Here is a 70,049-nt window from a genome sequence, read left to right as displayed (position 1 = left end):
GTGCAAGCAAGTGACAACCATTTTCTTTCCGTTAGACCTCCAAGGAGTGGAAAGAGCTGTAGTTTAAAGTCAGAGGGTGGGACCTGTGATGGTGTTGCTGTAATGCAAAACCCTTCCTTGAAGAGCTGCACCATGAGTCTGGTTGGGGTCGCATGAGCTGGAAGGGAGAAGGGAACAGCAAGAGGTCTGCACCTGAAGGGACTGCAGAGTATCCCCAGACCACTCAGTGGTGGGGCCTTCACTGTGGACTCAAGATCCTTGAAGTACCTTAAGGTATTCTTGAGGTATTCTAGGTAGTCAGTAAAGGCAGGTCAGGCACAGTTGTGCCCAGTGTGGCCAAGGCAGTGAGAAATTTGGCTGCCAAATCACTCTGTGATGGGGGGACACACACCCAGCTCCTGCCACCCCAGTGCAGTCTCCCGATCCTCCAAGGGGCTGCCACTGCGCTGCCTCGAATGGAAAGGGGAGTATCACAGGAAGAGGCAAGATAGAGACACTTACCGCGTTGGAAATTATATAACCCTTAAAATTCTAAGTAACTTTAGTCATAGGTTTGTTCACCTCTGCCAAAGATGTGGGGATAATTGAAGATTATCTTCAAAATACACTGTTTACCGAGGGTTTGAGTTTTGCTGGGTGAGGCTTGATGAGCCTCAATGAACAAAGAGAAGATTCCCAGACTCTGGGAGTTTAACATCTACAAATTGGGAGTAGCCAGAAGATACAGAGGGCATAAATGGACACGAACAATCATCCCCTGATGTGGTTGGAGACACATGGTCTGGGAAAAGATCGATAAGAGAACCAAAGAATGAGGATCAAATTAGCATTGAAGGTAAAGGGATCGATAATGAATAGAAGATCAAGTACTAAAAATTGTGTAATTTAAGACCAATGAATGAGAATTTCTTTGGATTTTTTATGTATAAATATGTGAGAAGTCTGGTAAAGAACCATGTGTGGACAGAATGCTTTCCATTGCACATCCTGGCCAGAATAAAGTAATGCCTACTTCTCTAACGCTAAAAAAAATGGTGCTGGAGGGTTTTTCTTCTTCCTGAGTTTCAGTGACAATCTGATGGTGGAAATACTTGTCCCTTCCCATTTCACCCAGAATCCTGGTTTTAAAGCTCACTTCTGTGTTGTGAAGAGGAGATTCATGAGCAGTATAAATTGTTAGACCTATGATATGGGCACCAGAGCACCAGCACACATCATCTCAGAACCAGCGCTTTGGCAGTCTTCCTACCTGCACTCCAGCATTGGAGCATTAGCTTTGAAAATGAGTTCAATGCCTGTTTTGGCTTCTGCTGTGCTTGTGCTCTGTGCGGCAGAGCAGCTGGGGCAGTGTTTACCTTGTTGGACTCTGCCAGCTTGGTGACTCCACCCACGCTGCAGTCCCACCAGGCCTGTGGCTGCCCACCAGAGAGGGAGACAGTGAGGTGGGGCAGAGGCATGAGCTCCTGGGTCAGGAGTACCGCAGAGCAAGCTGGTTACTCCCAGAAGAGGGGAGAAGAGCATCTCCTGCTCTGAGCCAGAGAGCAAAGCTACCACTTCTGTCCCAGGCTGTCAACAGCAGGAACTTGTGATACGTGGTACTCCACTCACAGAGGGTCACATGTACCCCAGACTGGCTTCTGAGCACTGCTGAGCCTGGAGAGACAGCCAAGAGCAGTGTCAGAGCAGGGCACCTTGCTGGATGTGAGAAGAGGCTGAACCTGAGGCTGTCACCCTGCAGGCAGGGTTCCTCACCAATGCCATCTTCAACCTGCCTCTCCCCAGCCACAGCCAAATGTTCTGAGCACTTTAGCAAGACCAAATAGGTATTTCCAGAGAAGAGCTGAGCAGATACTCTGTGTGTGCACAGGATGCAAAGTCCCATGGCTATTCACTGATGGTGATGTTTGCTTTGGCCACCAGCAGCAGTTTGTTATGAGAGCAGCAGTGCTGTAGTGGTGTGTTCCCCTCCACTGTTCACTTTGCTGGGCTTCTGCTGCAGCAGAGGGGTCGGGGACAATATCAGCACCTCCAGGAAGAGCCACCAGCTCCTGCCCCAGCAAACACTGCCTGGTGCTAGCACACCTGTCCTGCTTCCCACGTCACTCACCATTGTGACACCTCAACCCAGAGGGAACAAGGGAAACCCTCTGATCTAGGGGTAGTTACCCCAAGCCCAGCCTGAGCCATGTTTGCTAGCAGGTTTTCCATGATGTTTCTTCTCTTTTTTGGGGAGCACTTTGGAGAAGATCATCAGCCTTGAACCTCTCATTAGCCAAGCTTAATCATGACAAGCTGGCTGGGTGTCATGAACTGGACAAGAAAATCAAAAATATGCAAAAGGGTTAGATCAGATAAAAGCACTGTCAGGTGGAAAATCATCTCCCCAGGTTCCTGTAACCAAGAACACAGCAGAGATGAGACTGTGTCTGCCTGTGGTGCCACTAGAGACAGAAGCGCTGTCCTTTCAAGGTGTCCTGCCGCATTTAAAATCTCCAAGAGATTAATAGATGTTACTGTCTCTTCAGAGCCCAACAAATCTGGTGAGAATCTAGTTAACATGGTGGCTTCTGTGAAAAAGAATCGATCATCCCCTTTTCACATTTAGAAACCAAGGCAACCAAAGGTAAATTTTGTCCCCAGGCCAGCAGCTGAACTTTGCCAAGCCCAGGATCTCAGCAGGGCCCTGGGGTGTGCAACAGCTGCTCCCCACAGAGCTGCTTCTTGCTCACCAATTTGTTCCAACACATCTCAGTGCTTCTTGCTCACTGTATCATTTTGCTTCTTTGCTTTAGGGACACACACCAGCAGCATGCCTGCAGCTCTAGAGTTTCCTCAAGTTACTAACTCCACTCTCTTCTTCCACTTACAGCAAGGACCCATGCTGTGGTTTTGCAGGAAAAAAATGCTGCCCCGATTTTTCAGCCTACAGTAAGTTTGGGATGTCCCAAGGAAATCCCCTCAGAAGTTCGCAAGTAAACCTCAATTGCAAATTGGCCTTGGAAATCTTGGGCTCATGGTTTTGATTTCTGTCCCCTTCACACACAGCATGAGGAGGGCCGTGGGGTCACAGCCAGAAAACCTCCCTCTGCTGTGGCATTCCTCACACTGCTCAAGTCTGCCTGTTGCTCCCAGCTCATAGAAAGCACCACTTTCATCAGAAAACTGTTCCCTCCCAGGCATGGGAACCCATAAGGACAGGCTGGAGAACAAAGCTGTTTGCCATAAGGGTCTGTGGGATGGGTAGTCATACCTGCAGAAGTGCCAGCATAGGCTCGCTCAAATCCACGATCTCTGCATATGCCTGAAGCAAAGAAAAATATGTCTGTTGCCTGAGATCAGAAGAAAAACTTTCCAAACAATATTAACAGTGGCAATATAAAGAGCAGTTCTTTAATGAAGCTTTCAGGTGCACAAAATATACCTGTGCTCACACATGGCATCAGATTTTCACAATTTTTATAAGTTTAGCTAATTTATCTAGCAAGTACATCCAATAGAAGACCAGTTGTCCTGATAACCCACCCTTGGACCTGCCCCACTGGAGTCCCTCCAGGGGTTCCTAGCCCTGTATTTTATGTCTCCCAGGTGCTGGTGTAAAACAAGATATCCTTGTTAGAAGTTCTTTTCTTGAAAATAAGACTAAACAGAATTTCAAGAAGGTGGCATAATGTATAAGAAAGGGTAACTGCTGTTCTAAAGTGTAAGAAAGTGCTAGAAACTATAGATCTATATATTAAAAATTCAAAAAGCTAAAAATATACAGAAAAAGCTAAAAATCTTTAGGCATCATGCCCTTGTCCTTCATGGCTCCTGGGAGGACAGAGTGCTGAGCAGCATGGCTCCTCTTGGCATATTTTTTCTCAACATGTTTGGAAATGACATTTTTCTGAAAGGCCCTTACAGAGACCAGCCAAGTATGAGTTGGGGGCCACAGAGCAACCCAGGTGAGCATGCCAGGCCCGCCTCCCTTCTCTGTCTTCCTCAACCACCTTCATTCTCTCTCACTCAGCCCTGACAGTCAGTTTAACACTTCCCCTCTCTCAGCATTCCTAACAACTCTCACAAAACACTATGGTTTTCTCAAAGCTTCCTCTACTGCAGCTATGTAATTAAATAAGGCCTTGACTTTCATGCATTTAAAGTGCCACAGCCAGGGCAAGGACCCCTGCATGCACTGTGGGAAGCCAGAACCAACTCCCTGTCTTTCTTCCCAGCAGGGATCCTACTGCCTTCATCCAACACCCTGCTGTCTTGTGCTGGCAGGGACAAGAAAGGGCTGATGCCTCTCCCAGGCACTCATTGCTTTCTAGAACCCCCTCCATTACCTCTGGTCCAGGATAAGAAGGCCTGGGTGGGAGATGCTCAGGGTGCTGTGGAAATTTGTATTCAGTGATGTCTATCAGGCCTGGTGATGTTTTCCACTCTCCTCTCCTTTCCCATCCTCCCCAGCCCTGACCCATCCTTAGCCTTTCAGACACTGCTACCCTCCCAGTTCAGCACTGGGCTCAGCTCCCTAATGGTGAGAATCAGGGGAAAGGAGCAGAAATCTCAATGATTGGGAAATGCCAAATGGTATGAACTGGCCACGAGTATCCATTGGTCAGGAACAGCTTCCACACTAGGACTGGCCAAGTAATCTGGGACTCTTCCCCAGGAGAGTTTAAGAACAGCAAAAGCAGTTGCTGGCTAGAGGATTGTAGTGGTTTGGTCCAAAATACTCATTACTGTTTACCTTCTGTGAGATAAGAATTAGGAGAAACGCAAAGCAGGCACCAACCTTGAAAGAATATAAAGAAGTTTATTAACAGACCTAAAAGAACAAAAAAAAAATCATACCACACCTTCAGAACTCTTCTCCTCCCCCCCACCTTCCTCCCTTCTCCCACTGACAATGTAAAAAGACAACCCTTAAGATGTTCAGTCTGTTTATCACTTCCATAATAACCTTGTTCAGTCCATTTAGGAATAGGAGTCTCTCTGCTCGCATGTGAGTCCCTTCCCCCAACTTGCAGCTTTTCCTGCAACTGCTCTCAAGTGTCCACTCTTGAAGTTTTTTGGGGTACAATTTTAAGGTTGAACCGTTCAGAAACAAAAGTTCTCTTCACCCATCTCTGGGAGCATTTCATCTCTAAGAACAGAGGCCCTTCTCCTTCCCTGGGAGCAAAGGGTCTTCCTCATCTTCATCTTTAGGACTATCTCTGGGAGCATCTCTAAGAACTGAGGTTTTTTCCTTTCCCATTTGGAGCAAAAGTCCTCATCTGGTCCATCTCTCCCTGTTCAAACTTCTCATGAAATTACAGCTGTGTCAGCATCTGCCTATCTCAGCGCAGGTGCTTTTGCTCACGAGTTGAATGCTCCACCCCCCATGCCTTCATGAAATTACAACAGGTACTCTGATATATCATAGCTTTACAACAGAATTTCAGCTTTAAGCATCTCCTCTTTCTTCTCCCTCAGGTTTTCAGCTCTTCACAGCACTAAAAGGGTTAATCTCACCCAGGCCTTGCAGCTCGAATCTCGCTTATTGCTGTTGCTCACATGATCTTTTGCCGGACAGCAGGGCAGCTTCAGCTGAATCTTGGCCACAGTGGAGAGGAGAGGGGGAGCCGGGCCGCTCCATCTGCACAGAGCAGGGCTGTGGAGGGGTTCCGTGGGTGGAACAGGGCCCATGGGCTCCAGGATGGCTGTGGCCCAGCCTGGCCCAAGCAGGGCCTAGGCCAGGCTTGCCAGCCCCTGCACAGGGCCCGCAGCCACCTGTCCCAGCACCGGAAACGAGAGAGACCTCTGCCCGGGATTTGTCTATTCTTACGTGTGGATCACAGAGGCAGTCACAATTTTAAGTGGCTTAAAAAATTGTCCATATTCAAACTGGCCAGCTGATAGGTTCTGTCAGGTCACAGAGGAGCTGTAAGAACCCCTTTGCAAGAACATCACTTCCAAGACTATGCTTTGCTAACCCATGACATCTAACTTGTTTTGTCTTTTTACTGAAAAATGGTGTGGCTGAGGTCTTATGGATGTATAATTTGTCTCAACCAATTTTATCCTGAGAGTTGGTGTAAGAATTTATACATATTTGAAATCATACAAATACGTTCTAACCTTCCCAGTTCTGCCTCATAAGGCTTCAAAATTATTATAATTTGATTAAATTTTTTGGATTTACTAATTAGTGAATTAAAGAATCTTAACAAAACACAAGTAAATGCTACATAAGAAATTATTGAAAACCAGGAGGCATTACCATGGACTGCAAATAAGACATGAATAAAATACAGAAAAGCCTTTTACCACCTTTCAAACTAAAGTGCTGTTGAATCTCATGCCATATGTCTTAAGAGGGTATTTTAACTTTGCCTCACTCTTCCTATTGATGCCAATCAGTATAGTGCCTATAGCACATTCTGCAATATATGTTTCTCAGTTGTGGGTGCAGAATGTGATGACGGCAATTTATTCACAAAAATTTAAAAGAAAAAGCTACTTGGGATAATAAAACAAAGTTTGAAATGGAATTAATTTCATTTCTAATACCACCAATAACAAAGCCCCAGTTTCTGGTTCGTGTCAATATTAAATTGCAACAGTGCTATAATCTGTCTCCTGGAAAACAGAGCATAGGCCTGATGTAAGGATATGCTTGCATGAGAACATTTTGTATGAAAATGTTTTGTGTGTTAATTTTGTATCATAAAAACTGTAAAAAGAAGCTACAACAAAAGAAGGCTCCCTGAAGATACCTGACATAGACTTTGGACTGTAAGTTAAACCACTAATATTAGATAAAGGGAAAACCCATTCTTTAATCATCTCAGGCCTAGGAAAAAAACAAACAAGGCTGAAAGAGAGGAATGTACCCACAAGAGAGCCAAGTGCAGCAGAGATTCTTCCCTGGCCGAGTTTGGGGTGGAGGAGACCACAGTCCACAGAAGCCAGATTTACAAAGCCTTCCACCGAAACAAAAGGGGGATGGAGATAAGTAACATATATTTAAAACAGTATGTGGCCAAGATACTGTCTCTTGTGAAACCCCTTGTTGGGGTTTTAGTTCTCCTCCTGTTTTTCCTCTTAAAGGAATTTTCCCCATACATGTTGCCAGGGGGACAAATTACTGGGTTCTAAAGAAAAACAAAAGACCTGGCCACAGAGGGAGGGGTGCATCTGGCTACTCTCTTTCACCTGGTTTTGTGGGCAGCCAGTTCCCGGAATTTGGACAGAGAGAGAGGCTGCTTCTTTAGCTGCCTTCCTTCTACCGGAGAAACCCCAGAATCCCAAACCCGCCTTCCCCTGTGCCGCTGGGAGATGGGCTGCGGCTGCCCTGCCCCTGCTGTTGCTTCGAGCCTTCGCTATTCTGTAGCTCCACATGCCCTGCCTGCCGAGACCTCCGGGGGTTCCCACTGCAGCTCCGGAGTTCGATACATCTCGTCTGCCACCCGGGATTTGTGCTCGTCCCTGCTGTTCCAGCCTGCTGTTCCCGAGAGTCCGGCCGGACACCGGGATCGGCTGCCCAGCGGTTTGTGAAGCCTTTGTCCCATCCCTTCCCGGGATCCCAGGCCGCCAGTGCCGCGTGCTCCCCGAGCTCGCTCCGGAGCGCCCCCTGCAGCCGCGGGGGAGCCATCGCACCTGCCCTGCTCGCCGGGAGCCGCCAGCGCCCCTGCCGGCTGCAAGCGGAACTGCACCCGAGGGGAAAGGGCCTGACAGCCGAGAAGGCTGGGACTGGGTTTGTGATTGTTTGCTGTTACTGCCATAGTTATTGCTGTTTGTTTGCCTTGTTATACACATATAGATATATAATAGTAAAGAACTGTTATTCCTGTTCCTCATATCTTTGCCTGAAAGCCCCTTAATTTCAAAATTATAATAATTCGGAGGGAAGGGGGTTGCAAAATTTTTTTTCCCCTTCCATTTCAAGGGAGACTCCTGCCTTCCTTGGCAGACACCTGTCTTTCAAACCAAGACACGCCTTCAACAGGAAGCTCAGCTGGCACAGACCTTGCCGTTGGACTTTGCTGCTTCTAACATCCAACCAGGAGATTGAGTCCTAGTTAAGGAGTAGGAAGAAGCATCAGTGGCGGTGAAATGGCGTGGCCCATTCCAAGTGTCGCTGACCACAAAAACAGTCATCAAGACAGCTGAACACAGGTGGACCCATCACACTCGGGTCAAGGTCTCTGAAGCCCCAGAGATCTGGACTTCTCAGCTGGAGGAGAAGGCCGGGAGGCTGTGACTGACACTCTGCAGGAGTGGGCCAGAGCAGCAGCAAGTGCTTCGACATCAGTGGAAGCCCCGCATGCCTACCCACAGACCATCTGCTGCAATAGTCTGTACAGGCATCCTTCCTTTCGGATCTCCAGGCACTGGGAGGCTAATCCTCTCCTTCCCTCCATTGCAGCGTTGTCAGGTAGTGGGAGTACATCTCTGGTCCAAGACGTGCGAACCTCAACCACATCTGTGACGTGCACTGGACACCATCTGGGCTCTTAGGAAATCTCTCGTCTTCTGAGAAAATGATCTCCAGGACAGCCAATTCCCTCAGGCATCGGATACCTTGTTCCATTCTGCTCCATTTTCCTTGGTGCACCTGGAGGTCTTCTTTACAAAGGTACCTGTCCCTTACATTTGTCGGCAGTCGCCACCAGAGGCTGAGAGTTTCTTGGGTTCTCCCGATCCCCTGGTCAGTGACCACATCCCGGGACAGAGATCCCAGATGCCTGGCCTCACTTCCATCCAGAACGGTGTCATTGGCTGCAGCGTCCCAGATGCAGAGCAGCCAGGTCAGGATGGACTCGTTCGTTTGGCAGGTGAATTCCCTCCGCAGGTCTCGCAGCTCACCCAGGGATAACGACTGAGTGATGATCTCCGCCTCTGTCTCTTCTGCTGGGTGCGAAGGTCCTGCTGCATCCTCGTCAGTCACTATGCCGACTGATTTGCTTTATGATTTCTTCTTCAGAGCAGGGGCAACTGCTACCGGCTTAGGCTGTTCTGGTTCAGTGACGGTTTGTGTGGAAGCGTTGCTCTTTTGGTTCCTTTTCTTTTTTTGACATTTTGTGTGGAGATGGTGCCTGTTGTTTTGCTGCTTTTCTCCCTCTCATCCTGAGGATGCTGTGCTATAGCTCTGATTCTAAGCATGGTGTACATGGTGCAGGTCATAGAGAAAAAAAGAAAAGAGATGTGACAAGAAGATTATGCCATGCTTAACATCCAGAGGAAACTCAGTATTTTCAAAAACTGCTGTGCCTAGCCTGAAAGGCTGGAAGAAACAACTCTCCACTCTTCCTCCCAGGGGCTGGGTGTGACTGTTGAGGAGATCCCAGATGTAGCAGCCCAGACTAGGACAGCCAAACAAAATTGAGTATATATTCCAAATGGCATTCATTGCCTCGCAGGTTATCCTGCAATAGACATAATAAACCAATAAAGTGATTCTCATACCATTCCCTGGTCTCAACAGGATCAATAGTTCCCCATGTGAGGAAAAATACAGAGAGCAAGGTACTGTACCCATATAAACAAGCTGAGCACCATGGCGAATAGGTTTCTGTTAATACAAAATTGTAATTCTGACTTTCTCTCAGGTTGAGCCCCACATTGGGCACCAAAATATGTACTAGATTGAAAACAAACCAGTAGGAGATCGCAAGTCAGAATTATAATTTAATAGGAAAATTAAAATAAATGCAATAGTACAAGAACACTGACAGAGTCAGGATACAACCTGACACCCTGTTAGTCAGGGTGGTGGTAGCAGTCCAGATGAAGTGGTCCTGTTGAAGCGCTGATCCTGTAGAAGGGTCTGGTCTTCACCTGAAGGTCCAGTGGTAGCTCTTGTCCTCTGGGAATCCAGTAGGTGAGGGCTGGCTGTGGTGTTCCAAACCTCAGATATATCCATGTAGGAATGCTTGGTTCCTCTCGCTGGGCGGAGCATCTCACACTGGGATGATGTAATTCTATGAGTCATGTGGTGAGGCTGGATGGCCCAGTAACAGAAGATTTGTCTCTGGAGGGAGTTATCAGGGATGTGTCATGGAAGAGATGAAGAACACTGCCCCACCTGGTTTCAACAGATTGTGACAGAATACATGCAAAATACTTTTGGTTACATCTTACATTGTAACCTAACACATCTCCCCATCACTCACCTCGCTCTACACCATGCTGTGCTGCTTTGCCAGCTCACACTTCTCCTTCTGGATTTTGGTGCTCAAGAGAAGAGGAGAGATGCATGAAAGGCTCCGTCTGACTGCAGGCTGATGAAGGCAGACAAAAACCAGCCTCAAAGCACAAATTGCAGGATGAAGGAGCCTGGAAGCAAAACAGTTTTCGCAGCCTTTGCAGGCCATCTCAAAGGGCTTCTTGAACATCTAGAGAGAGCCAAAGGCAGTATTTAATACCTGTGACCAGGGCAGAGTCTTCCTCATCCTCGGTATACTGTTTTCCCTCTGGGTCACAGTTGCAGACCCAGGACATTGGCTATCCACAGGAGTATCCCTCCCACAGAAAGTCCTTAACCCTCCTGAGTGCAGAGCAGACAAGTGCACTCACCATTGCAGGTCCCCTCACAGGTACATGCTTGCCACACACAAATACGCAATCTCCAAAACAGACATCACACATATGTGCAGCTTACAGATACGTATACAGTACCCAACCTTGTCACAGTTGGTACCTGCTCTGTCTCCAGCCACTCCCTTACCATCCCTACCTAAGTGCAGCCCTTTCAACCCCTGCTTACCCCTTAAAACTCTTTCATGTCCCTCTTTATTAATGACTCCAAGGAAAAGTTAGTGCTGTAGTGCAAACTCTGCCAGTGGAAAAGAAAGAGAGCAATCACACTGCTAGCACTGCACCCCTGCATCACTCCTTTGGAGGTAGAAGCAGAGCTGTTTATGAGTCCCAGAGGAACACCTCTGGAGAACAGTCAGCAGACAGCCCAAGATGGAAAAAGCCATATCCAGCCTGACTCGATGTGTTGCCAGATGTTCTGCTCCCCAAGGAAGAGTTGCCACCCACGACTCTTAGTGCCTGCACCTTTTTGTCCAGTCCAGTTTGACACTGAGGTTTTCCATCCAAGACATTAAACAGATTCCTGTGGCCAGGAGGACTATACTCACACCATGCATTGCAAATCCAGGGAATCTGGTAGTATGATTGTCCTGGGGTGTTATTGTATTCCATATGTCTCTGTGCTCAAAATAATGTTACTGTCACTTATAAGACACTATGTTGGGATCACTGAGCCAGCAGCTGTGATAGCTCATGGGCTGGAGAGACCCAAAATAGCAAAGGCCTGCTGGTGGAAAAACTCAGGTATTTGAGATATCATTATTACCTCTGTAAAGGAAAGGAAAAGCCTCTCTCACAATTTCTTGCAAATTGTACCCTTAGCCCCAGACTCTGTTTAAAGGAAACTACCTCTCCCTGCAGCCTGTGCGGCCACACACCTGAGGTGGTCCTCGCTCCACTCCTTCCCTCTGCGCACTGGTTCCCTTCCCTGGTCCTGCCTTTGTTCCGCCCCCATGCCCTCAGATCACTGGCTCTGTAACACTATGTAAGGCTGATCATGAGCATGCTGCTCCCTCTTCGCATCTGGCCTCCTCTGCAGAGGATGAAATGAACCTCGACCGTGGTTCCTCCGTGCCAAGCGGAGGGCCCTCCTTGGCTCCTTATCTCTTATCTAATATTGAGCTGTCTGGCTTGAGAGTGTCTGTGTGTCATCAGCGCTCAAATAGCTGCACGGGGAAGAAAGGAGAAGAGAGCTAGCGGTTATACTGCCGCACCCAAGTGGTCTCTTGCCAGACACGCTTTCGGGGAAAACAGCAGCAAACTCCCTATCACCCTAACACCCTGACTCTTACATGTGGCTGCCCGAACCCAGACTTTTGCAAAAAGAGTTCCTGCAAATGTCCCTTGGGCCTCTGGCTGATAGTCGTTTTAATTGCTGCTACTCCCAAAGAAAGTTTTATTAGACCTGCTTCCAAGGGTGGCTGGCACACTTCCAGAACAGGAGGACCAGCTAAACACCAGAGGACCACTCTGTGAGTTTCCTTTGACCCTCGGAGTGCCAGGTGTGTAAGTGGTAATTCGTTTGGGTCCCTTTTTTGAACCCTTTTGTTTTACTTTTTCCTCTCAGAGCTGGGAAGAGTTTCTGGGGAAGGATAGGTGGGAAGTTAACCCTTCCCCAAAAGGAGGTATATACACACAAGTTAAGATTTGTCTTAAGGTGGGAAAATTCCCTTTTTCTAAGAGAAACCTGAAAACTTTTGTCCAGTGGCTGTTTGAATTTTTCCCAGGTGTGTCTAAGGCTTCTGTTCAGTCTCTGAAGTTCTGGGATAAGGCTGGGGAAAAGCTCACCCTTCTCAGAAAAACCAGAGATACCTCAGTTGTCCGTTTTTTCCCTTTGTTAGTTGCTGTTTATCAATCATTTTAAAATTCAGAGACTGAATCAGCAGTGCCGGGGAATCCGGGTCCTTTTGGTGATGGTGCTTCTTTGTTCCCTGTGTTGCCCTCCCCCCTGACCCTCGGGGAACCCCAGAAAAGTACAAACCACCCCACAGGGCAGGGGAGCCACCAGTCCCCTCATCTTTCTTGGTCTCCCCTAGCTCTCCTCAGGTCGGGACTGATCACCTCGCCTCGGAGAAACCCCTAAACCCTCCTTCCGACCCCCCAAATTCCCGTAGTGTCTATCTTAGTTAGCAGCCAAGATGACGGAGGCCATGCGTTAGGCTCCGACCTGTCGCCTTCTTCTTTGCCCCGGCTAGCCGGGACCCCTGGCCCCTCCCTAACCCCACCCACTGTGTCTCTGCGTCCCCCTGCGTCAGACCCCCCCTGGGATGGGGTGTGCCTTTGCGGCGGGCCCCTCCCCCATGGCGGTGCGTGTGCCCCCGGCGGCCCCTCCCCTGGTCACCGGCTTTCCCCTCCCGGCCGCGGGTCCTGCCCAGATCCACGCCCCCTCCACCGGCAGTCCCGCCCCTGGCCAGCCGGTTCCTGCCGCTGCCCCTGCCCGCTCCCACCACGCCGGCTGCCTCGCTCCCGAGCTCAGAAGTGGCAGCGCCGCTGGCGCTGCGGGAGACGGCCGGGCCCCTGCCAGGCTGCACCGGCAGAGCCGCGTGGCCGCCGCGCCCCTCACCGGGATAACCCCCCTCCTTTTCCTCAGAGGGAGACAGCGACCTCTCAGACTCTGAAGATTATTGGGCAGAAATAAGGAAAAAAGTGGCAAGGGCGGGGGGGGGGGGGGGTGATTGGGAACTCGCAAACAGGATTGAGGTTAGAGCAGCTCGGGTTCGCTACGATAGCGGGGGGGAACCCGAGGTGGGAAGCAATTTCATACGAATGGTTAAAAGAGCTGTGCAAAGCAGGAAAAGATTTTGGGCAGAATTCTCCTTATTTTAAAAACCTAATCCAAGCTACCTTTACTGCAAAGACTTTGATTCCACATGATACAAAAAACATTATGTCATGCCTGCTCTCCCCTTCAGGGGACATGCTACGAGAAAGGACTTGGAAAAGGTTGTTGCAGAACCTTCTCCAAAGTTATCAAAAAGACCCAAATAGATCAAATCTGACATTGGACCAGCTTTGTGGCCAGGGTAATTTGGTGAAGCCTCAGGATCAAGCCAGAACACTTTCTGAATTGATCCTCGACGATATTAAAAGACAAGCTGAAAGAGCATTGTTGCTAATGCCTTGTGGCTCTACTCCCTCTCATAGTTTTTCCACCATAAAGCAGGCAATAGGTGAACCCTTCATGAACTTCATAGAAAGACTTAAAGAGTCAATTGAAAAGCAGGTTGAAAATTCAGAAGCCCAGAAAGAGCTGTTACGTGTATTGGCTATGCCAAATGCCAATGAGAATTGTAAAAAAATTCCTCTGCCCTGCCACTCAACCCAGCTCCTACAATTGAGCAAATGGTTGAAGCCTGCACCAAACTAACATCTCCTGAGGTGACAATAGCTCCGGCCATGTCAAAAGAGGTGGTGGAAGCACTGGCAGTCTCCCATAACATGCAAAGAGAGAAGCCAAGATGTTATAATTGTGGGAGTTTTAAGTACCTGATTAAAAATTGTCCTGAACCTAAAGAGAATAACAAGGATTCCAAGCCTGTCCCCCCAGACTGTCCCAAATGCAAGCACCACCAGAAACCGTCGGGAAACAGATGAAGCGTGGGATGGCCCCGCACAATGACAGCAAGCATCGATCTGTTTCCCCCCACCACGCTTCCAGCCTGAAGGACAGACCTCAGAACTGTAAGCAAACAGAGACTCATCAGGTCTTGGTGAGTGGGATTTCTTTTCTCTTTGAGGACAATGCAACACACACAATAACTGTGGGACAAATTGGATTTCTAGACAGGACTACAGACATTCTGATCAGGGGAGACCCTGTGCATGGACCACCTGAACTTTTAATCTGTCCCGAGGTACAGACTGTGGACTCAAACAGTGAAATTACTGTTATGTTTCCTTTAACAACCCTCCATGGTTCATCAGCAAAGGGACAACTATTTCACAGGCCATCCTACTCCCCCAAGAATTCCCACGGTGCCACAGAACACCATCCATATGGTGGGCAGAGGCTGTGGGCAGGGACAAACCCATGGTGCATTGCACAACAGGAAGGCCACTGTTTACTTGATGGGTATGGTAGACACAGGAGCTGATGTAACTATCATTTCTCAGGCTGAGTGGCCCAGAGAATGGAAAGTCAAACTGATGAATGGGAGGATCATGGGGATAGGGGGATCGATGAGGATAGATACTTCTATGAGGAGTGCTAACAACATTGTGGTAGAAGGACCTGATGGTCACGTGGCCACAGTCCGGCCCTTTGTAATTGACTCAGGATTTATACTCTGGGGCAGAGATCTTCTCTGCCAGTGGGGAACTCGACTGGAAATCCCAAAGCCACAGGATTTCTAGCACGGGCCACTGTAGACAGCGCTGTTCCACGTCTTACCTGGAGGACAGGTAAGGCGATCTGGATGGAACAGTGGCCCCAATCAGCAGAAAAATTATGCACACTCGAGTCCTTCGTGGAAGAGCAGCTTTCCAAAGGCCACCTAGTTTGCACCAATAGCCCTTGGAACTCCCCTGCCTTTGTAATAAAAAAGCCAGGCGAAGACTAGTGGAGACTCCTCCACAATCTTAGAAAAATTAACGAGGTAATCGAGGACATGAGCCCCCTGCAACCAGGGTTACCCTAGCCCTCTATGCTTCCCCGAGAGTGGAAACTTGCTGTATTAGACATCAAAGATTGCTTTTTCGATATACCTCTGCACCTCCATGATGCTCCCAGGTTTGCTTTCTCTGTTCCATCTCCCAACCAGCAAGCCCCATTGCACAGGTACCACTGGAAAGTTCTTCCCCAGGGACCCTACAGCTGGGAAGCTTGGGTGTGGGGGTTACTGTTGCAAGCATTTTTAAAATAGGCCCTCCCAGTGGCTCACACCATGCACTGCAAATGCAGGGAATCTGGTATTATGATTCAAAGACATATCCTTAAGCCAAGGTTAGAAAGACAGCTGTGGAATAGAACACCTGAAGCATCTGACCATTGTCCTTTGGCAAAGCTGCTGAACACTCATACCCTTGTGTTCAAAAAATTACTTTAGGTTAATTCAGGACTTTCAGGACTAACACATCCTCCTCACAACCATATGGCTAATTGTGAATGCTGCCATGAGGCAGGCACAGTCCCCTCCTAGGCCACAGATCCTGCAGATATCTAAGCCATTGCATGTGGGATTCACTAAGCTAAGACATCCCTTCACCCTGGATTTTTAGTCACACAGTTTGACTTGACTGTTGCAGTGGGGATTTCTGCAACATATAGACAGTGAGGCCCGTGGAAAGAAATAGGGACCGATTCTTGATGGATGTTTCGGAGATCTTTATTTTCCAGCCGCATGGATGGGGGACTGCTGAAGAACTGAGCAATCACGGGACAACCAGGATCCTTCCCGGGCAGGGGAACACAAAATAACCAATGGGGAACAGGATTAGGGTACATGTGACCAGGGAGCAGGGAGACCCCATGCCTCTACCCCAGGGTCCCCTCTCCCAAGACCCCATGGCAGGGGGGAGGAACCCCAACACTCGACCTCTTCCATTCACAACCTGCCCTTGTGCATGGCACTGGAAGGGAGAATTTTGGAGCCTGCTGCCACTGAAATCCTGACCTATCCCAGGCTCTCCCTGTGAGAGTGAACCTAGGTGCCAGAGGCAGCACTCCCACCCAGTATTGTGATGTGTGAGAGTGCAGTCACTGACCACAAGGCAGGAAATTATATATCTGGTGCTTAATGCAAAAAACCCAAAGCTCCCTTACCTGCCTGCATTGTGACCTGCATTCATTTGCCTTGTGGGCACAGATCTGGTTCTGCACTCAGACAAAATACATGTCTTCTACTTCAGGAACCTGTCTCCCACAGTGGAAAAATGGTTGATGTCCTCCTCCTCACCCACAGCTCAGCACTCCTTCCATCAGCTGCCCACACCACACCGCTGCCAGGCTTAGCGCACACTGTGCCAGGGGGTCTCCTGGCTCATGGGCAGATTCCTGCTGTATTTTCTGCTCTATCCCACACCAGAGCTCTACCTGTCACAAGCATGCACCTGCAGATGGCTGTTTGCATGCACTGAGACTCTGCTGTACACAGTTGCCTACACCATCTGCTGCTGAAGGCAGAAGGCAACGACATTTCCAGCTTTCACAGCACAAATGTGTTTGGAGCTTGTCCTGGGTTGCAGTGTATTCTATTACCATCCTCATGAGCTGTTGAAACCAGGTGGGGCAGTGTTTCCTTGCCTCCTCCCCCCAGACTATCTTTCTGTTCATGGCCCATCATTGTCCTGCTGCCTAACTCAGAGATAACTCCCTCTGGACTATCTTCTGTTAATGAGCCTAATCAACACTTGGCCTCATGACTCATTACCCCATTGTGAGATGCTCCACCCAGAGGGAGGAACCAAGCATCCCATCGTGGATATAATCTGGGACTCTGACCACCAGGGACAACCCTTCCCACTGGATTTCCAGAGGACAGGAGCTACACAGCCACCACTGGACTTTCTGAGGAAGAGCAGACTCTTACTACAGGATCACTGCTTCAGAGGACTGCAGCCACCATTCTACCGGACTGCTACCACCACCCTGCCTAACAGGGTGTCAGGTTGTACCTTGACTCTGTCAGTTTGACAGTGTTTTCTTTTACTTTTTTTTCCCCTTTTCTTTAATTTCCATTAAATTGTTATTCTGACTTGGTGCCTCCCACTGGTTTGTTTTCAAACTAGTACAGAGCTATATGTCCACCCCAACATGCAAGTCCCAAGCCAGGAGCTCTGCAGACATGAACAAGTCCAGCAGTGTTTCTTTCTAAACACAGCTTCCTCACATGGAAGTTTGGTTTTAAAGGGCTGAAGTTTTAGCTTTTTGGGGAGTCTAGAGGATAGACTAACAATTGAAAATTAAGTAACACAAGGAAATTGTCCATGCTCAGAGGCTCCTGAGTGAGTCCTAGCCTCCAGAGGCCCTGAGATGTTAAAAGCCTCAGTGGCCATTTCTGACAAAATGATCTACAGGAGCACAGCTTCCCATCTGCAGGTGCTGCAGTGCCCCCAGGCAATGCAGTAGTCACAGCTTACAGCTCAGCACTGGCAAAACCCTCATCTGCTGAAAGTGCAAAATGAGAGAGGTGATGTAGTGGCGGTGCAGTTTGGTTGCTTACAGCACATTTACTAGACCTACCAGGAGGAGGCACCAAGAGGCTCTGAGCCTTCTGAACCACCATAGAGAGAGCCCTGCCACAGTGGCAACATCTCATACTTTCCACTGGTGATCAGGACCTTGATTTGCCCACAACAGGTCAGTGTGATGGTTACACCAGCCTGGACACGGTTTTCAGCTAAGGCCCAAGGCAGGTCTAAGTCATCTAGCAACCAACAGCAAACCCTTCCCCTTCCACACCATGCTTGATGATGCCTGTTGGAGTCCTCTGGTCTTTGCAATTAGCAACAAAACAAAGGCATTTAACCCAAATTATTTTTGCATCAGATACTGTGTTCAGCAGCCAGCTCTCCCCCAGCTATGTGAACCACTCTGAACATCCCATGTCAAATGTGTGGCACAGCTTAACTCTGGACAAGCAAGGAAACCCTTCTGTCACCCCCAAAAACTTTCTTCAATGTTTTGTTCTGCTTTTTATTTGATGCTTCTCTGGCCAAAGTGTTCTATCTTCTCTTCAACCCACTGTGCCAGCCCAGTACCAGGTATAGCCTTCCCACACAAACATTTCCCCCTTCGCTCTTGTCCCCGAGCCTTTGTGCTTGTCACGTAGCGACCGTAACTTGTCGCACACCTTTATAAAATCTTTGATTTGAGTGTTTTCCAGACACCCAAATATGTTCAGTCTCTACTCATGGTGACAAATGGTAAGGTGATGCCTGATCCAGTACAGATTCAGTAGCCCACAGTGGTGACGGCTGTCCCCATCCCCCAGGGCGCACCCCTGCAGTCCTCCACCCCTGCTCATCTTCTCTAGGCTGTTGTCAGTAGCCTTGCAGTGGCCCATGTGGCTGGTGAAGGCAGAGGTAGTGGGTGACCTGAAGTCCTCCTGCATCTGCTGCACTCTGAGATCAGGGCAGCCATGGTGCTGACCAGGAAGGGGAACTGCTGGCATGCATCGTGGCCACATTTGGGCTTGGACGGGTCTGGGACAGAGGTCACTCTGCTGCCAGCAGCAAAGGCAGATATGAACCTCTTGCCTTGCAAACCCACACCGTGACCAGACACCACTCCATCCTCCCCTCAGTTTGCACATGCAGACACACACCTCCACATCCCAGGCACACAGCAGCAATTATAAACAAGTATTTTGAGGAAGCCTGTGTGTCTTGGCTTTATGCCCAGAAATGGTTGCTGTAACGTTAAGGTGGGTCCGAGGGAGGGCCAGGAGCCTTGGGGGCTCTGGCGTGGGCTTTATTCAAAGCCCTACTCCGTATGGTACTTTGTTGCTTAGCTAGTTTGGTTTTTTGTTAGCTTAAGCAAGAAGTTTCTTTTTCCCCTTTCCCTGGCCTGGGGAGACTGCAGCAGGAATCCTTTGGGGGCTTTTGGTTTTTTTTCCTGAACTGTTTGGCTTTGGTCCAAGATCAGACAAACAACAGGAGTCTGTCAGCCAGGACCTGTGGAACCACGGGAACCACTCCGCCCGGCCCCAGACCTCGGGAAAAGCTGAACCAACATGAGAAAGGACACCAAAATCCACCAGCTTCATCTGCCATGAGGAGGAGATCAAGGCCAGAGGTTCAACAGGTTCCCATTTGTTTTGCCCGCACTGCTGCGTGAACTTTTTTTCCCCTTCCCTGAGACAAAAGCCGGGTGTCATTTTGTTCCCCCTTTCCATGCAGCCAGCCGGTTTGTTTCTTCCACTGGCATTTTGTGGGATTTTTTTTGTTCTGCTGTGGTGTGGGTGTGTGAGGGGGTTCTGGTGGTTCAGCATTTATTAATTTTTTCCCCCTGTTGTGTGGGCACTTTGTTTGTCAAGAAACAGTTGATTTTTTTTTTTTTTTTTCACTCACTGCTATTCATTTTTCTCGTTGGCAAAAAAAAGGATTGCTGAAGCCCTTTTCTTTAGAGGAAACACTCATTCCAGAGCATTTTCTCCTAAACTTGTCTCTAAACAGAGACACTGAGGCAGACTCACTTTTAATCACAGGGAGGCCCAGCCTGGTGGTGTGAGGGAAATGTGGTTGACCATGGCTGAAAGAGCCAAGAGGGCTCTCTGGGGGTTCGCACTGGGTGTAGTGGAGTGCACTGAGTTTGTTTGAATGGACCAGTCGCCGCTGGGGTGCACTGGGCACTGCTGGGGAGAACCAGGCACTGTTTATGCAGGCAACATCCCATTCAATAGGCCCTGCAGAAAAACTGGAAGTGATGCAGCACTGTCACAGCCCAGGGCTTTGCTGTAGCCCCAGGCAGGTGCTGCATGACCTGAGCCCTTTGCAGCCCATTTCATCCCCACCTTGCAGCCCAAAGGGAGAGAGGCCTCCCTCTTTGCCATTCTGAGGCCCCCACCCCGTGGCTGAACTCTAGACTCACCGGGGGAACATCATGTCTGCCCCACACTGACTTCTGGCTTCATGTTGAGAAAAATGAATTCAGGAGCTTAATTTTTAGCAGTATAATATTGAACATTTATTAGTAGAACAAAGGCATATCACAGCACTGGAGCACTTACTTAGCAATATTGCCAGAGGCGCGGCTCCATTCATTTTACTGTGGATTTAAGTACTCTCTCAATCTGTTACGTATTCATTAAGCCCAGAAAGTAATTTACACTTCACTCAACTTTCCCCCCCTCCTGTCTCTGCCCCCTTCTGCCAGCACATGCCAGCACACCGCCACCGGTCCTCTGGATAGCTTCAGAATTGAAGGCAGGCACCCCCCTCCGGTGCCTCCTCATTTGTAGCTGCCAGTTTCCTTGGGAGGTGTGAGTTTTGATGAGATAACAGACTTCCTGGGATGCAAGCGGTTCATCTTCTTTGTTTCTTTAAGATGTCTTGGTTTCTGCCTCTGTAGTTTCTCAACTTAAAGGACATTTATTATCATGTGTTTATTACTACGTTTCCCAACATTTTACAACTATTTCGAAGTTATAATTTACCTTAATCTCATTTCTAATTAACTACATTTTACCTTAACACTATTTCTACATAGTACATCATCACTTATAAATGTTAAAATCATATATGTGAAAGACAACATTTATCATTCACTCATTTACCACAATATCCAACCAGAGTCCTCGCCTGCTTCACATCTACCTGCCTGGCTCTGCCCAAACAGTTTTGTCCCCAAAACATACTCTATTCCTGCCCCATTCAAAAGGCCATGAGGCAGGCACCTTTGCTATAAAACTGCATAGTCAGTTAAATTCTTTGGAAGTGCTATGGTCCCACTGAGCATCACCTGCACATCTCAGAAGGAATCTATCCTCCCAAAACCCTAGTTGAAACACCTCCACTTGGGATCAGATCATGTCATGTCTGTGCAGATGACAGGAACCCTGGTGGACCAGACACCATGATGAGAACAAGTCTCATTTAGTTTACATCAGCCCAAACAGATACACACTCATGACCCCATGCTGTCCCAGCATAGTCCTTGCTGCTGTACTACTCAGGAGGAAGGGTAAAAGGGCAGCAGTGAGGACTGTAAGAAGCAGGTTGTCCCCCAGCTCCAGAGAGCAGCTACAAAACAAAAGCAACATCAGAGAGAGTAGCCAAAGAGCTTTTAGTCATGAGGAAATAGAGCCAAAACAAAGCCCACTTCAGCAGGTCTCTCTCTCTAGTCTGTCTCTGCACCCACAGGATTTCATTAAACTTTCTGATCCTATCTTCATTCCTGCCACAATCACCCCTGTCTTTGAGTAGTCCTCCACTGAAGAGCATTTATCCATTGATGATCTTCTCACTGATGTATCCAGGCATGGTATAGACCAAAAGAACCAGGAAGATTGTCAGAACACTAACAATGAAGAGCACAATTATGTATTTCTTGTACCGCTTCCAGATAAAAAACACAAAGGTCTTCATGGGATTCACAAACCAGTTGAAAGTTGTTTTTGGCCGGCTAGAACAGGAAGAGAAGAATAGATAAGCACAGGCTCAATCCACAGAGCATCACATTGGCCCTTCTTTGGTGTCCTGCTACCCTCATGAATCACCAGCTCTTCCTGCTGCTTCCAGGCAGGATCAGCCCAGGGGCTACAGTAAACACAGTGCCTGTGGAAACGCTAGAGACAACAGGATGGGACTCTTGGAACAGTGCCCCCGTGGCCCCAGAGCTGTCCTTCACCCATGTAGACAAGGGATCGCTTCACACAGACAGATCTGACCACTGTACAAGCAATGTTATGGCACAGCTGCCTTGATTATCTTCCTGAGATCAATCGTGGGCCAGGTGCTGCAGACCCAAGTCCTGTGGACCCACCTGAGCTCTGGGAAACCCTGGCAGTCCTGGTCCTGTAGACCCCACTGCCCAGAGCCTCAGTGCTTGCCTGAAAAGCCAATACTCCCAGCTTCCATACAAACAGCTGCTGAGAACACAGCACTGTCTATCCATCCTAAAGGTGATAATACAGATACTCACTTGGGCTTTTCGAGGGGTTCAGGCCCTTTTCGGCCCAAGCCAACAGGACTTTTGTCAGCCTCCTCCACAGTCAGCAGCTGGAACTCTGCTTCCACCTTACCCTGGAGGGAGAATATATCTGAGCCACAGTTGAATGTGTTGCTTCACAGACCAGCCTGCTGACCACACACCCTGCCACAACTGGGTATTTTTCTCCCAGTTCCACTTACAGATGGCTCAAAGCTTTTTTCTCCATTGCTAGAGTCTTACTTCACAGCCAGGAGAAACTGTGGCCTGGTAAGAAACTAACTGTTTTTCAGACAAGGAACTGCATTTTAATGCACTCCCCAACTACCTGATTTGTCTATACCCTCCCACAGTGGCACTGAGCAAAATTCACCCTTGGGGACACACAGTGGTCCAGCAGTAGGTCCATCAGGAATGAGTCTGTCCCAGGTCAGTTGGCACCTGCCTGTCTTGGGCAGGCCGAGTCCCCAGGACAGGCTTCTGCTGCTGTCCTGACTGGCTGATGGGGAGCCATATGCCTCTTGCTTTGGAGTAGGAGTGAGCAAGGAGCACATGGTCTGGGGTGTTTCAGTGGGAACACTAAATTCCTAAACAAAGACAGCTCCCCTCAAGGGGCACTGCTCTATGGGAAGCTCAGAGGAACACATGAAGCTAGACACCCCTGCATGCCACAACCACCACAGCAGCTGGTTCTTCAGGGTAGATGAAGTGCTGGATTGGCAGTAGATGGAAGAAATCTTCAGGATCCTGCATAAGATGGGTCACTGCTGCCTCTGTAGGTTGTGCGCATGTAGGACAGGCTGTCGTATCAAGGCAGAGGCAAAACACTGGCTGTGCTCACCAGTGCCAGAACCCCACCCTACCGTCAGGAGGTACTTGTTCCCACTGGGATCTGTGAATTCCATATCCTCTGGTTTGACTGAGCTGCTCCACTTTTTTTTCTTTTTCTTCTTGTACTCCCTCTCCTCTCTCTTGTCATCTTCTTGATCTCTGAGTTTGATGAAGGGCCACCAGCCCCTCATGCGCTTATTTCGGAAGATGGAGAAGCGAGGTGTTGCATTCTCCTTGGCCATTTTGATGGTGCAATGCTCAGAGCTCTTGGCTGCCCACACCATGTCATGCAGCTCCAGCTCGATGGAGCCTGCAGGCACAGAGAAGAGACCACACAGTAAAACCGCCATGAGTAGGTCCCAGCTGCTGCAATGATCTATCAGAGCCCTGCAAATTTACAGATGGAGAACCTGAAATTCTGCGTAAGAAAGGACTAGCTCAGGAGTTAGAGACTAAGAGGCAGAAGCCACAGGTCTCATCTTGTTTTTGATATGGGCTGTTTAGTGAGTTCATATGGTGAGTTATTTTCACCCCTTTACCATGTCCCACCGTGCTCTCCTCACATGTCTAAGCTCATCTTCCTCTCTAATTCCTGGAAATGTCAATTAAAATTATAAAATGGTAATGCTTTAAAATTATAAATGCTTTCCAAGTTTCAAGTTTGTCTTAGATCTGCAATAGTCTCCGTTCATTTCTGTGTTTGGCCTTGTGCCTCTGTTCTGCTTGGAATGAGCTCCTGTCCCACTTTGGCACTGAGCCCTTGCAACAAATCAATCTTACAACATCCTGGTCTATACTGGCAAAAGCAGACAAAGGATGTGAGTGTTCTCTGCTCAGTTCCAAGTGAGACTGCATCTGGATACATTGCCCAGTTTTGAACCTCAAATACAAGAAAGGTGTCAACTAAATAGTGTTTTAGTGGCTGAGATAGTCAAGTCTGTAGTAGGTGCCACAGCAGGAGGGGTGACAGACACATCTGTTCAGCCCAGAGAAGAAAGGTCAAGAGGGAGATCTTACTGCATCTTTCACAGCCTAAAGGAAGCTACAGAGCAGATGGAGCTAGACTCTTCTCAGAAATGGAAAATGAAAGCACGTAAGACAACAGACACAAAATGCTGCCAGTAAAAGAAACCTGAGAATTGTGACAAAGGTGCAGCCAGGAAAAGGGTCCCAGAAGGCTGCTGGGATTCCATCCTTGGGGATAATCAAAACACACCCAGAAAATGTCCTGAGCAACCTGACCTACAGTGCATCTAGCCTTGCTTGGGGCAGGAGATTGCAATGAGCACTGAAGAAGCCCATTACTACCTAGAAGTTCCTGAGATTATACATGCCAGAAATCATTGGAACTGCTAATGCTTTCTTCAGTGCCTCATTTCTTCATGGCTGAACCACTGGAAGTGCCTCATGAAGTAAAGCTGCTTAAACACACTATGAAAGGTTAAAGTGTAAGGAGAGTTTTAATGTGCCCAAGAGATAGTAGGGCAAAGGGGCTGCTTTTTAATAGGGAGGCTAACATTTGAAGAAGGGAGGAGCAACTGAACAGAGCGCTATAAGCTTGGGGATGACAGCAGAGGTGGGAGAGAATCAGCAGTATTTGTGCTAGCATCATGCAGGGGGAATCACCACTAGCTCTGTTTCAGCACCAGGCCTTGCTGCATGCCCAACTCAGCAGGTCTGATTACTGGGAAGTACCAGAGCATCCAGGGAGCTCTGAGCCCCCAGCAATGGGATGCTGTAACTCAAGTGCCAATAGTCTCACAAAGGTTGTCAATAGTCTCACACAGGTTGTTCCCTCTGCCCACAACATAAGATCCTGGGAAACCGTTTTTAGGCCCAGACTTTGGGGTCTGCATATCTAAGAGCAGGGAAAACAAGCAAGTTTATTGGAAAGGTTGTGAAGAAGCAGAACCTGGAAGTCCTGTGGTGTGACAGGCCCTGAAAAAAATACACCAAGGCCCTGGGACAAGCATGCAAGCACTACATGTCTGTGTAGGGGAGGTGCCTATCTCTAAGGCTCTGTCTATAGCTCACATGTGATAAAACAGCCCAGGTGACTGCTGAGCTGAAGAGTTTGATCTGATGGTCCTAGTGTCCCTTCTTAGAGAGCTGAATCCCAGGGAAATGCTGTAATACTCCAGCAAGGTGAGGGACAGGTCACCCCACTTCCAGCAGGTAACACCATACCTAGAAAGTCATTAGCTGAAATCCTGTCGTAATCCCAGACCTGGAGGACCAGAACAGCCGGTTCCCGAAACTCTGATTCCTCCATGGAGAAGATGGAGTCCTTTTTCTTGTAGGTGATCTCCTTCTCAGTCGGGAGATAATTGAAGCGGAAGATGAACCTCCAGTTGAAATTGCCTTCCCCAGTCAAGGAGTTAAAGTGAACATCTGTCTCCTGCTTGTCATGGTCAAGACCCTTTATCCAGCTGCAGGAGAAATTCAGTTACCCCCTACTCCTGTCAGCCAGCCTCAAAGGCAGAACAGAAGGATGGAAGCACTGAACCCCATGGAGTCGCAGGAAAGGGTCAAACCAGAGCAACACCTGGACAACATCTCTAGGGGTACAGCAGCCCATGCAGAGGACTGGAGTGGGCACCTCACACCAAGGCAAGGGGGAGAAGAAGTTCAGAGGAGACAAGTGAGTGTGTGGGCCAGGGCAGGGAACAGGGCAGCCAGACTCTGGCCTCCCACTGATTCCCACCAGACCTTTTCACGTAGATGTCGCTGGAAGGCTCTCCTGTGACTGGGTTGACATCATCAAGGATCACATCGTCCGTGTTCCAGATAATCACACGGAGCTCATAGCTGTGGGAAGGACACAGAGGTGAGACACATGCCCTTGTCCCTGGTGCCTGGGAGGGCAGGTCAAGCCCTGAGCACAATGCCAGGGCAGCAGGACTTGAACCTTCCTAGCAGTGTGGTTCCCTACTCCTCCAGCCAAGCACAGCCCAGCAGTCTCGCTGCCAGGCATAAAACCCTTTCTGGACACTACAACACTACAAGACAAACACCCACAGTCAATAACAGGGAGCTTTTGCAAAGTAAATCCCTGGTGCATGGGAAACCCACCCAGCTCTACTAAGCCATAGGAGCACAGAAAAGCTCAGGCAGGAAGGGATCTCTGCAGTCTCTGCTCCAAGCTCTTGCTCTAGCTTCACAGTAGGTCGATTGGTCTGCATTAGTTTTTTTATCACCAAGGATAATATCCCAGCACATCTGAGTCAATCTGTCCCTATTCCAGGGTACCTTCACTCTCCCTGGGAAAATATTTTCCCTATATCCAGTTGGAGTTTCCCTTGCTGCAATTTGTGTTCATTATCTCTTGTCTTTTCAGGGGCACATCTGAGAATAATCTGGACCCTCCATCTCAAAAGCACCATTAGGTCCTTGAAAACAACAGATTTCCTCCTTCAGCTTCACTTCTCCAGGCTCCCAAGGACATCCATCCACTAGCCAGAATAGAATTTGATGAGTAGCTCTGGCCTGGGTTTCTATTACCTTTATGTCCAGCCATTAATCTGCCCTTCCCTAAACCTTTGTGCAGCTGAAGCTCTTATGGCCCATGCTAATACACTCAAGAGAACATCCTGTGGTCAGAGCTGGAGCAAAGAGGGCTGCGTGCCACACTAGCACTGACCCTCAGCCTGTGCCCTGTGGCACATCCAGCCAGCCATGGCAAGGGACATTGACTCACCCTGCAGCCCACCAACCCCACCCCCACAGGTGCTACCTGACAGGCAGTCGTGGCTTGATGTTGACGGGTGGTGGTGCAGGGACATCATTTGGAAACATGTCAATCCACATGTGCAAGGAGCCCTGGTGAGAGAAGACAGCAGAGATACTTCAAAAGACAGACCACTCTCCAGCTCTTCAAGGAGCAAGGGCTTTCCCACAAGGAAAGTTTTCATCAGAAATCCACTGCTTAGTTCTCTCCATTCCCAGCACTTGAGAGTGACATGAGATTAGATTTTACAAAGGGAAAAAATTAAGGCTACGAAAGATTGCTTACTTCTGCTCTCAAGAAAAACCACTTCACTTATACTGAATCCATTTCAAACAGAGGCAAACATGACCCTCTGTCTTAATAAGGATGGTGATGCAATGCTTAAGCAAAACCAAGAAAACTAAGAAGTGTTGGGTCTGACTCTGCTCTCCCCACATGCATTTCCAGTGCCAAACAAAGCCATCATGACTGCAGAACTCTGCTTTGTTCAAACCTCCAGTACCCAAGGGAACAGGAGATTTCAGTGCAGGACATTAAAATGGTGAGTTCAGATGACTGCATTGCACAAAAATAAGGATGGATGTTTCTTCTCCAGCCAGCAGTTACATCATGCCCCAGGGAGAAGCCAAGGGTACAGAACAAGGTTCTTGCAAAACAGCAATGATAAGGGACAATGCAGAGGAGGCAGGGATAAGCAAGGATACCATCACCCACAGGGGTGCATGGTGGCAGGGCTCAGAAGCAGAGCAGGTCTATTGCCACCCACACAGCATCCTCATCAGAGCAGTGCTAAATGGCCTGCGGAGACAGGAAGGACTCTGGGTCACTAGCACTGTGAACACATCAATGGACAGAAGTTCCTTGAGGAAAGGGTATTCAGAAGCATCATGAGAGGTCACAGGGTAGATGTGAGCAAAGAATCAAGGCCCATGTCCTCACTTCATAGCTGGGCCAGCCATCCACAGACACAGACACAGTCACCCACCCAGGAAGGGGACAATGCATAAGATTCACAGGAGACCAGACAGGGGGCTGGAAACCAGCTGTCCAGAAGGTCCTTCCCCAAAACAATGTTGAGGTTTTGCACAGAAACACATCTCACCTGCACAAGCCCAGGGTTCTCTGGGTTGTACAAAGACCGGATTTCCACATGCTCTGGTACCAGCTTGTACCCATATCCTGGCATCTCTTCCCAGTGTTGCAGGACATACAAAGCCTTATGTTCAACATCCACCGACAAGTTCTCATCTGCCACTCCTCTCTTGTTCCTCACAGAGGCCTCTGCAGCAGGACAGGGAGAAGATGAAGGCTTCTGGCCAGCAAGAGTCATGTCAGGACATCAGTCACTAGCACAAGTAACAGAAGTTGATGTACTGGGCAAACAAGCACCTCTCCAGAAAAACAAATGGGGAGAAGCAGGAGGGAAAAGATGAGGTGAGTGAGTTCAATATGTTGCAGTGATGAGAGAAATGGCAGGCAGGACAAAAACAAGCCAAGAGAAATACCATGGAAAGGGCAAAAAAGAATTTACTCTGGCCCTGGGAAAAAGATCCAAGGGACATTGAGGAGGACATGACCCTCTGGGGCAGTTTAATCCCCACATCTCTGTGCTAGTGCCAACAGATCCATGGATGAATTTTTGCCAGAGAAGTGCTACTGGAAAGCATTACTTGCCACTTTCAAGACATGCAGCTGTGCTCTCTGTTAATGAACACTATGTGTGACTAATTGACTCCTTTGGGACAGCGAAGCCAAATGGCAGTTCAAGACCGAATCTTGCTGGTGGGAGAAAAGCCAGAGCCAACAGGTGAGGACACAATGACCCACCCACTCCTGGGTTTATGGAATGCATCTGCTCTTTGGATATCAGTCTGAGAACTAAGCCATTCCAAGCAGTGCTCAAGCACAACAGAGGTTCACAGAGCACCAGCTGCAGCTATGTTGGAACCAGAGCCAGCTGCCAAGGAACACCAGGAGAGCACCTTGTTTCTCCCTCCCCAGCTATCCAGTGACCTGAAAAAAAGGGGAAAAGAGCTTTTGGAGGCTCCTTGCCCTGTCCTGAGTAGGATTATTTTCCCTTCTTTGCATAAGCCATAGAGACCACCAGAAAACTGAGGAACAGTTGCACTGAAACAAGGAGAAAGTAAAGTTGGCCAGACACATAGGTGTCCTCAGTATGAGCAGATGAGGCCAGGGATAATCCTTCCTACAGGCTACATGGCATTGCCTTGCAGTACTCAGCCATTCACAAGTGGGCCACATCTGCTCTAGTATTTCCTTGAATTTGGATTCAATTGCACAGGTGTTGGCTGCAGCAGGGGCTAGCATTTGCTCAGGGAAGTTCTCCATCACTGCTGGTGGAGGCTGTGAAAGGTCGGTGTGTTCTTGGACATCTGTGGCCCTGGCTCAGGGTTTGTAATGCCAGTTAGAAGGAAAGAAAACTGCAAATGAGAAGCAGAAGCTGCCCACAAGGTGGAGATCAACAGTAGAAAAGAGCAGTGTGGAATCACCCAAGGCACCTGAAGCCACTGGAAGCACAGAGCATTCCTGAACAAAGCCAGCTAAAAACAGGAAAGAAGATTGAAAAAACACTCCCCCCTCCCCCCCACCCCCCCACAAAAATACACCCGTAACAAAACAAAAAAAATACCCACAAAAAAACCCAACCCAAAACAAAACATTAAAGAAAACCAAACAAAAAATCATCACCACCAAAAACCAGAACCAACCAACCAAAAAAAAAACCCCCAAGAACTCCAAAACACCCACAACCCCAAACAGGACTTCATTATCTTGCTTATAGTGATCATAAGCAGATAAAGGTACAGCTTTGTGACAGTGCCAGCCATCAGAATAAGCTGGCATAGAACAAACCTTCATGATCAACACTGCCGTGCAAGTGGGTTTACTTTGTTCCACCCACTGCCGGGGAAGCCACTTTGGTAGCTAATGGCCTGGATCACATTTTCTCCCAGTGCAACACTGTCATCCACTGAAACCAGAGCACTGAACACCAAGGATGCACCCCACAGTGACCCAAAAAACTGGGCCATGCAGGGCACAGAGTGGGAAAGCCAGCCTGGACACCTCAGGGAAGAGAAGCTGGTGGGCTCCCAGACCACCCACCAGCACATGCATTGCTGAGCACGGGCAGCTATTTAAGGGAGCAGTTCAACAAGCCCTCTGTACCTTCAGGAAAAGCCTCTGGAGGGACCTTGAATATTTTATTGTCCACTTTGATCTCCTCCCATCTGTACTCTGCAGCAGGGATTGAATTTTTCTTGCATAAGCTATCCAAGATCTGTGTAGGTTTAAAAGCATCTCGCCAGGTGTTGTAGCCATTTCTGCGTGGAAAAAGAAAACATCAAGAACTTCTTCAGTTTAAGTTTCTTTTCTAGGCTGTGAAACAGTCTTCCTTCCCTACAGCACAGGCTACATCACTAGAACCCTGCTCAGATTTTCACTGGGAAAACCCTGGGCTTTCAAAAGGGTTACAAAAAATCTTAATGAATGAAAAGCTAAACAAACTCCATCCCGACAGAACAAGCTGGACTTCCACCCCACAGAACTATTAGCTTCTGAGCAGCAAGAGCAGTTCTAGCTTCAGTTCCTAAGTGGGAAAGAGGTTTTTGCTGTGCTGGGTACTCAACTCCATGCCCACAGCTAATTTTCCAATAGCAGGGTAGGAGAAGTTTGCAGAAAACTGGTTGAAGACACCAGAGAATCCACATGGAAGGAGGCCAAAGGAAATCAGATGTCCTGAGTGTTGCTGCTTACAAAATGCTGCCAGAGAAACTGCCGTATTTTGTGAAAGGTCGGTGTCAAGAAAGCAGTTTTCTCACAGAACACCAATATGAAAGCAATAAAGAATTTTTTTTGCTATATTATGCAAGGCATATTAGTTTGCAGTAGGAATTAGCTATCACAGGAAGCTGGTACATGTCTAAAGAGATAGTTATTCATGGAAATTGTAGTGAATCTGTGGAGCACCTGCAAATGCATATTCTGAATTGCAGAACAGGAGGAGCTCTGTTACCCACATATCGCAGGTGAGAAGAATGTCTGTGGCCCTAATGTGTCACATTGGTACCTACAAGTCATACTGTGCAGCCACTCCACAGTTTGCCCTGTGCTTGCTGTAGAATCGATTCTCCAAGTCAATCTTGGTCTCCCCAATCAGATCATCAGATCCAACCAAATCATGGTCAAATATTGCCACAGTGAGTTCTGATTCCATAGGAAAGGAGACTGTCAGCTCCACAACTCTGGACAGAATCAAACAGGGAAAGTGAAATTAGCAAAGAGGATGGGAATGAAGCACATGCTCTACGCTTTGATAATCCTACACAATTAAGAACTGTATTTAACAACTTAAAGGCCTCTGATAACCTTTGGTTCTCTCCAAATTCAGTATGTGCAAATTTCAGTGTGCATGTTCAAACAAAGGAATTACTTTTCCAGGAATGTATGGCTTGGATAGAGGACCTGGAGTTAGGGGAAAAAGCTCTCCAGTGCTTGGCTTCCAATTTTAAATCTTGGGTGTGCTCGCCTCTTAACCCAAAACATGATGGCTCCTGAGTTAGCTGGAGGCAAGAGACATGCCCAGGAGCTTTGTGTTAAAGCACAAGACTCTCCATCAGAAAGGAACAGAAGACCTCACATGCTGAGCCACATTCCAAGTCCCAGATTCACACTGTTCTTATTAAACCTGCTAGATGAAACCTTGCGTACTCTCCAAACACGGGATTGAGCTGCTTTGGGATGTATCGCTCCTTTGTGTCCTTCTGTTGCTTCCCCACAGTCACCACCACATAGGGGTCTGCTTTGCCATTGGGGTCTGCTGGAGACAGATTTGTAGCCTGGAATATACAAGAGGTACTGCTGTACACAGCTGTGGAGAGCACCCTGCACAAGGAACACTGCACAGGCCTGACACCACCCAAGCCCACTTGGCTAGGTCCCTCCAGCAACTACCCTGGCAGTGAAACAGCCACTTGTTCCCACAGAAATCCTCACTCTACAAGCCATTGATGTCTTCAGCTGTGGACCCACCCACTTGCTCATGATCTCAAGGCAGATGTAAGGAGCCAAGAAATGCCTATCTGGCCTTTTAGCACCTCCTCAAGCTACAAAGCATGGAAGACTCTCCATGGACAGGATGTAGGTGTCTTCCACTGGGCTGGCAGAAGCTTCAAGCCAGCATCACATTTTTCACAAGTGCCACTGCTCACATTTACTGAGCAGAGAATGGCAGAAGGTCCATACAGAGGGGAGAGATCACCAAGCATTACTGCCACCTCCACCAGTCTTACCTTAACAATGTAAACTCTTACAAGAACCTTGATGGGTCTATTCCTTGGAATGCCCTGGGAGACCTTGGGCTCTGTAACAGCTTCCTCAGTGGGGTAGACATAGAAGGAGCCCTGCAGAAAACACTTTTCAAGGAACAGCTGGATACAGATGGGAATATCTCAGAAAGTATTGGAGCCACCAGCTTTACTTGCCAACTAGAAAATCAGAGCCATTTCCCCATGCAGACCACAGACACCCTGTGCCCATGGAGACAGTCCTTCCCAAAGGTCCAATCATGTCCACATGGCCCAGGCAATCCCTGCTTGCAATTTAGGCTGTAGGCTGTTAGACCACTGCCAATGTCAGATCTGAGCACCTCCAGTCACTTTGGACTGCCAAAGACAGAGGACACCAAAGGTTTTCAAGTGACAGCTACAGCTTCTGTAGCTCTTCAAGGGCTCCTGGATGGGAGGATGATGCCTCTTTTAAATAAGTTCTGCTAATTTTAAAACCAGTGAAGCTTACTAATACTTATATGCATATTGAATACACCCAGAGGCCGCAACCAGAATGAGTCCTTTATGCTTCATGCTTTCTCCTTGTAGCAGCTGAAAAATCTAAATCAGATGGATTTATAAGCTAACAACAGTAGGACCACAGTACAATTGGTTCAACAGGCACTAACAGTACGCTGGTCGTGCTGCAGCCCAACCTCATGTCACCCTGCACATCCAAACACCCTGCAAAGCTTTCTCTGAAATACAGGTCATAAGGATCTTCCACAAGCAGCACAAAGGTCATCCAAATGAAACAGTACCTTGTACTTCCCCACATAATGTTCATCCTCATTTCCATCTTCATTTGCTTTGCCACGATGAAGGGGGAAAACACACAACCAGTCTTCAAAATTACCAAACTCATTTTCTAGCTCAGAGCTGTAGATCTGAAATAAGTAGAAAGTAATTTTGGGCCTTTTCCTGCCATCTGAAAGGGAAGGAGAGTCATCCTTTCTCTGCTTCAACCATTTTACCTAGTCCTACCTTACTCCTGTTATTTCTCAGTGCAGGGTGTTAATGGTTTCCCTGCTTGTCCATGGGGCCAGCCTTGGATGTGGATGCACATCCCAGCTTGGCTCCAAGGTCTTACTAGCTGCACCAAAGTTCAGCAATGATGGGGCCTCAGCACACACTGCAGGTTCTCCTCCCAGCATAACTTCCACTGCAGGAAGGTGAGGAGGACATGGACAAAAGGCCAGGGCTGAAAGAGACTAGGTCACCCTAATTATCACCTGAAGGGTGGCAATGAATTTCCTCTTGGGTTGAGCAGGTTCAGCTTCAATCACTGCCTCATCCTCTGCTTCCATGTCAATGGAGGATGCATTTAAATTCCCTCCATCTAGAAATGACAGCAAGAGATTAGGGAACACTGATTTTGCCCATCATGTCAAGTGTCTCTACATGAAATTACCCCAGCCACAGCTTCTGCTTTCACCCAGGGCTTTGACCTGTGTCACAGCAACTGGAGCTATTGCTGTTTGTAACAGGTGTCCTTCTGGCATCTCAGGTTTCCCAGCATGGCATGGCTGGATGGGTGGGGGGACAAAAATTGGCACAGACCTGCCTGTCTGCATGGCTGCTGTTCAGACAGGAATTGGGCAGAAACCAAATGAAGGAAGGTGGTTGGACCAGCTCACAGGTGCTGCCAGGGAAGGCACAGAGGAGAGCTCACCCTCATCTTTGGATGAGTGCTTATTTGCTGGCCTGCTGGTTTGGGTGGCTAACCACAGCCACTTTCCGCACAGCTAGCTGAGCCGGGAGAGACTGTATCTAGACCTTTCTCAGGGGCACCACCAAAACAAGGACAGGGTGGGTGTGTCCTTGTCCCATTTCACAAGGCTCCAGATCCCTCAGGTGCTAATGTCATGCAGGTACCCTCAAGCCCTCTCCTTATATTGTATTTACGTCATTTTTATACTTCACACTTTCCCGGGTCAGAGCTATGTGAGTCACTGCTTACACCTCTGCAAACCTGAACCTACAGCTGTAACATTGTTCTCAGATCATAAAAAGATTGTTAGTACTGTCTTTCTGTTACCTCCCGTTACCAAGTGAGTATCCCATGAGCACAGAGTGATGCCCAGCTCCTGGACAGTTTTCCCTGTCCACCATCCTCTCTCTCCATCCCACCACTGCTTCCCAATTTCACCCAGACAATCCCATGATCCCTGCAGATAATTTTTCTGCATTTTTCTCCCACAGGAAAGCACTTGCTTTAACACAATTTTTCAAGACTCCACTATTTTCCAGGACTTTTCTGACCATTTTCCAAACTTTTTTCAGGAAAGTTTGGCATTTTTAACCTGAAATAGCCTGTTAGCCCTTGCTGATGTCTTCAGCCTCTCTGCTCACTTTTATGTTGTCATTGCTGAATGTTGCAAGGTTGTTCTCTGCACAGACGCCATTCCCACAAGCCCAGTACCCTCTGGGGTGGAATAAAATCCTGGTTCTCTCCATTAAAGAGTGGGGTATTGCTAGAGGACTCACCTGCATCATTCAGGTCATCTTTCTCAGCATCTTCCTCATCACTGCATTCCTGAAACACACATAAACAGTCACCTCAGATCCCTGACAGCAAAGGCTTCTCCCTCCAAGCACAGAACACCGACATTTTCCTGCCAAGAGAGTAAGTAATACATAGCCTGAAATCATTCAGCAATAACAATAATGATACCCAATGAGTGTCTTAATGACTTTCTCTTCTCCCCAGATCCTTCTGCTAGCTTCTTTTGATTGGAATTTAAGTTGGACAGGGCAAGGAAGGAAATTTGGAGCAGACTTGCTCTCCTAACACATACTAGGACATAACCAGGACAGAGTAAGCAGCATGAAAGCCCCTGTTAAAATCATCAACGTCACATTTTCAGGAGGCCCTCAACAGAAGCTGCCTCATTCTCACCCCACTTGGGCACCAAGCCTCAGGGATGTTTCAATACCCACCACGCGCTGAAATCAGCCCACCTGGCAGATGCTTGATACCTGGCTACCTTAAGTATGCTTGAAACACAGAAGTCCACACCTTCCTGCAGATCCATGTGAGGAGAGCTCCTGTAACACTCAGTATTGTTGAAAACATCTTCCTCAGGCCAGTGCAGCCTATTTTCCCTTCTGTTGGCAGCTGTCACAAAATATTACCTGGTTATACAGCTCTTTCAGGGACGCATAGTACTTGGACCACCAATCCAGTTCTTCCAGTTCTAGTTTTTCCTCTTCATATTCATCTTCCTTCTTTACAAGCTTATTGATAGGAATTTTCTTCAAAGGAGCCTTGAGAGAACAGAGAAAAGGGTTCAGAGGGAAGAAATTACCACCCAGGACACTCATGTACCCTCCTCCTTGGAGCCTCTGGCAAAAGCTCAGCATTCAGGCAGAGCACAGGAGGTGCAAAGCTGCCTGTGGCCCCAGGTTTGTTCTTTGCTACAAAAGAAGCCGTTCTCAAGGCACAGGGCAGGTCTCCTTAGTCTCCCTGTGACAGAGCCCCAGCACATGGCACTGCCAATGAGCAGGCAGGAGAGAGGAGTGTTTCAGTCCAGAGAAAAACCTGGTGGATGAAACCTAACACTGAACTTTGGAACTTTCTTTTCTGTTTGTAATCTACAGTTGGCTTTACAAACTTCAAAATTTGTTGGGCCCAACACATAACTCACCTTCACAAAACTAAGGGGGTGAGTGCTGGAACCTGGGTCACTAGCTGCCCGTCCAATATTTACCACAGTCTGAGATGGAAGACGGTGAGATGAGACTTTCCAAGCTGAGATGAAAATAAAGAGCTTCATGTTTCCATGCATTTATTTCTGCCCACTACTTCCTACTTTTGGCCACAGGAAAACCCTTCCTGTTAAAACACTGTCGTGTGATTGATTTTAAAGCTTTTCATAGCAGACCTTGCAAAAAAACCTGCTGTAAATCCAAGTACAGTACTGAGATTGGCCACCATCATCAACATGCTTGTTGCTGACTCCCAGGAATTCAGAATTATGAGATATACCTGCCCTGCTCAGACATAACCACAGATGAATCAATATTTGACTTCTTCATGCTTCCAGATAAGGAGCGCTAGCTGTTGCTATCATAGAACTATTTAGCTTAACTATTACCCAATGAACAGACCTTGACCTGTGAGAGAACTGAAAACTTTTCAGTCCTTGGTCCTAGTGGACCAGCTTCCTAAAGATGGAGGTGTCACTGAGAAAATTCTTCCCTGTGAGGGTGGTGAGGCCCTGGCACAGCTTGCCCAGAGAAGCTGTGGCTGCCCTATTACTGGAAACGTTCAAGGCCTGGTTGGATAGGGCTTGGACCAAACTGGTCTAGTGGAACGTGGCCCTACTCATGGCAGAAGGTGGAACGAGATGATCTTTAAGCTCCCTTCCAACCCAAACCATTCTGTAATTCTATGACCTTGTGATTCCAGGGAGAGGACTTTGCTGCCTGGCTAAGAGGGAGTGGAAGAGCCAGGGATCTTTGCCACTGGCAAAGCCTGCCTGCTGTCTCCATGAGAACCTCTCCAAGCAGCTCACCTTTGGGTACATCGTCTGGTTCCTCCTCCAGCTCTCTGGGAGAGAATTTCATCACATCGGACACAACATGGCTACCCACCAGCACAGTGCGCCCAAAAGCACGCTTTTCCACCACGAAGATGCTGAGGGGAGGGTGCAGGTATACTTGCTCTGGGAGCTCCTGCAAAAGAATTTTGCATGGGGTTCACAGGAATAAGGGTGATCAACCTGTGTTGAGCTATAAAACTATGGCAGCCCCATCACATAAGGAGAAGCCTGCTGGCACCTTGCAGCTATGCCCAAAAATCAAAGCCTTGCAGTGACAGACCATGGCTAAGACGGCTCTTGGTGGGCAATTTCACAAAGGTTTCGTTCTGCAGCTGAACCATGCGGCCACGGGAGAGCAAAATCCTGGAGGCAGTTCCCCTCCTGCTATCTTGCCCCATGCAGTGAGGCAGTGCATGGGTGCAGGGTAGCCACAGTGTACCCTAGCATGGCAGAATCCACCTTCCCACTCACCACATCCATGTATTTGACCAGTTCAGTGAAGTTGGGGTTCTCTTTGTAGGACACAATCACCTCTGACTCCACCTTCTTGCCAGCACATTCAATGATCACCTGGGGCTCATCCACCTCAAACAAGTTCACTCTCTTCAGGTCCCTCAGGCCCCAGAACAGGATCTGAAGCACAACATGAAGCTGCTGTCCGAGACATGCCAGGCATGGCACTGCCCATGCTGCCACCCCCCACCCACAGGACACAGTTCCCAGAAGAGGCACAGGCCTGCTCTCCCAGCTCAGCTGCCCAGCAGCTCTACCTGTTGAACTACTCAGATGGTTTCTCCCTCATGTCAAGCACCTCCATTTCTGGCATCTGCTCAGGCCTCACAGGCTCATTTGAGCTCCAAACTGGACTCCCTCACCAAGTCTTGCCCTCCACCCAGTGGCAGCTTAAGGGGAAAGCAAGTGCAGCAGATGGCAGCACACCTCTATTCGAAACTCCTTCAGTACTGGGCGGATGCCCTCAGGGATGATGAACCATCCAGGTCCAGCATGGGGGTCTTCCAGGTAGTCGGGCTCTTTGGGCTCCACGTCCTCCGGCACTGATGGCTGAACAGGTGGAACCAGGACACAGCAGGTGATGAAAGTCATTTCTATGCCATGCCATGCCATGCCCCCTCTCCCCTTCCTCTAGTTCTGTGCTCACAGGTTGTCCCTGCAGCCTCCTTTCAATTGAAAGCCAGATGTAGCCTCTAACTTGGAATCCTCTGGTGGGCCCCATGCAACCTTACCCACACAGCTCTCCTCCGAGAGCTGGCAACCATGTGCAGCTTCCTACAAGCCTGTTACCTCCAAACAGCCACTGTAATCAAGCTCAATCAGCTCAAAAGTGGCAATGAGCTCTCCCGCTGCTTTGGTGCCTCTGTAGAAATCAAAGAACTGTAGGGCAGGCTTGGTGTACGGCTCATCGACCAGCTTCACCTGGGGGACAGCAAAGGCCTGCCCAAGGAACTCAGGGGAGCCCTGCAGGAAAGAGGGGAATGAATCAAATCATCCATGGGTTATCTCACCACCTTGAAGACCACCAATCTGGTGGTCCAATTCCAGCCAATCTGGGACAGTACAAGACTACTCTTCCACCCATGTCATCCTCTGCTTTGATTTCCTCTGCTCCATCCAGAGCTAGGAACAGATAGGGCATGTTTGCAGCATCTGCTCTTACCTTACGGTTCATCTCCATGCAGAACTCATCAAATGACCTGGCATATGCACCAGAGGACATCAAAGCTAGATCAGGTTTTACAGAGTCTCTTCCAGAAAGGGTTTGAGTATCTCCAAGGATGGATATACTTACTACCAGCTCTCTGAGCTACAAGCCCAGTGTGTGATCTACCTCTGTGTAAAACTTGCTTCCTTATATCAAGATGGATTTTCTTCTTTGCCAGTTTGTGCCCATTGCTTGCCATTGGGCCCCTTGGTACTTCCATGAGAATTCTGAACTGACCTTATCTATCCTTTCCCACCAAGTAGCTGCAGACAGCAAAAAGACACTGGCTTTCCCTCGACCTCTGTAGGCTGAATATACTTGGCTCTCCTCCTCTGTCCTGTGCTCCATCTTGGTGGCCTCCTCTGGAGTCACCCCAATACAAGAGGATTTGTCTTATACTGGAACCCCAGGAAAGCTGCTGAATTATACAGGAGAACCTGGTGCAAGTTATGTCATTAGCCTTAGGATAACAAAGAGGCTCCAGGGGATAGTGTGACTTTAAAGCACTAATAAAGAGAAAAAAGGGAGAGCTGAGGAGGGATGATCAATGATAGCTGGGGACACAGGGGAAGGAACAGCCTTAAAAGCAATATCAGTTCCTGCAGGCTATGAGCCCTCGGTAATGTGAGACTGCCAAGGAAGCAGAGATAGTGTTTCTTCAAAAAGAAGAGATCCTGGATCCAATGAGCACTCATCAGCCCCTGATGAGTTCAGAGTATCTCTGAGTCAGAAAGTCTTAACCACAGTCACAGTCCCTACCACTCACTGTCACCAGTGGACCAGGACCAAGCTGAATCATGGAAATCAGAGAAGTGGCAGCACTCAGACAGAGCTCCTCTCCCTTCCCTGTTCTGGAAACAACAGGAGGAGGGCAGCATGGCCATACTTACAAATTTATTGTGGCTGAAAAGATTGATTATAATGATGGGGGTCTCTGTTTTCAACTCTTCTTTCTTCCCATCAATAATGAGCTGGTCAAACAAAAGTAGCTCGTTCCATGTAGGGCTCAGTGTCTCCTCCAGCATCTGCAGACAGAGACAAAAGGCCCAAGTGTTCCACAGTCAATGGAAACAAACCACATGCAGGAAAGTGAGGAACTCTGGGCTGATTCCCTCTCTCACACAACCACATGCAGCTGGTGGCTGGCAGGAGGGCAAGTTATAAAAGTATGGGATCAGCACTCAAGGCCAACTAGTACATGCCAATCAATCTCTGAGACCATGCTCAGTGACTGTCAAATATTCTCTGAACATATCCACACTGCCCAGAGCATAGATACCTGAGTGCTTGGAGATACAAAAGTCCCAGGAGAACTGCCATAATACTGGGCTTAATCATGTCAGTGAGGGCACGGTCATTTTTCTCTCCCCAAGTTCCCAAGATGACAGAGGCAAGAGTTTAAGTGGTCTCACCCTGGTGGTCTGGCAGTGAGTTGAAAACACCACTCTTGCAAAAGGATCCGAAAGGCCGTTATCATCTGCAGGGAGGATCCCTCGAGCCTGATACAGATGGGCTCGGAGCTGGTAATAGCTGAAATCTGGTAAGAAAAGGAGAGAGGAGGTCCCCAAGTCCTGTATGAGGCCAAAAAAATGCCTGAAGGAGAAGGCCAGCCAGATAGGAGTGGACACAACCTGTGAGGAATAGCTACTACTTCTCTAGGGACTGTGGTTCTCAGGCTCAGTACATCTCAAAAGGTTTAGCCAAGCCAGACAAGCTCAGTGGGCTCCTCAGACACCTCTGGGAAGTACATGACAGGTGACATGTGCAATGTTCTGCTATGAGCATCTGCTGTGGCAAAGCACCACCAAGCCTCATTAGGGGGGTAGACCTCGTGCCCATTGCTAATTTGGCAGCACATTCAGTGCCTATGAAGTACCCATCCTGTATGCTGCTTTACCTGAGAATGTGCAAATACATCCTCATGAGATCAAACTGGACGTGTGTTGGGGTTTTAGTTTAGTCTTAGGTTTTCCTGTTAAAGGAATTTTCTCCCATATGCATGTTGCTAGGGGACAAATAGCTGTACTTAAGAAAGACAAAAAGGGGAATGGGGCGGGCCTGGCTACTCCTTTGTCTACACCTGGGTGTGGGGTCAGTTCGATCTGAGCGTCCGGAGAGAGAAGCTGCAGAGAAAGGAGCTGCTGCTTCTTTCTTTTTGGCCGTTCTTTCTTCCTGCTGGAAACAACACCGGGACCCCAAAAGCCGCTTTCCCTGCCCTGCTGGAGACCGAGCTGTGGCTGCCCTGCTCCGCTGCTGCTTCGAGCTTTCGCTACGCTGTAGCCCTGCTCGCCCTGCCTGCCTGGGCCTCCGTGGGTTTTTCCCATCTGGATACATCTCGTCTGCCACCCAGGATTTGCGTCCGTCCCTGCCGTTTCAGCCTGCCGTTCTAGCCTGCTGTTCCTGAGAGTCCGGGATCGGCTGCCCAGGGGTTTGTGAAGCCTTTGTTCCATCCCTCCCAGGATCCTGGGGCACCAGTGCTGCGGGTTTCCCGAGCTCGCTCCAGAGCGCCCCCTGCAGCCGCGGGGGAACCATCGCACCTGCCCTGCTCACCGGGAGCCGCCAGCGCCCCTGCCGGCTGCGAGCGGAACTGCACCCGAGGGGAAAGGGCCCGACAGCCGAGAAGGCTGGGACTGGGTTTGTGATTGCTGTTACTGCCAGAGTTGTTGTTTTGTTTGACTGGTTATATACATATATATATATATATAGTAAAGAACTGTTATTCCTATTTCCCACATCTTCGCCTAAAGGCCCTTGATTTCAAAATATAATAACTTGGAGGGAAAAGGGGTTATATCTGCCACTTCAAGGGGGGCCTCTGCCTTCCTTAGCAGACACCTGTCTTTCAAAACCGAGACAGATCTTGGCGCCCAACGTGGGGCCTGAGGGCATTAAGAGATAGAGGTGAAAAAGGAATAACAGTTCCTGGATAACTTTATTTTGTGTGCTGGATATTGGAACCTTGTTAGGCAGCACTATGTGGTCTAGTTTACCCTGGTTTGGGTGGCATGTGGCCGTGGCTATATTCTTCCCCTTTGCAGCTCCTTACTTGAATATGGGTCCTCTGACTAAGGCTACCATTGCTGTTATCCAGCTTGCGTTATGGGTCGAGAAGGTGAGGAATTCATGGGTTTTTAACTTCCTCCGGAATGTGGGCACATGGATTAACAGCTATCACACACTGAGCACATGTTTTTGGGGTTATGTTAACAATGGTACCTTCTGTGAGGAAATGACACCAGGGGAAGTTTTCTCCCAACCCCTCAACCAGTTCTTTGGGCCCACCCCATCAATTTTCGAAGGGTTTAAATTCCCTCTGAATACTAACCATCTGCTGCTGATAGGCCTACTCTATTTAGCATTCGAGGATAAGTTGAGATTGGCTTGGATATCTACCCGGACACCAGCCCCAGAGACTAGAGATCCTGCCCCAGAACCTGACATGGCCCCAGAGAGTAGAGTTCCTACCCCAGAGCCTGATCCTGCCCCAGAGCCTGACACGGCCCCAGACACTAGAGATCCTACCCCAGAGCCAGAGCCTGCCACAGCCCCAGACACTAGAGATCCCGCCCCACAGACTGATACTGCCCAACAGTCCACCTCAGAAATGGACTACCCAAACTGGGTGGGGGTACTGGCAAAAGGGATGCAGGAGATGTGCCAAGAGATGGGTCAGGTGCGCCAGGGGATATGCCAGGAGATGGGTCAGGTGCGCCAGGAGATATGCCAGGAGATGGGCCAGGTGCGCCAGGAGATATGCCAATTGCTAAGGGAATACACCTCCTCAGCTAGTGAAAAACCCTCTCCCTGCCCCAAAGAGGGTGAGTCCAATGGTGCAGCAGTGGAACCCACGGATGTTACAACCGTCCAGGCTTCAGCTGAACCACAAGGACAACCACAGCCAGCAGCAGTCGCCCCTGTGCAAAGGAGGAAGTATAAGACCAAATCAGTACGACCAGTTAATGATGATGGGCAACCAGGGCCCTCACAACCAGCAGGAGAGCCAGAGCCAGAAGTCATCACTGAGTCCCTGTCGCACGACAGTCTCCGTGCTATGCGAAACGACATTGTGCGAAGGGGGCGTGAGCCTTATACCACCTGGCTGCTTCGGGTTTGGGACCTTATGGGCACAAGTGTGCAACTGGATAGTGGTGAGGCAAGGTATCTGGGATCGTTGACCCAGGACCCAGGTGTGGACCAGATATTTGTGAGGGAGCCAGGGCCTCTCTCTCTTTGGGAGCGGCTCTTAATGAGTGTGAGAGAAAGGTTCATTCACAAAGAAAGAATGCAGGAGTATCATCATAGAATGCAGTGGAAGACACTCGAGCAAGGGATCCAACAGCTAAGAGAGGTGGCAATATTAGAGGTACTCTTTGGGAAGGATGGACAGCATGATAATGACCCCGATAAGGTCAGGTGCACAGGACAGATGATGTGGAACCTGGCAAGGCTAGGGCCATCGCAATACACCACCTTCATTGCAACGATTGATGCTGACAATACCCAAGAAACAGTGGGCTCTGTTGCCAACAAGCTCAGGCATTATGACAGCATGATCAATGGCCCACTGAAAGCTCATGTCTCTGCTGTGGTCCAGGACCTCAAAGAGGAGATGAAGGAGATGAGGGAGGAGATGAGGGAGGAGATGAGGAGGGTCAGTGTGGCACCAGTGCGAGTCACAGGCCCCCAAGTCAGAACCCGCCGTCCCCCTGCTAGAGAGAGAGGGTACACCCCACGAGCTGAGCTGTGGTTTTTCCTGTGTGAGCATGGGGAAGACATGAGAAGGTGGGATGGGAAACCCACCTCTGCCCTGGCAGCGCGGGTGCGTGAACTCAAGGAGGGAGGCACTAACCGAGGGGGTTCTGCTAAGGTGAAGGTAGCCTCAGCCTCCCGTGACCGAGTTGCCAGGCATTACAGAAGGGAGGATGATATGTCGGATCCCCTTGAAGGTACCTCGAGCATGTACGCCCAGGGAAAGTGATAACCAGGGCTAGAGGGGCCCTGCCTCTAGCCAGGAAGAGGCACAGGAGAACCGAGTTTTCTGGACAGTGTGGATCCGATGGCCTGGCACATCAGAGCCACAAAAATATGATGCATTGGTTGATACTGGGGCACAGTGTACTTTAATGCCATCGGGACATGTGGGGGCAGAACCTGTATCCATCGCTGGGGTGACCGGGGGATCACAGCAGTTGACCCTTTTGGAAGCTGAGGTGAGCCTGACTGGGAAGGAGTGGCAAAAGCATCCGATTGTGACCGGCCCAGAGGCCCCGTGTATTCTGGGCATAGACTTCCTCCAGAATGGCTACTACAAAGACCCAAAAGGACTCAGGTGGACATTTGGGATTGCTGCTGTGGAGGCAGAAGGCATTAGGCAATTGAACACCCTGCCTGGACTATCTGAGAATCCTTCTGCAGTTGGGCTCCTGAAAGTGGAAGAGCAACAAGTGCCAATTGCCACCTCGACAGTGCACCGCCGGCAGTATCGGACAAATCGAGATGCTGTGATCCCCATCCACAAGATGATCCGCGAGCTGGAGAGCCAAGGGGTGGTCAGCAAGACCCACTCACCCTTCAACAGCCCCATCTGGCCTGTGCGCAAGTCTGACGGGGAATGGAGATTGACTGTGGACTATCGTGCCCTGAATGAAGTGACTCCACCGTTGAGCGCTGCCGTGCCAGACATGTTGGAGCTCCAGTACGAGCTGGAGTCCAAAGCAGCAAAGTGGTACGCCACTATTGACATTGCCAATGCATTCTTCTCCATTCCTCTGGCAGCAGAGTGCAGGCCTCAGTTTGCCTTCACCTGGAGGGGCGTGCAGTACACCTGGAACCGACTGCCCCAGGGGTGGAAGCACAGTCCCACCATCTGTCATGGACTGATCCAGACTGCACTAGAAAAGAGTGAGGCTCCAGAACATCTGCAGTACATTGATGACATCATTGTGTGGGGGAACACCGCAACCGAAGTGTTTGAGAAAGGAGAGAGAATAATTCAAATTCTCCTGCAAGCTGGTTTTGCCATCAAGAAGAGCAAGGTCAAGGTACCTGCCCAAGACATCCAGTTCCTGGGAGTAAAGTGGCAAGATGGACGACGTCAGATTCCCACTGAGGTCATCAATAAGATCACAGCAATGTCTCCACCGACCAACAAGAAGGAAACACAAGCTTTCCTAGGCGCTGTAGGTTTCTGGAGGATGCACATTCCCAAGTACAGCCAGATCGTGAGTCCTCTCTACCTGGTTACCCGCAAGAAGAATGATTTCCACTGGGGCCCTGAACAGCAGCAAGCGTTCACCCAGATCAAACAGGAAATTGCTCACGCCGTAGCCCTTGGCCCAGTCAGGACAGGACCAGAGGTGAAGAACGTGCTCTACTCTGCGGCCGGGAACAATGGTCTGTCCTGGAGCCTCTGGCAGAAGGTGCCTGGTGAGACTCGGGGCCGACCACTGGGATTCTGGAGCCGAAGCTACAGAGGGTCTGAAGCCAACTACACTCCCACAGAGAAGGAAATCCTGGCAGCTTATGAAGGAGTCCAGGCTGCCTCAGAAGTAATCGGCACAGAGGCACAACTCCTCCTGGCACCCCGACTACCAGTGCTGGGGTGGATGTTCAGAGGAAAGGTTCCCTCCATGCATCACGCCACCGACGCTACTTGGAGCAAATGGATCACCCTCATCACGCAGCGCGCCCGAATTGGAAACCCAAGTCGCCCTGGGATCTTGGAAATAATTACGAACTGGCCGGAAGGTGAGACTTTTGGGTTATCTTCTGAAGAAGAAGAGGAGCAGGTGACACGTGCCGAAGAAGCCCCACCATATAACGAGCTACCAGAGAGTGAAAGACAATACGCCCTCTTCACTGATGGTTCCTGCCGAATTGTAGGCGCTAGCCGTAAATGGAAAGCCGCTGTATGGAGCCCCACACGACAAGTTGCACAGGCTACTGAAGGAGAAAGTGGATCGAGCCAATTTGCTGAGCTCAAAGCTGTCCAATTAGCTCTGGACATAGCTGAAAGAGAGAAGTGGCCAAAGCTCTACCTCTACACTGATTCATGGGTGGTAGCCAATGCTCTGTGGGGTTGGCTGGAAAGGTGGAATAAGGCAAACTGGCAGCGCAGAGGAAAACCAATCTGGGCTGCTGAAGAGTGGAAAGACATTGCCACTCGGGTAGAGAAGCTATCCGTGAAGGTCCGTCATGTAGATGCTCACATCCCCAAGAGCCGGGCTAATGAAGAACATCGTAACAACAAACAGGTAGATCAGGCTGCGAAAATAGAGGTGTCCCAGATAGACTTGGATTGGCAACATAAAGGAGAACTGTTCCTAGCTCGATGGGCCCATGATGCCTCAGGCCATCAGGGCAGAGATGCCACCTATAAGTGGGCACGAGACCGAGGGGTGGATCTAACCATGGACAGTATCTCCCAGGTTATCCATGATTGTGAGACATGCGCTGCGATCAAGCAGGCCAAGTGGGTGAAGCCTCTGTGGTATGGCGGGCGATGGTCCAAATACAAGTATGGGGAGGCCTGGCAGATTGATTACATCACACTGCCTCAAACCCGCCAAGGCAAGCGCTGTGTGCTCACAATGGTAGAAGCCACCGCTGGGTGGCTGGAGACCTACCCTGTGCCTCACGCTACTGCCCGGAACACCATCCTGGGCCTGGAAAAGCAAGTCCTTTGGAGGCATGGTACCCCTGAGAGAATCGAGTCTGACAATGGGACTCATTTCAAGAACAGCCTTATAAACACCTGGGCTAGAGAACATGGCATAGAGTGGGTGTACCACATCCCTTACCATGCACCAGCAGCTGGGAAGGTTGAGCAGTGTAATGGACTGCTTAAAACCACCTTGAAGGCACTGGGTGGGGGGACTTTCAAAAACTGGGAGGTGCATTTAGCAAGAGCCACCTGGTTAGTTAACACTCGAGGCTCCACCAGCCGAGCAGGCCCTGCCCAATCCGAACCCCTACAAACAACAGATGGAGATAAGGTTCCAGTGGTGCACATGAGAGGTATGCTTGGAAAAACTGTTTGGGTAAAGTCTGCCTTGAGCAAAGACAAACCCATCCGTGGGGTTGTTTTTGCTCAGGGACCAGGTTGCACCTGGTGGGTGATGCAAAAGGATGGAGAGACCCGATGCTTACCTCAAGGGGACCTTGTTTTAGGGTGAACAACCCATGGCTCTGTACTTGTATCAGTATCAGCATGTATATTTGTATATAATTTGGGTAATGCATAGATTTATACGGTTAAAAAGTTAAGTTTCATGTAACATGTTAGTATGGGAAAAAATTCGGGGTGGATAATGTTGGGGTTTTAGTTTAGTCTTAGGTTTTCCTGTTAAAGGAATTTTCTCCCATATGCATGTTGCTAGGGGACAAATAACTGTACTTAAGAAAGACAAAAAGGGGAATGGGGCGGGCCTGGCTACTCCTTTGTCTACACCTGGGTGTGGGGTCAGTTCGATCTGAGCGTCCGGAGAGAGAAGCTGCAGAGAAAGGAGCTGCTGCTTCTTTCTTTTTGGCCGTTCTTTCTTCCTGCTGGAAACAACACCGGGACCCCAAAAGCCGCTTTCCCTGCCCTGCTGGAGACCGAGCTGTGGCTGCCCTGCCCCGCTGCTGCTTCGAGCTTTCGCTACGCTGTAGCCCTGCTCGCCCTGCCTGCCTGGGCCTCCGTGGGTTTTTCCCATCTGGATACATCTCGTCTGCCACCCGGGATTTGTGTCCGTCCCTGCCGTTCCAGCCTGCCGTTCTAGCCTGCCGTTTCAGCCTGCTGTTCCCAAGAGTCCGGGATCAGCTGCCCAGGGGTTTGTGAAGCCTTTGTTCCATCCTTCCCGGGGTCCCAGGCCGCCAGTGCCGCGTGCTCCCCGAGCTCTCTCCGGAGCGCCCCCTGCAGCCGCGGGGGAACCATCGCACCTGCCCTGCTCACCGGGAGCCGCCAGCGCCCCTGCCGGCTGCGAGCGGAACTGCACCCGAGGGGAAAGGGCCTGACAGCCGAGAAGGCTGGGACTGGGTTTGTGCTTGCTGTTACTGCCATAGTTGTTGTTGTTCTGTTTGACTGGTTATATACATATATATATATATAGAGAGAGAGAGAGAGAAGAACTGTTATTCCTATTTCCCACATCTTCGCCTAAAGGCCCTTGATTTCAAAATATAATAACTTGGAGGGAAAAGGGGTTATATCTGCCACTTCAAGGGGGGCCTCTGCCTTCCTTAGCAGACACCTGTCTTTCAAAACCGAGACAACGTGCCAGTCCCAGTCATGCCTTGGAGATGACACTAGATCAGGTCCCCATTCTCAGACATAATTCTCAGATCACAGTGTGGCCTGGAGGCGAAGGGCTGTGGAGGGACAATGCATCACCACAGACACTAACCCATGGATGGGACCTCTTGCCTCCCTGCTCTCCTGCTTATGTGGAGAACCAGCATCTGCACTCACCATCCCTGCTGAGCCGGCTGGGAGGGCTGTATGCTGAGAGCTGGGATATCTCTGGCTCACTCTCAGAAAGGAACTCCTCAGGCAGCTCTGCCAAAGAGTTTTTCGCATATTTGGTTATCCCAAGCCACATGTAGATTTCCAGTTTGGCAAAGATCTCACCAGTGTGTAAGCCAGGGACCTGAAAGCACAGAAGGTTTAGCAGGTTTCACATCTCAGACCAAGATGATTGCCATCGGCCTGGGACTGACCAAAGAGCACAGGAGAGAGAGCAACACATTGGCAGAGGTAAAAGGCAGTGGTGGAGTGAGAGCTGTGTTTCCTTGTGAACTCCAGGATTTCAGGAAGGAGGGCTGAAAGCAAGGAGGGGGAAAGAGCATGAAGCAAGCAAGAGCACACAGTTTTGGTATAAACCCTACCTTCATAAAGACAGTCTGGATCTTTGCACAGTCTTTGCCTTTCTCCTCTTCAACTACTGAGTAGAGGATGTTTTGTGCAGGAATTCTGGCATATGCCACACGCCTGTTGTTGATAAGCATCCAGATGAGTACATCAGGGAGAGTGCACTGGGGCTGGAGGGAGGGAACAGAGGAACATCACAGCAGAGGAACAGCATGCGTCATCCTCCTTCCACTGACATGGTGAAAGCTTCATCTCCTCACAGGAGGGACTCTGGCTGCATGGCGGTTTAGAGATCCAGAAGCAAATAAAGCACCTAACATTGGCCACATGCTTCTGAAAGTCAGCCCTGCAATATGGCTCTGCAGGTGTTGTGGTTTAACCCCAGCTGGCAACTTAGCCCCATACAGCCCCTCGCTCACTGTCTCTCGGTGTGATGGGAAAGACGATTCAAAAAGTAAAAGTGAAAGAAGTTATGGATTGAGATAAAAACAGTTTCATAGGGAAAGAAAAAGCTGCACACACAAGCAAAGCAAACCAAAGAATTCATTCCCCTCTTCCCATGGACAGGCACGTCTTCAACCATCCCCAGAACAGCAGGGCTCCATCACAGAAGCGGTGACTTGGGAAGACAAATGCCATCACTACAATTGTACATCACTCTACCCTCACAGAGCTAAAGATGTGAAAATGATTTGACTTTACTTGGTGAAAGACTTCTCCAAGCTTCAACAGCATCTGTCAGTAAACATGGCATTCTGGTTGACACTACAACAACACACTGATTTTTTTCAATACAAACAATGAAACTCTGAATATGGAGAGTCTCTGCTATGGATGAGAGTTTCTGCAAGTTTGAATCTGCAGAAAGTATCTAGGGTCAGTCCCTGGTGGAAGTGCAGGCAGTGCAGGCAAGGCTCTTTCCCCAGGCAAAACTGTCTGCTGCGGACAAGGCCTTGGGCTGGTGGGGCAGAGAGGCCCAGGAGGCCTGGAGCTGGCCCAGCTCTGCCTCCTACCCATTGCAGAGTTGCTTGGGTCCCTGCTCTGCCACCAACAGCCCTGCAAAGCTACCTGGCCTCATCCCTCATTAGAGCTATCACAGGAAATATGGTAACTTCAGTAGCTGGAACTTGGAATTTTACATAGTGAGGAAAGACAGCAGAGGAAAAGCTTCAGCTCAGACTGGTGAGAGTCCCAGCAGACAGCTCAGTATGCTCTCCTTGCCTACCCTGTTCAGCTCAGAAAAGGGGTTCCCTAGGAGCCACTGTACCTCTTTAGCCATGAAGCGTATCTTTGCCAGGATCCTCCTTGTCTCCTTAACCTTCTCCTTGACATTGTCACGAGTCAGGCGCCGCCTCACACGGAGCCCTTGCTTTGCATACAGGATCTGAACAGAAAGCACAGCTGTCACACAACCAGCCATACCCCAGTGCCACCATGGGGGGCGGTCTGCAGGCAGCTTACTGTGTGCTGATCGCATCCATCCTGCCCCATTGCACCCTGACCTCCACCATGGCTCACTGCCCAGTTGCTGAGAGCAAATCTCCATGAACCTGTCACAAGCCATTTAGCAAAGGGTGCCAAGAACTGGAGACTCATCAGCCCAGTCAATATCATCCGGTAAAAAAAGTCGATGAGCTTTAAAATCATTTGGGGCAGAAAGATGTCTAAGGAATAAACATTTCAGAAGCAGATAGTGCCTGCGGAAGCCTTTGGCCAAGGAGCAACTTGGGGCCACAAAAGTGTGGGAATATGAAGATGTAGGAAACTGCAACACAGGGCTTGGCTTTCACCACCACTAGTACACATCAGAGATAGCGTACACATCTGAGGAGAGACTTTGGGATGAACCAAAACTAATGATGAAATCCAGAAGGAATTCAGGGTGTACACCCACTATGTACTGACAAAGCCAGAAAATTAATCTCTTGGGTGGGTTCGCTCTTCCAGAGTGTCTCAGACTTAGCCAAGCACCTTCACCATAGCTCAGGTGATGACGCACAAGGAAGCGGAGGGAAGGGAACTGGGACGCAGACATGCCTAAATTTTATTTCCTGCTGCTGTCATTGCATTTTGGTCAGCCTTTCAAAGCTTTGTAGTCTGACAGGGACTATGACTACAGCTGTGCTCTGCTGTGCTGTGATGGAGGGTATGTAATTGTGCTCTCATTCAGCTAGCTGGTCTTTTGTACAGGGTGATAAATGCCCAAGTGTTAGCCTTTCTGAGAACAGACAGATGAATGTCTGTTGTAGATCTGCTTGATATGTACCCAGCCAAGTAGGCAAGTTTTCAGGAGCAGTGGATCTCAGTGAGCCACTGCAAAACTGCCTGCAGGAATATGGTGTACCAAAAGGCCTCCAGCAACCTACTGGGCAGCAATATGCACGTGCTCAACCACATATGCCCCAGAAGAGACGAAGGAAGGCATCAGGGCACAGCATCTGCACAAAACTGTGGGCAGCCATGGCCAGACCCTATCTCTGTTCCCTGAGCCAGAAGTTGTATTGCTCTGAGCAGAAGTTGGGAGATTCTGTAGTAAATGCCTATGACTGATATCATGAGTCTTAGCTCCAGGTTTCCTTCTTAGCATGAGTTCCTGCTCGTCCTCCAGAAGCATCCCCCAGAGCAGGGATTGCACAGACTCCCACCAACAACCACCAAGCCCCACAACTTACAATGTTGCGCATCAGGTATTTTGTCCGACATCTGTCCAGGTTATTTGGATGAGCCATTGTTTTTCTCTCTGCATTGACTGAATATTGCCTGCAATGAGAACAGCAGCACAGACCCTGTATACTCTGCACCCAGCAGGTTGAGCACAGCTCACAGCAGGGACACAAGCTCCAAATCCAGATGCGTCAGGAGTCTCCTTTTCTGTGATACCCTCTCTTCTGCAAGCTTGTTGGTTCAGAAGGTACACTGGGGATTCTCAGCACCTGAGGCTCCCTTTCTACTGTTGCACTGTGGACTGAAGTGCATATCAGCCCCCACAGGGCAGTCATGGGGATTGAAACACTAGTCTTTTGACTGCATGACTGAAAAGAGTGAAGGAAATGTCCTTCGCATTTAGGAAACACACAGGAGTCCAGGAACACTGAGGCTGCCATCTATGACCCCTTTGATTCTCAGAACAGGACTGGGGTCTCCTCTCCAAGTTTGAAGAGCTACAGGGTCCTTTTCCCAAGTCATCCTCATTTCCTTCTGCTCATCCACCTCAAAAGGATAAGAGAGAAGACTGCACACAGCCCAGGCAGAATATGATATGATCTCCTAACCTGAAAACAAGAAACTTCAGAAAATCAGGGACATGCTAACCTGCATCCAGCTACAAATTCCTCCAGCACCTCTCTGAGCCGCTCTTCTGCTTTAGCCTTTGGTCTTCTCAAGAGCTTTTCCACGTCATCCAACCCCTGCTCCTGTAGCAAAATCACAATATTCACAAAGCTTACACCTTTCCTACATAAGTGGCTTATGCCTTTCTGCAGAGCTGGGATTCATGAGCGCTGCAGATCAGCACTATGCTGGCCAGGGACTCTCCAGAGCCTGAGGATAACCTTAACATTTGTTGTTACAACACCTTCTGCCTCAGTCTTCGAGCAGCCACTGACATACACTGGGGCAAGCTCTGCTTTCATATTTTCAAGCCCAGAAGGGAAGGTCCCATGAAGAGACTGCATCCCCTTCATGACAACCTGAGAGTCTGCTTGCCGAATCATCTGCCCAGGGCTTACACAGCTCAGGACTGGCAGCAGAAGAACTTGTTGTCACAGACATATCACATCACTCGCTCCTCCAGGAACCACCACCAGGCAGTTACACAGCCTGAGTCCATGTGCCCTACCCCACCTGTCTAAAGGACAGGTGGGACTAAACCCTGTGAGAGACGTGGACTTGCATGGGTAGTGAGGATGGCAAACATCTCATACAGCAACTGCACATGCAACAAGGAAAGCACACCAGGAAGGAGCATGCCACAGACAAACACCCTGAACACGCTACCAGGCGCTCTGCCAGTTTGACAATCCAGTTGGAAATGCAGAGTCTCCAGGCGTGATCCTCCCAGTAGCTCCATACATACACGCAGGGTTTTTCGTGCGTCATGGGCAGGCAGCTGTATGACCTAAGGGCAGCAGGCAGAGGAGATTATGGCTACTGCTACAGAAAGCATATGCTGTATCATAACACACGTGCTTGCACATCCAGCAAGGGAGCAAAGGCTGAACTCTGTCCCCTTCACAGAAAATTAATTGGCTGTTTTGGGCTCTGCACCATGGACATGTGTGCAAGCTGCTGGATCTGCCTTTTGCCATCCCAAACTAGCACACAAGGTTTCTAGTAGAGACAGCAGCACATGCTCAGATGAATGAGGCTGACAGGAGCATGGGATGCTGCCGAGATTTCTCACTGCTATGGGACTAAGTAATAGCAGGCACAGGCCTCGCAATGCAAAGACCAAGACATTGTCAGGCCTGTGGGACAAACTAGGCAGCATTCCCAGAGCAAACATATCATCAGAAGAGCTTGTGTATGTGTCTTGCCTGCTCAACATAGGACAGCATATGCCAAGAGTACTCCTCTCCTTCTTCCTCACTGGAAACAAGCCCTTAGGATGCTGCTTGTGAAGCAGAAAAAGGACGGCTGTTATTGCAAGGTCTCAGTTTCCTTGGGACCCTGTCCTTGGCCATCTGCACACATCAAGCAGACACCATAGGACTGTAGAGCTAGTGGGAAATCCCAGCCAGCTAGGCTATGGCAAGCTGCAGGGTTGCAAAGAAGAGAAACCAATGATGCATTGCTGAGCAGACCTCTAATAACATCTGGAACAACCAGCCTGGGAAGCTGTGACAGCTCCAGGAAAGGTGGGATAGAAAGACATAGAAGACTTACTTGTCATGCTCCATGGGCTCTGGTCTCTGGCTCTTTGTCACTGATTTGTTCAGTGCTGTTAAAGCTGGAGTCAGGATTTCAGCATTCAGCTCACCACCTGAATCAGCATCCAGTAAAGGCTGCCCTTCTTCTTTCACTTCTCCCTTTTCCATTTTTTGCCATCCTTTGGTCACAACCTCATCAGATTTGCCATAGTTTCCTTGAAGGTAAGCATTAAATGATAAATAGGTAAGTGGGATCACTCAGGTTTTTTTAGAAAAGAAGTTTTCTAGCTGGCAAAACCAGAGTGCAGTCTTCCTGCCAAGAGAAGCACAGGGGTATTGACTGCTTTGGGAACTAGCAGTTCAGTAGCGTCCAACCATCAGTGCATCACATGGACAACCAGGAGGTCCAAGTGGGAGCCGGGCAATTGCAAGGAGGTCCTCGTGTATGCCTTCTCCAGTTCTGCCAGCTCCACCAAGTGCCTGCTGACTACCATCTGCATCCCTACACTGGGGCCAGCATCAGCTCCTCAAGTAGTAAGTATATCAGCATCAAGCATCTCCACCCGTCCATCTTAGCAGGTAGGGGCTTTGACCCACTCTCCAACCATTGTTTCCCCATCACTTGTCACATCCCCTCAGTGCCATGTGACCAACCCCAGTATCCCAGCTTTCCCTCCTTTGTTTACCTTTCTTGCTACCAAACCCTTCTACTTCTTTGTACCCTCACTTACTAGAAGAGTTTCCCCAAACTTTCCCAAAACAGGTAATTCATACAAATGGTGCAAATCTCCAATCCCATAGAAGAGATCCAAGCTCTTCAGGTAAGTAAAGCACTGTGCACACTCCTTGGATTCATTCCCCATTTGCCTTCCCAAGTTCCTGAGCTGACTTGATAGGGCAGTGTCAAGAACTGACTTGGCTGTCAGAGGGAGATTCACACTGTTCCCATGGCTTCTGGACATGGGGGCCTGGGGAATACCCACCTATAGAGACTTCAAAGCTGACAGGTTTCGAGCTGAGAGAGGAGTCCATCATAGTGGCTTCAAAGAAGGCAGCAAAGAGGAGGAATTCATCCTTTCTCCCCAGCACATTCTGAGCAAGGAGACAGAAATCAGCCTGAGAGCCTTATGTGCCAAAACACTCCTGAGCACCAGGGCATGACTGATGCCTGCCAGCCCTTCCACAGGACCTCAGCAGGATGCTGCTGAAATCACCACTGGGCTACCAGAGGCAGGACAAGATTTCTTGGAAGACCTGAGGTGTTGCTGCAGAGCCATGGCTTTGGTTGATGCTTGTGTGAAGCCACTGAGCAGGCTGTAGGCTGAGGGATGGCTATTGTACCAACACAGCTGCCTCCTGCCTTGCCTCTTTCCCTTCACAACTGTGCATGCCAAAGACTGGCATGGATCAGCCGTGTCAGCACTGCAGAACTCACCTCGGGGAGTGGATGAAGCTCTTCCACCTCCACAGTGACCTCCCTGGGCTGCTCGGCCTCCTGACAGCTCCCAGCCTCCCCCTCTCCCTGCAGCTGCCTCAGTTCTTTAGTTTTCTCCTTGGATTTTTTACTTTTCTTCTTCAGCTTCAGTTTGCTCAGGGCACCCCTTGTCCTATCGCCAAGTTTCCTCTCTGCCACGCTGGGGCTGCTGAAGATCTCCACTGTGATGGCCATGAGGATGCGCCCACGATAGAAGATGCCCTCACCCATGCCTTCATTGAGGTCTTTGTGGATGTCCCGCAGAGCTGAGTTCTGGGGGGAGCCATACAGGTTCACCCAGGCTGGGCCAAATGTGGGGTTAAAGCCTGCAGAGACAGGGACAGGGTCTCATTATGCTCCAGGGTGCTGCTGCAGAGAGACCTCCCCCAAGAGGACAGCCCAGGACACCAGAATGTCAGTGTGCTTCAGCCACTCCTGCTCCCACCCCCAGGAGACCACCATGCTGAGCAGAAAGTGCATGGCATGGGGCTGCCCAGGACGTCCTGCCCTGGGGCAGCCATGCCAAGCCTCACCATTCCTGTCAGGGTCCGAGATCTCCTGCAGGTCAATGTAGTGTGTAGCAATGGCCACATCACCAACATTGGCATCATCCAGCACCTGGACTTTTATCTTTCTGGACAGAGGCGGGAACATCTCAATGAAACTGATCTGCTCATTCCACTCAGGCTCAGTGGTGTTGGTCTCCACTGATGTTTCCCCCTGGGAAGGAGAAGGTGTGAAAGCCACATAGTTCCAACTAGTGCCCAGAAAAAGGGATGCCTCAGAGCTTGTCTGGGAATGGCACATACTCTTGTACCACCTGCAGATAGTGCTGGGCAGGCTCTGGGAGTGGCAGTGTCCCTGCCCCTATCCCCTCTCCTGCAATTCCTCTCTGTTTCATTAATGGGGGTCTGTTCCAAGGCCTGGGCATAAGCTGCACAGTGAAGGGAATGCAAGCAGGCAGCAGACCCAGAGGTGTCTAAGGGTTGCCTGGAGCACTCCAGGCCCACAAGACTGCCCAGGGATTGATTCTTATATTAATGGATATTACAGGACCAGAAACCCTGACCTTGTGTGAAAAAACTGGGCCATTATCTCAGTAAACTCTCTCAAGGGTCTCAGGCTGAGCCCAGCTTGACACAGAAAAAGGACTTCAGTCCCGCTCCAGGATTTATTTGATCCTGTCCCTATGTCTAAGGATATGAATCTCTGCCTGCAAAGCCAGTAGCTCAGCCAGTAGCTGTGCCCAGGGCTGGGGCTGTCCAATGAGCAGCTCTCTGTAGAGACAAAAGTCAAGAACAGCCTTCTCATCCAGACATTGCACAACCAGGGCCACACAGCTCAGGTCACTGCTAAAGACAGCAAGAACTGGGCTCTCCCAGCCTGTTTTCAGTGAGATTGCTGTGCCTTATGGAGGCTTCTGGCACCATGAGTCCACCCATGCTGCCACACAGCCAAGGGAGATTCAGCCTGTCCCAACAGTTTCCCCACACTCACCTGCTGCCCACAGAATGAGACCTGCACGTATGGGTCGATACAGACTTTTCTCTCCCCTATGATCTTGGAGATACCACCCATGATGCCTGCACTCATGCTGGGCAGGCCCTCAGCACGATACAGTTTGATGCAGACCCTGCCCCAGGGTCTCTCTGCAGGGACTCTCTTAGGCAGCAGCAGGTTCCTGAAAGACAAATTTATGTCCTGCCTCTCTCCTGGAGTCCATGGGACACAATGCTGGGAAATTCACTGACTGGCAGGAAGATTGGATCCTTCCTCACCACAGGTCTTTTTCACTGGGTCTTTGCCCATCGGAAGAGGGGAAAACAGGGCAAAAAAGGTAGTGTGAAGAGAGACATGGCAGGGTTCCCCACGGGCATGCAAAATCCCACTGCACCTACTTTTCAATGTCCTCATCCTGGTTCCTGGAATAGGTGGGAAGGAAGCCCACAATATCCCCACGTGCAGAGACAGAGATGTTGCACTTCACAAAGCCTTTCACGCCTGCCTGGGTGTCCGTGGGGTCACTGATAACTGCCCACTTCTGGAAAAATCTGTGATCTGAGAGGGAAGAGGAGGAGTTCCCTAGGGAGAGGCCAGGTTACCATTTCACATCCAATTCTGTCCGCACAAAGACTGCCCTGACCCTGCCTCTGAAGGTGCAGGAGGTGTCACCTGCCTTCAGACAGCTGGGAGGAGAAGCGAGCTCAGGTTCTCATGCAAACTAAGTGCTTTAAAGCCAGGGCCATGTCCAGACCCATCAGAGCATGAAGGAAACACCAGTTTCAGACAGAGCCAGGGTCAGGCACAGGTACATAGTGCAGTCCCTCATACCTGGCTGGCTGTACACTGTCTCAACATCCATCTTGAACGTTCCTATGCAAGTTCCCAGAAATGGTATCTTCTTTGAGTGAAAAACCTGCAGACAGCACAAGTCCCCCTGAGCACCATGAGGTGTGGGCAGCCAGGTGACACATCCAGATATCTCTGAGGAATATAGGGCTGCCAAGAGCTCGTTCCAAAGCACAACTGAGGCAGTGGTTGCAAGCTCCTCATGCGGATTGTGCTAGCCCTGAAACAAACCCATTCTTACTCCCACAAAGCCCACCAGCCCACAGCCCTCAGTCAAACCTAGACCAAGGCAGTCATGTGCAACCAATTCAGTTTCTGCAGTCCTAGGTAAGCCACACCCCTACAATGGACCTAGGACCAATCTGTTTTCTGCTGGGTTAGGGCAGAGCTATGACCCCACCAGGCTAGTGTCTCTCCCAAAACCCAAGTCTTGCTCAGTGCTTGCTGAACTCACACCAGCAGAAGAGACGTGCAGCCTTTCACAGGGAAAGTGCTGGAGACCACTTGGCAAAGGACGTGCTGGCTGGGTTTAGCTATCTTCAGAACATCCCCATGTCTTGGGGAAGCCCTTGTGCTTTGGGCCAAGGGACTTTCAACCTCTCTGCGTGCCTGGGCTTTTCTGCAGCACAAATAATTTCTGAGCTCTCCTCACACCAGCCACTTACCTTCAGGACCGGCAAGATGAGGCTCCAGGGTAAGGGGCAGTAGGGAATTGCTGCCAAAACAGCAGGACAACAAGGCAGCAGGCAGGTAAGTGCCCCAGAGGCCCCATTTCAGTCGCAGGGTGAAGAAAAACCCTGACCTGGAGGAGGTGGGAAGGCAGCACTGCCCAGTGCTGGCTCAGAGCAGGGCTAGGTCTCTGCCCCGTGCAGCCACAGGAAGGCCCTGTGGCTCTCTGTGGGCAGGTGCTTCTGGCTGGAATACCTCAATGGTATTGGTACCCTTGCTTTGCCCATCGCTCCCAGTGTCTACTCACAGAAGCATCAGGCTGTACCACTAACCGGTGTAAGATGAAGAGGAAGACATACATACCGAGATCTCTATGAGTCTGTGGAATAAAATGTCCCTTGGCTCATAGAAGTCAAACAAAAAATACTGAAAGAGAAGAGCAAGACAGCTGAGCCCCAGGCTCCCAGGCATCCCTTGCAAGGACAGTCCCAGGCACATGGGACACCAGTGGGGCAAGGACAGAGCCTCTGTCCATGTCACATACTTCATTGTAGAAGGGGCAGTTTGTTGACTTCTGCGTTGCCGTGTGCCTCTTTTCCTCTCCAACCTTGACTACAACAAAGGGGTTGATGTTCACCCCCACCAGCTTCTGTGCTTCAATTACATTAATCCCAACCTGAGAAAATGTGGGAGAAAATCAGCACTCTCCTTGTTTACATCTCCATCCTGAGATTGTTTCAACAATACCAATATGCACATTTACAGGGCACTCTCAATGCAGAGGTGGATGCTTAGGGCAGGCAAAAACATGGCTGCTGAAATCTGCTACAGCCAGAACAGACCAAAGTGGTATTTGAGATACTTGTTTCTTTCAGACAAGCAAGGAAGTAAAGTATTAGAGCCCTAGTACTTTTGACAAGAGCAGACCTTGCCAGCAGCACTTGTACCCTCAGTTCCCGATCCCAAGGGTTGCAAACCCACTGCTCCCACATGGCGGGATCCACAGAAGCATCTTGGAGAAGATGCTCTTTGTCTCTTCTGTTAATACTCCTCTTTGAATCCTACTGAGATGGACACCATTGGAAAGACTGGAATGCAGCTGTCTCATTTACTGCAACTGCTTATGAGTCTAAGATATGCAAGAAATGTTCTCACATTTCCTCTCAGTACAAGTAACGAGGCCATTGTTAATGTACAGAATAATCACTTCAAGAAAACAGTGGTAGGAAATTCAACCCTCACAAAACCTTCCTGCTTGTTTGATAGGACCAAATGTGAGTCCAGATTGACTTAGAACCAGGGAAGGATTCAAATCCATAGCCAGGCTGGGAGACCTGCCCTGAAATCAATTTAGCCTGATGTCAGATAATCAGCCAGAGCCACAGCTTCCTACCAGCCTCCCAGCATGTCCAAGCAAGCCCCCACATAGCCCTCCGGCCCCAGTCATGTCCCACAGCTGTCCCTAAGGAAGACAGACAGGCCCTGGGAAAGCTGGCAGGCACCAGCCCTGCCTGGTTACTCTCTGAAGCTCTGCTCAGGCAGTGTCTTGCAATTGTACATGTAGCTGATTCCCTTCTCCTGTTTATCCATAGCTAACTACATGGGCTCACTGATACTGGGGCCAGCACTCATGGATGCAGTCCATTCAGGCAACCTTACATCTTGCCCAGGAAAGTCACACAAAATATGATGGTCTTCGTGTTAGAGGCCTTGATGGAGTATGTGGCAATCGGAGAAGCCCAGGCCCGCAGCAAGGCAGTAAGGGACTGGCTATGGGGCCAGAGGCAGCTACGGGAACATGCAATGCTGCAGTACCTGGAAGCTCTGCGGGGTTGGGATGGCAAAGAGGTCCCGTGCAGAGCAGAGTCTGGAGCGGCTGCACAGAAAAAAAAGCCCAGGTGAGCAGGTGTTTTTGTCAACATGGACCTGAGTAAGTCCCCACCAAGGGAAACAACAGAAAACCTGGCAAATAATGGCCCATTGCCCTAGGAATGAGCAAATCCCCAACATACCCGGTCTAGGGCCATTAGAGATGGAAGATTTCTGACATTTTGCCAAAGCAGACTGCCATGAGCTGCAGGAGTTCTCCATAAGATGCAGCATTTTCTACCCCAGGAACCAAGCACAGGCAAGAGAGAAGAGCATGCCATGGATACCTCTTCACAGGGCTGAAGATGATGCCCGAAGCCTCAATCTCAGATGTATCATATAAATCTTCCTCCTCTTCCTCTTCTTCATCAGTCTCCAGACCTTTTGCCAGCTTCCTGCCTAGTGCAGCAGCCTTCTTGTCCAGTGCCTTCGCTCTCAGCCCCTCGGCAGTCCTGCAAGCCCCACCCCCCCCCCGGGGCGGGGGGCGGGGGGGGGCCCGGACAAGCAGGCTGTGCCCTGCCCCCCACCCAGGAGGGTGAGCCAAGACATTCAAGTAGGGCTACTTACTCCAGCTGCTCAAATCCAGGATTGCAGATGATTAACTCTGAACTGTAAAAACAAAAGATGTTTTGCTGCAAAGACCAGTGTGCTGTGGTTGTTCCCTGGTGCATTTAAGTAACAGTGGCCCAGCCACACTCCTGCTTATTTCTTGGCGGGGACACCAGCATTTTTCTCTTAAGCTTACCCACTGCCCACCCCATGTGTCTGCTGTTTTCCCTCTAGTGTTCCACAAGTGACACTCTGCAGGCCTTGCTGCTGCCTGTCACCCTGTCTGCCCAGAAACCCACAATTCCCCTGGCTTTGGGCACCACCAGCGTGCCATGGAGTTGCTGGAGGCCAAAGCCATGCTCTCTGTAACTTTGCAACCACAAGCCAGGAAGGCGGCAGAAATGCTCTCAAGGCTGTCCCAGGGAGTCCCAGGACTCCCAGCACCTACAGTGGATCATTGCAGTCAAAGGCTCGTTGTGATGACAAGGTATTTTTATCCAAGAGCCCTGCTCCCTTATTGCTGCTGTGGAGTTGAGATGCATCAGCCTGGCCAGAGGTGGAGAGTAAATGAGGCTGGATTGCATCCCAAAGGCTGCCACTGACAAAGGCAGCTGTACAAACTGCCTGGAAATTTGCTCTTCCCTAGGATTTCCATACCTGTCTTTCATAGGATAGACAAAATCCTCTTCAACCCAGCTCCCTGCTGAGCCATCTGGAGGCTGGTAGCGCAAATCCAACTCAATGTAGATCTATAAGCAGGAAGTGAAATGGCCTGAGAGCTTGGCAGCCACAAAACAACGTCAGAAATGTCACAAAAAGAGAAAGGGGGGGCACGGAAGAAAAAAAGAAGTGAGAAGCTAGTGGAAAGCAGAAGAAAGGTGGTCACATCCCCACAAGAGGCCTATTTATACCAGACTCCCCTTGTCTGCCTTCATCAACAAGCTAGACAAAACGAAACTCCCCCCTCTGCAGCTTTCCAAAATCCAGGATTCATTGAATAGAAGCCGGATCAAGTTTACAGATCTACCATAAAGAGGCCCCAAGAGTCGCCTCAAGGCATTTTTGACAAGGGAATTGGGAACTGCAGACTGCAGACTGACATGCAGGATTTGGAGCAGTATCTCTAGGGGAGGCACAAGACAGCTGGCAGAGCATCCCTAGGCAGGACAGCTTGGATTAAAATGCCGGAGAAGTCATTAGCACACTGAGAATCTGAATCACAAGAAACATGGAAGGACAGCCAGAGAAGTACAGAGCACACTGGGTATCAGCACAGCCAGCACAGGTCTGGACACTCTTGGTCTCCAGGTAGCCAGCCTGATCTCAAACCAACACAAACACAAGGAATTTCCCAGCAGAGGCCAAAATCACTAGCATGGAGGAGATCACTCCTTAGTAGGCTGATGGGGATGTACAGGCTGGGTTCAGAGCTCAATCCCTGGAAAACACACATTTCTAGGAAAAGAAATGCAGCCCAAGAAAGCAGCAGTACAGTGATCAGGAAAGGCAGCAGCAAAGGCTGGAGGGTGAAGAAGCCTGAGATGAAGCTGAATAAAAAGCCAAGGCTCTAAAAGCACTCCTTCAAACTGCCAGGAGAAAAAGGGGCCCAAATAACTCAAGTCCCAGAGAAGAACAGGACTTGGACTAGCAGGAAGTCCAGTGGCTTATTCCCACTTTGCTAAAGGAGCAGCCTCTCTCTTGGGGTCACTTCTCTACCAAGCTGAGCTGAGAGGGTCCCAGGCTACTCTTGGATGGGCAGTCTTGCCTGCCCTATTTCTGTCCCCTGCAGCTGTTGTGCAGGCAGGGTTGCACAATCCAAAACTAATCTGGCAAAACTGAATGTGGTTGGGTTTTGGTTGGAGCAGCTCATCAGCACGAGTGTGGCTGTCAGCACAAGGGAAGAGGCACCCAGGGGCAAAGGGTTGGGCCACAGGGTAGCTCTGACCTTACACAGTGGGGTCCCTTCAAACCATCACCAGCACCAAGGAGTGAGTCTAATCCCTGTCTCTTTAATAGCATGAACATTTATCCAGTGAGCTGCATGGGCTAAAAATCATCCTGGAAATGCTCAATTTCTACCTGGACCTGCTCTGTGATCCAGGAGTCCAACAACATAAGAAACCTGTGCCTGTGCCACTCAGGCTGGTGGTCTGGTGGCCACAGAGCTGCATTCGATGTGCCACCATGCGGTTTAGTCATACTGCCTGTGTGAAGAGCAAGCAGAGATGCAGCACCTTGCAGGACTGCTGCCTCCACCTCTGCTCTTCCTGCCCTGCTGGCACACAGCTCTGGCAGTCCAGAACCCACTGAGCTGTGCTTGCCACACCAAGCTGGCAGGAAACAGCTCATTTTAGGGTAGCGTTCATCTTCTACAAGCACAAAGGACCCACTGAGCCCCAATGCCAGGGCAGGAGGAGAACAGGACCAGCAGAGTAGAGCAGAGGGGCAGTCAGGTGTCAGAGCAACTCATGCTGTCCCAGACACTGATTAAGCCATCCAGTTAGTGCTAGTGTTTAACCCAAAAGCTTGCTGGGGGTCCCAAGGCACCCTGCCACCTTCCACCTCACTCCATCACTGCAGCAGCCCATACACATGCACTGTGTGGTGCATGAAGCAGATGAGATGCCACTTCCTACATCCACTGCCCAGACTTGAGAAGGTTTTACTAAGCCTCCCTCTACTCATTCAGGCCCTTGGCAGGTCTCCAGGTTCCCCATGCATTTGTAGATGCTCCTAGAAACCTCTTGGTGGATATGAAGTGTCTGCATCCCTGTGCAGAGATGGCACAAATGCTACAGTGCTTCCCAGCTCAAACAGCACTTTGGATTCCCCCCCAGCCCACCTGGGGAGTACCACATGAGGTTTCCCACAAAGCCTTACTGATTGGTGATAGCTGGGCTGTCTGTGGAGGACTTACACCAGTGACTCTGTTGTTCTTGTCCACAAGGGACTCCCGCAGGATTAGCCTTCCGGATGTCATCAGGTGCTGAAGGCTGAGGACAAGGGTACCAAGCAGCCTGGAACAAAAAGAGAGACTGCAACAACACTGTACATAGCATCAGCACCTACATCCTGGGGAGTAGTGGGATCTCCACTCTCCTGCTCACAGCCCCTCTGAGCTGCCCTGAAGTGCTTTCCATAGGGAATCTGGCAGCTGAACACCTGAGACTGACCCTGCAGCAGGTCCTGCCCCCATCCCAGTCATGCCCAGGCAGCTACTTGCAACTGAGCTGCCATTGATGGTTGAAGGCTTGTGCAGATGCAGACTCAGAGGGCAAAGGAGGATTTTCCCTTCAGCCGCTCGGCTTCACAGGAGCCAGTCTGTGTCTGGGCACCAAGCAGAGCTGGGGTGACTCTTCCCAGATAAAACTGGAAAACAGAGGCTTTACACAAGGAAATACAGAAATATGACCTAAAGCTATGACCACAGGAATGTCTGCAGCAAGTCAGGCCAAAATTTACCTACTCCAAAGGGGCTTCTCCCTGGAGAAGGGTCATCTGGCTCCCTGCAAGTGGCAGTAAGGCATGCGGGATGGCATTTGCCACTCCTAACTCTGGCTTGTGTGACACTGTCTGCACCCCCCATGTGTACGTGGGCCTCCATCTCCTCGTGGCATCTCTGCTGGCAGCCAGGCTAAGCTCTGCATGAAGCAGAGCTTCCCAATGCAAGCTGGAAACTGCCACTGGAAGAGTTGACTGCCCACCCAAGACTCAGACAAGAGCAATTGCTCCTCACACATCTCAATTTCAGCTGTGAGCTGTTGGTCTCTTGTATTCCTTCTCAGTTCCCTTTTCTCTGAGATACAGAGCCTGTCTGGCTTCCTACCCCCAAGGAAGGAGTCCCTCTGCTCATCCCCCTCATTTCCAGCTTTGCCGGTTTGGTGCTGCTGCCACAGAAAGGATGCACACACAGAAGTCCAGAGACCACAAACAGATACAGTAATGTAACAAATTTTTCTCTTCTGTCCTTCTACACTCTCTTTCTATTTAATTTTGACCATCCCAGTGCACAGACCAACTACTTTTGAACTGTACTGTCTGTCACCTGCCATGATGCTGCTCCCCAGCAGTGGAGATGTGTGGATATAGTGTCAGTCCACTCATTTCCCACTGGACTCCTTTGCTCCAGACTGTCAGGTCCTACTGTTTTGTTACTGTTTGTGTTATCTCTTTACCCTGTAGCAGTTTCTATTGACATTTCAGTCAGAGACAATACCTCTGATCCAGCTCCCATAAGAAAAACATTCAGGAAACAGTGACACAACATTCTGCCACGCTTTCTGCTCTGTCTTTATCTGTGTCTCACATGTGTTGTGCTCATCTGTTTCCTCCATGCCCTCTCAGACATCTTTGAAAAGGTTTGCATTATTAGCTGGTGCATTTTCCTTCAGTTCTTACAATTTGCTTATCAGAGCTGGCACCTTTCCCTGCATCCTCATGTTTCACACACCCTGAATGACCATGCCTCTGCTGCCTTTCTTGCTCCACCACCACTACTCAATCTATCATCTCTATTCTTGGGTTTCCCTGCAGTGTTTTACAACTGTTGGAATAGCCACTGAATTCACAGTATTGTGTCTGTGCCACCTAGAAGCACTTTAAATTCTGGCTGATCTTTTAAATTGAAATTGCTGTCTTATTAAAGGTTAAACCATAACACGATGGGTTCAGGGCTTTTCTACACCGACAGATATGTTGAATTTGGGTGCAGCATGGTCACGATCACCACAAGGATGTTCAGAGTAAGAGCAGGTCCCTCATCTGCAGCAAGGCCTGTCCTTATAGCTGTCTTTTAGGACCTTGTTTAACCTTTGTCCCCGCTGAGGGTCTGATCTGGATCCTTATGTAGTCCTTGTTACTGCAGGCACAACTAAATCATTCCCCTTATTTAGCTTAATATATACAGCACTGCTGCCCCACCAGAACAACCAGCTCCATCCTTCCTCTATAACTGGCATCCTGCTCATCTTCCTTCCATCAGATTTTCAATAAACATTTTCTATTCCCAGTAGACAATGTAAACACCAGTAAGTCTCCTCCCCCACCTCTACTGGTCACCCCAACAATCAAAGGACCCACCTGTTACTGAAGACCTTGCTGCAGTTGTAAACCTTAATGGACAGCGTTTCACCCATGATGAGCTTCCCGTAGTGAGGCCAACGAAAGAGCTGCAAACAAATGGAGCAGGAAGGGATAACAACTCATTCTCAGCCACACTTTCCCATGTCTCGTGGGTGATCAGTTCCCCTGTGAGGTGACCAAGTCCATGGGCATGACAAAAAGCAGGTGTGGTGGGAAGTTACTTTCCTGCTGGCCAGGCAAATCATAGAGCCCCTTCAGCAGCACAGAGCCACAGGTCAGCTGCTAAAGAAGTCAGAGCAGCACCACCCTGGAAAAAGAAGGATGCTTGTGCCTGCTGGGGTCCCTGAGCTGGCAGGTTGTGGAGTGAGACAGAATGTGGGAATGTACAGAGGTACTTGGTGAGAAGAGACCACCCAGGCGAGAGTCATCTGGCTCATAGAAAAGCTGCACCCTGAGGCTTCAACACCCAAAATGGTGGCTGTTCCTCCTGGCCCCCCCACCTTCTCTGCCTTTCTCCAGCCAGCACATTGGCACTGGGACCCGAGCAAGGGACAGGTGGAAACCACCCATTGGCACAGCAGAGCTGGGCTGTCACAGGCTTCAGTGGGGATGGCACTAGAGAGGCAGACATGCTTCCCAGGCCACCTCCATCCCTGCCCCTGCACACACACACATATGCACTCAAACACACAAGTCCCACTCCTGCCCCACAAGGCATCAACTGTAGTGACCATCTGGCCTTCTGAGGGCAGGGAGAGCTTTGCCTTCAGCTTTGGTATGCCCAGGCTTCCAGGCAGTGTCACTCCGCTGAATTTCAGCTCCTGCAGCGTGTATGCATAGGTCACAGACACAGTGTGAGGGACCCATCTGCCCCTCTGAGCAGAGCGGAAGAAGGACACAGCAAGAGAAATTCCCAGGAAACAGTCCAGTGGAAGGTGCCCCTGCCCATGGTGTGGGGATTGGAACTGGATAATATTCAAGGTCCCTTCCAACGCAAACCAATCTATGATTTTATGACCAAGACACTGACCTCTCCCATCCCTGTCCCATATGTTCCACATGATCCCAGTTCCCTCACCTCCTTGAAGACAGCCTCTGGGCCACAGCAGACCTTCCTGGTCTTCTGGGTGAAACCTTGAGGAGAGGAGGCGTAAAGGTGCTGGCAGGGGAAGGCAGCCCCCAGCCCTCAACCCTCAACGCCCCCCCCCCCGCCACCCGAAGCCCACCTCGGAAGCTGAGATGCACCTGCCGCTCGCCATGGCCTGGCAGCTGGGAGAGCCGCCGGACACCGACGCTGAGCGCCATGGAGCCAGCGGCGGGCCCTGCTGCCCCTCGCTGAGCCGTGCACTGCCAGAGTGACTCAGCCCCAACTCACCCAGCCGGTCTGGCCAGACACTCCACACCCCAGTGCCCCATGGGCTGGGCAGCTCCTACTGAGGGACACGGGGAGAAGGGGGAAACCCTGGCTGTACTGCCTCCCTCAACCCAGGGGCACCGGGCTGAGCCCCCCAGAATACGCCTCTGCCGGCTGAGGGAGCCCCGGGCTGCTGGGGGACCCCCGGGGAGCACTGCAGGAAACAGCAGAAGTGAACCCATCACATGGCCACGCTTCAGCTGGTGCCTGGAGGGACAGGGGCTGCTGAATTCAGAACTGAAAGACACGGGCTGTGAATAGAGAGCCTGGCTCTGCTTTCAGCCACCCCAGCCCTGTGCCTTCCCCAGCACAAAATCACAGGTCCTGTGGCTAAAACCCTCCAAAAACAAACAGAGGGAGGGTGGGAAAGGACAGCTCATCACAGCCCTCAGATTGTGAGGGTTGGGCTCTCCTGACACGAGGAAACAGCACACGCTCAGCAGCCCCTGAGTGGCTAGCTCAGTGGAGGTAGAATGCCAGAGCACTTCAGGACAGCGGCTGCAGCCCATCTGCCAGATCTCTGCAGGGCAGAGACAAGCATCAAAATCCACAGGCAGTGGGGGCAGGAGCTTCAGCTGCTCCACAGGGTGCTGGCAACCTCACAAGGAGGGGGAGGAGGGAGACCTGGGGCAGATGGTGCCAGAAGCCGGCTGTGCTCCCTACTGCAGCCCCCGGGCCTAATCCAGCTCATCCCATCTACACGAGAGCTGATAGAGATGCCAGAGCCCTTCCAAAGCACAAATTCAGGCCAGATTAAAGCAGTCAAACAATCATGAGCTGAGCAAATTTTGGAGACCATTTCTTTCTCCTGGGGGTCTGGTTCTCCCTCTCAGCAGCTACCACCAAACACCTGTGATAGGAAAGATGTGTGCTAACGTCTTTACAAACAATTTAATGGGTGAAGCTATGGGTGTTAACGTCTTTGAAATGGGTCTTAATGTCTCTACTAACTTTGGGCAGCAGGTTTGTTGCAGAGCCCAGACCGCTTTTGGCTCCTGAAACAGACAAGTGCGCCTGCACAAGCCTGACTTTCTGAACTTGGGGGTAAAATGACATGTTCAAGGTTGGATATGTGGTAGGCAGTTCGGGAAGGCTGTACCTTCCTAGTACCTCAGCCAGCGGGGAAAGGAAGACGGCAACATGCGGCCGGCAGTTTAGGATTAAAGGAGGCCGCGCCCTCGAGAGTGAAACCCCCGCGGGCGTGCACCCCAGTGGACTCTCTCCCTTTATTTGAGTAACATTGCAGGACTCCTCTGTCTCCTTTGTGGACACGGGCTTTTCACAGAGGGATTTTCCGTACACCTGCATCCACACATCCTGTACAGGGTACCTCGCAGCGGGGCAGGGTGGCTTATTCAGCTCCACAAACACCAAGGAGTGAATCATACCTGTGTAATGCCAGTTGCTTCAAAGCAAGCCCTGCGGATATTCCCCTCTTGCACAAACACTTCCTGGAGCACCTGGAAAGCAGTGTTTGGGGCGGTGGAAGCATGCTGTGGTGGGAGGATGAGGCTTCACCATGGTCTTAGCTACAGGAGTATTCTACCCACCTCTATATCGTTTCTGATGAACTGTTGATCATTTGTAGGAGCTGCCCAGTGCACCCCCCAACCCCTCAGGCTATGAGCTGGGTGTTAAATAAGATAAGGAAGGCGAAGCAAACCTGCGACGCCGCAGGGCAGCGTTTCTTTTTCTTCACACCAATGGCTCAGCTGTGGTAACTCCCTCCGGGGAAGCACCAGCACAGTCCCACCCAGCCTGAGGGGTCAATCTTTGCTAATGGACCATAGAGGACTCAATGGCACCAGCACAATAGGCAGCTACAACACCATCACTGACTCTAAAAATGTCCCATGACTCACAGTGTTATCTCACGAATTGTCAAAACTCCCCTCCCTGAGAGAGGTACTGAGCATTCCCACCTGAACCTGAAAGAAATGAGAGTGTTATAAATGTATTGTGATGTTGGCTTTTCGCATGTTATATAATTGTTATGAATGTATTGTGATGTTGGCTTTTTGCATGTTACTTAATGTTGGAGAAACTTTGCCTAGGTTCTATGATGTAATGCATGGTATTGTGAAAAACGAGGTTCACTCTCCTGTTAGAATGTAAAGAGTTTACTATAAAGACAATAAGAGACACATAAAATAAAGCAAAGGGATAACGGCCGGGTGCCTTGGCGCTCTGCCAAGAGCACATCTGATGCTCGAGGCGAGTCCTTTTTATACCATTTTTACTGTCTGTTCTCTATTCATATTCAAACTTTTCCAGGAACTGTTCTGCATGGCCACTCCTTGGTTCCGCCTTTTTAGAGCATGCGTAGTCTTCTGCCTTGTGGTTTTATTTCTTTTGGTTCTTGGGGTTGGGCCCGCTAGGTAAGAGTCGATGGTGGGGTGGATCTCTTAATTCTCCAGACAGTCAGGGCTGATTGCAGCTTTGGGCCTCTTTGCCCCCCGGCCAGAGCGGTGATAGCGGCTCTCGGACCCTCCTGGCTGCCCATTCTCCAGGCGAAGCAGCCTTTGGGCCCTTTTGTTCTCTGGACAAAGTGTTGATTAGCAGCTTCTTGGGCCTCATCCTCTGCTCGCTTGGAGGTTCTCTTACTTGCTCACACTTGCTCACACTTGCTAACATTCTTGCTAAAACGAGAGAAAACTACATCCACACAGCAAAAAAAGCATTTCTAATATTGTATAGTATCTATCTTTATACTTTGCGAGAAGCCAATATTATAATATATGTTTATAACAGTATAGAATGTCTATTGTTCATGTAGTCGGTTTGGAGAAGGTGGGCGGAGAGAGAGAGTCTTCACATTCCTGGAGTATCTTATCAGAGAAAAAGAAGACCCGAAACCAGAGAGAAGAATTGATGGAGGGAGCAGAGACGGAATGGAGCCAAGGAGGAAGATACGGCTGATGGGATGATACACAGAAACTCCAAAGAATTTATGAATCATGCATGATGGTGATGAATGTGCAATATGAGATGTACTTTTAAAGACGATCTTTTGGACGTAGAGGTGTGCCTTTGGCTCTGCCAAAGCACCCAGTCATAATACCCTTTTTGCTATTGTCTCCTAATTGTCCCTTTTATTAAACTTTTCTTAAAATTTTACAAAGAGTGAACCTCGTTTTTCACAATTTGGTGCCCGTAGGGGGAAAAGGCCTCACCTCTGAGATCTCCTGGGGAACCCAGAGCAGGGGGGTGCCCCCGCCCGCTTTTGGCGGCCTCGCTTTGTGCTTCCCGGCGGGGTCAGGGGGGTTTGCAGTCAAACACCCGGAGGGCAAGAGAGGAGACAAAGCAACAAGAAAGGAAAGAAAAGGGTCCCTAAGATACCGCGACAGTTAAACAGGTAAAATCTTGTGCACGAAGACTCAGAGAAAGGTGAGTGATTTTTCTTTCCTCTTTTTTTTTTTTTGAGCGGATACGGGGGATGAAAGTGTGTGCATGAGACGCAGGCTGGTTACCCCAGAGCTGCGAAGCGAGTGTGGAGCCTCTGAGACTGCGGCTCTGCTCTGCCGCGAGGGAAGCAGTCAGTAAAGAGGCGAAGCCAAAGATAAAAGGAGTGAGAGAAGCCCCGGTTTAACTGGGACTGGGTTTCAGGG

The 70,049-nt window shown here is 49.8% G+C and overlaps 2 protein-coding genes across 4 annotated transcripts; one reads left to right on the top strand and one right to left on the bottom strand.

Moving 5' to 3' along the window:
• Positions 1–20,159: 20,159 nt before the first annotated feature.
• Positions 20,160–67,901, bottom strand: LOC121661479 (fer-1-like protein 4). Of its 3 annotated transcripts, none has more exons than XM_042021731.1 (45): positions 67,830–67,901; positions 66,106–66,161; positions 65,025–65,113; positions 62,863–62,962; positions 60,603–60,694; positions 59,964–60,005; positions 59,684–59,848; positions 59,343–59,403; positions 58,072–58,203; positions 57,891–57,953; positions 56,841–56,925; positions 56,408–56,567; positions 56,007–56,190; positions 55,043–55,229; positions 54,471–54,835; positions 54,019–54,127; positions 53,052–53,250; positions 52,164–52,284; positions 51,480–51,580; positions 50,840–50,927; positions 49,435–49,551; positions 48,185–48,337; positions 47,769–47,946; positions 39,733–39,857; positions 39,211–39,345; positions 37,903–38,076; positions 37,540–37,662; positions 37,072–37,233; positions 36,574–36,733; positions 35,704–35,807; positions 35,192–35,323; positions 34,544–34,592; positions 33,289–33,395; positions 32,818–32,943; positions 32,021–32,131; positions 31,431–31,567; positions 30,803–30,973; positions 29,898–30,052; positions 27,811–27,989; positions 26,715–26,800; positions 25,691–25,789; positions 25,169–25,410; positions 23,014–23,291; positions 22,145–22,245; positions 20,160–21,625 (listed from the first exon to the last, which is right to left on the bottom strand). In XM_042021731.1, exons 3-45 carry the CDS (start codon positions 65,078–65,080, stop codon positions 21,445–21,447), a joined length of 5,895 nt encoding a protein of 1,964 aa, XP_041877665.1. In that variant the 5' UTR covers positions 65,081–65,113; positions 66,106–66,161; positions 67,830–67,901; the 3' UTR covers positions 20,160–21,444. The 3 variants fall into 3 exon arrangements, with proteins under 3 accessions (XP_041877665.1, XP_041877663.1, XP_041877664.1); XM_042021729.1 differs by lacking the exon at positions 67,830–67,901 and adding an exon at positions 66,254–66,499; XM_042021730.1 differs by lacking the exon at positions 67,830–67,901 and adding an exon at positions 66,254–66,497 and having other exon boundaries at positions 31,440–31,567.
• On the top strand, positions 41,080–43,890 carry LOC121661480. The gene is made up of 2 exons (XM_042021732.1): positions 41,080–42,026; positions 42,060–43,890. The coding sequence occupies exons 1-2, from the start codon at positions 41,295–41,297 to the stop codon at positions 43,296–43,298; spliced, it is 1,971 nt and encodes a 656-aa protein (XP_041877666.1). The 5' UTR covers positions 41,080–41,294; the 3' UTR covers positions 43,299–43,890.
• Positions 67,902–70,049: the final 2,148 nt, after the last annotated feature.

The sequence above is a fragment of the Corvus kubaryi genome, unplaced genomic scaffold, assembly GCF_017639235.1.
Source record: "Corvus kubaryi isolate FWS band 111438036 unplaced genomic scaffold, C.kubaryi_AGA036_p1.0 37157, whole genome shotgun sequence".
In the NCBI taxonomy this organism is placed as follows: Eukaryota; Metazoa; Chordata; class Aves; order Passeriformes; family Corvidae; genus Corvus; species Corvus kubaryi.
The sequence above is the reverse complement of the archived record's forward strand: the minus strand, read 5'-3'. Positions and strand labels throughout refer to the sequence as shown.

Bases quoted from the DNA above. Each gene is read 5' to 3' on its own strand.
- LOC121661480 (XM_042021732.1), top strand. From the start codon at position 41,295: ATGTGGTCTAGTTTACCCTGGTTTGGGTGGCATGTGGCCGTGGCTATA. The intron at 42,027-42,059 runs GTGCGCCAGGAG...GAGATGGGCCAG, and splicing joins TATGCCAGGAGATGGGTCAG to GTGCGCCAGGAGATATGCCA.
- LOC121661479 (XM_042021729.1), bottom strand. From the start codon at position 66,332: ATGGCGCTCAGCGTCGGTGTCCGGCGGCTCTCCCAGCTGCCAGGCCAT. The intron at 59,404-59,683 runs GTATCCATGGCA...TTTTCTGTGCAG, and splicing joins ATCTTCAGCCCTGTGAAGAG to CCGCTCCAGACTCTGCTCTG. The intron at 23,292-25,168 runs GTATGGTGTTAC...CTGTGCCTGCAG, and splicing joins TTCAGCTAATGACTTTCTAG to GCTCCATCGAGCTGGAGCTG.